The sequence below is a fragment of the Carcharodon carcharias genome, chromosome 12, assembly GCF_017639515.1.
Source record: "Carcharodon carcharias isolate sCarCar2 chromosome 12, sCarCar2.pri, whole genome shotgun sequence".
Classification (NCBI taxonomy): Eukaryota; Metazoa; Chordata; class Chondrichthyes; order Lamniformes; family Lamnidae; genus Carcharodon; species Carcharodon carcharias.
Genome location: NC_054478.1, coordinates 11,254,373 through 11,326,461, shown reverse-complemented (window position 1 = coordinate 11,326,461; position 72,089 = coordinate 11,254,373).

The window sequence follows — 72,089 nt, the reverse complement described above, 5'->3', positions numbered from 1 at the left end:
CAGCACTCCCTCAGTACTGACCCTCTGACAGTGCAGCACTCCCTCAGTACTGACCCTCTGACCATGAGGCACTCCCTCAGTACTAACCCTCTGACACTGCAGCATTCGCTCAGCACAGACCCTCTGACAGTGCAGCACTCCCTCAGTACTGACCCTCTGACAGTGCCGCACTCCCTCAGTCCTGACCCTCTGACAGTGCCGCACCCCCTCAGTACTGACCCTATGACTGTGCAGAACTCCCTCAGTCCTGACCCTCTGACAGTGCAGCACTCCCTCAGTACTGACCCTCTGACTGTGCAGCACTCCCTCAGTACTGACCTTCTGAAATTGCAGCACTCCCTCAATACTGTCCCCCCAACAGTGCAGCACTCCCTCATTCCTGACCCTCTGAGAGTGCAGCACTACCTCATTCCTGACCCTCTGACAGTGCCGCACTCCCTCAGTACTGACCCTCTGACATTTCAGCACTCCCTCAGCCCTGACCCTCTGACAGTGCCGCAGTCCCACAGTACTGACCCTCTGACAGTGCAGCACTCCTTCAGTACTGACCCTCTGACAGTGCTGCACTCCCTCATACCTACCCTCTGACATTTTAGCACTCCCTCAGCCCTGACCCTCTGACAGTGCAGCACTCCCTCAGTACTGACCCTCTGACAGTGCAGCACTCGCTCAGTACTGACCCTCTGACAGTGCAGCACTCCCTCAGTATTGACACTCTGACAGTACAGCTCTCCCTCAGTACTGACCCTCTGACAGTGCAGCACTCCCTCAGTACTGACCCTCCGACAGTGCAGCACTCCCTCAGTACTGACCCTCTGACAGTGCAGCACTCCCTCAGTACTGTCGCTCTGAAAGTGCTGCACTCCCTCAGTACTGTCTATCAGACAGTGCAACACTCCGTCAGTACTGTCCCTCTGAAAGTTCAGCACTCCCTCAGTCCTGACCATCTGACAGTGCAGCACTCCCTCAGTACTTACCCTCGCACAGTGCCGCACTCCCTCAGTACTGACCCTCTGACAGTGCCGCACTCCCTCAGTCCTGACCCTCTGACAGTGCAGCACCCCCTCAGTACTGACCCTCTGACTGTGCAGCACTCCCTCAGTACTGACCCTCTGAAATTGCAGCACTCCCTCAATACTGTCCCCCCAACAGTGCAGCACTCCCTCATTTATGACCCTCTGACAGTGCAGCACTTCCTCAGTACTGACCCTCTGACTGTGCAGCACTCCCTCAGTATTGACCCTCTGATAGCATAGCACTCCCTCAGTCCTGTCCCGCTGACAGTGCATCCCTCCCTCAATACTGACCCTCTGACAGTGTAGCACTCCCTCAGTACTGACCCTCTGACAGTGCAGCACTCCTTCAGTACTGAACATCTGACAGTGCAGCACTCCGTCATTACTGTCCTGCTGACAGTGCAGCACTCCCTCAGTTCAGACCCTCTGACAGTGCGGCACTCCCTCGGTACTGACCCTCTGAAAGTGCAGCACTCCACTCTGACAGTGCAGCAGTCCCTCAGTACTGACCCTCTGACAGTGCAGCACTCCCTCAGTACTGTCGCTCTGAAAGTGCAGCACTCCCTCAGTACTGTCCATCAGACAGTGCAACACTCCCTCAGTCCTGACCCTCTGAAAATGCAGGACCCCCTCAGTCCTGACCCTCTGACAGTGCTGCTCTCCCTCAGTACTGACCCTCTGACAGTGCAGCACTCCCTCAGTCCTGACCCTCTGACAGTGCAGCATTCTCTCTGTTCTGACCTTCTGACAGTGCAGCACTCCCTCAGTACTGACCCTCTGACAGGGCAGCACTCCCTCAGTCCTGACTCTCTGACAGTGCGGCATTCCCTCAGTACTGACACTCTGACAGTGCAGCACTCCCTCTGTTTTGACACTCTGACAGTGCAGCACTCCCTCAGTACTGACCCTCTGACAGGGCAGCACTCCCTCAGTCCTGTCTCTCTGACAGTGCGGCACTCCCTCAGTACTGACACTCTGACAGTGCAGCACTCCCTCAGTACTGACCCTCTGACAGTGCGGCACTCCCTCAGTTCAGACCCTCTGACAGTGCAGCACCCCCTCAGTACTGACCCTCTGACAGTGCGGCACTCCCACAGTCCTGACCCTCTGTCAGTGCGGCAGTCCCTCAGTCCTGACCCGCTGACAGTGCAGCACCGCCTCAGTACTGACCCTCTGACAGTGCAGCACTCCCTCAGTACTGACCCTCTGACAGTGCAGCACTCGCTCAGTACTGACCCTCTGACAGTTCAGCACTCTCTCTGTACTGACCATCTGACAGTGCAGCACTCCCTCAGTACTGACCCTCTGACACTGCCGCACTCCCTCAGTACTGACCCTCTGACAGTGCAGCACTCCCTCAGTCCTGACCCTCTGACAGTGCAGCACTCCCTCAGTACTGACCTGCTGACAGTGCATCACTCCCTCAGTCCTCACCCTCTGACAGTGCAGCACTCCCTCATTACTGACCCTCTGAAATTGCAGCACTCCCTCAATACTGTCCCCCCAACAGTGCAGCACTCCCTCATTCCTTACCCTCTGACAGTGCAGCACTCCCTCAGTACTGACCCTCTGACAGTGCAGCACTCCCTCATACTGACCCTCTGACATTTCAGCACTCCCTCAGCCCTGACCCTCTGACATTGCAGTACTCCCTCAGTACTTACCATCTGACAGTGCAGCCCTTCCTCATTATTGACCCTCTGATAGTGTAGCACTCCCTCAGTACTGTCCCGCTGACAGTGCATCCCTCCGTCAATACTGACCCTCTGACAGTGTAGCACTCCCTCAGTACTGACCCTCTGACAGTGCAGCACTCCTTCAGTACTGAACATCTGACATTGCAGCACTCCCTCAGTTCAGACCCTCTGACAGTGCGGCACTCCCTCGGTACTGACCCTCTGACAGTGCCGCACTCCCTCAGTCCTGACTCTCTGAAAATGCAGGACCCCCGCAGTCCTGACCCTCTGACAGTGCAGCACTCCCTCAGTACTGACCCTCTGACAGTGCAGCATTCTCTCTGTTCTGACCCTCTGACAGTGCAGCACTCCCTCAGTACTGACCCTCTGACAGGGCAGCACTCCCTCAGTCCTGACTCTCTGACAGAGCGGCACTCCCTCAGTACTGACACTCTGACAGTGCAGCACTCCCTCAGTACTGACCCTCTGACAGTGCGGCACTCCCACAGTCCTGACCCTCTGTCAGTGCGGCACTCCCTCAGTCCTGACCCTCCGACAGTGCAGCACTCCCTCAGTACTGACCATCTGACAGTTTAGCACTCTCTCTGTACTGACCCTCTGACAGTGCAGCACTCCTTCAGTACTGACCCTCTGACAGTGCCGCACTCCCTCAGTACTGACCCTCTGACAGTGCAGCACTCCCTCAGTCCTGACCCTCTGACAGTGCAGCACTCCCTCAGTACTGACCTGCTGACAGTGCATCACTCCCTCAGTCCTCACCCTCTGACAGTGCAGCACTCCCTCAGTACTGACCCTCTGAAATTGCAGCACTCCCTCAATACTGTCCCCCCAAGAGTGCAGCAATCCCTCAGTACTGACCCTCTGACAGTGCAGCACTCACTCATTACTGACCCTCTGACAGTGCTGCACTCCCTCAGTACTGAGCCTCTGACAGTGCAGCACTCCCTCAGTACTGTCCGTCTGACTGTGCTGCACTCCTCAGTACTAACCCTCTGACAGTGCAGCATTCCCTCAGTCCTGACCCTCTGACAGTGCAGCACTCCCTCAGTACTGACCATCTGACAGTGCAGCACTCCCTCAGTACTGACCCTCTGACCATGAGGCACTCCCTCAGTACTAACCCTCTGACACTGCAGCATTCGCTCAGCACAGACCCTCTGACAGTGCAGCACTCCCTCAGTACTGACCCTCTGACAGTGCCGCACTCCCTCAGTCCTGACCCTCTGACAGTGCCGCACCCCCTCAGTACTGACCCTATGACTGTGCAGAACTCCCTCAGTCCTGACCCTCTGACAGTGCAGCACTCCCTCAGTACTGACCCTCTGACTGTGCAGCACTCCCTCAGTACTGACCTTCTGAAATTGCAGCACTCCCTCAATACTGTCCCCCCAACAGTGCAGCACTCCCTCATTCCTGACCCTCTGAGAGTGCAGCACTACCTCATTCCTGACCCTCTGACAGTGCAGCACTCCCTCAGTACTGACCCTCTGACATTTCAGCACTCCCTCAGCCCTGACCCTCTGACAGTGCCGCAGTCCCACAGTACTGACCCTCTGACAGTGCAGCACTCCTTCAGTACTGACCCTCTGACAGTGCTGCACTCCCTCATACTGACCCTCTGACATTTTAGCACTCCCTCAGCCCTGACCCTCTGACAGTGCAGCACTCCCTCAGTACTGAGCCTCTGACAGTGCAGCACTCCCTCAGTACTGTCCGTCTGACTGTGCTGCACTCCTCAGTACTAACCCTCTGACAGTGCAGCATTCCCTCAGTCCTGACCCTCTGACAGTGCAGCACTCCCTCAGTACTGACCATCTGACAGTGCAGCACTCCCTCAGTACTGACCCTCTGACCATGAGGCACTCCCTCAGTACTCACCCTCTGACACTGCAGCATTCGCTCAGCACAGACCGTCTGACAGTGCAGCACTCCCTCAGTACTGTCCCTCTCACAGTGCAGCACTCCCCCATTACTGACCCTCTGACAGTGCAGCACTCCCTCAGTACTGACCCTCTGACAATGCAGCTCTCCCTCAATCCCTACCCTCTGACAGTGCAGCACTCACTCGGTACTGACCCTCTGACAGTGCAGCACTCCCTCAGTCCTGACCCGCTGACAGTGCAGCACTCCCTCAGTACTGACCCTCTGACAGTGCAGCACTCCCTCAGTACTGACCCTCTGACCATGAGGCACTCCCTCAGTACTAACCCTCTGACACTGCAGCATTCGCTCAGCACAGACCCTCTGACAGTGCAGCACTCCCTCAGTACTGACCCTCTGACAGTGCCGCACTCCCTCAGTCCTGACCCTCTGACAGTGCCGCACCCCCTCAGTACTGACCCTATGACTGTGCAGAACTCCCTCAGTCCTGACCCTCTGACAGTGCAGCACTCCCTCAGTACTGACCCTCTGACTGTGCAGCACTCCCTCAGTACTGACCTTCTGAAATTGCAGCACTCCCTCAATACTGTCCCCCCAACAGTGCAGCACTCCCTCATTCCTGACCCTCTGAGAGTGCAGCACTACCTCATTCCTGACCCTCTGACAGTGCCGCACTCCCTCAGTACTGACCCTCTGACATTTCAGCACTCCCTCAGCCCTGACCCTCTGACAGTGCCGCAGTCCCACAGTACTGACCCTCTGACAGTGCAGCACTCCTTCAGTACTGACCCTCTGACAGTGCTGCACTCCCTCATACCTACCCTCTGACATTTTAGCACTCCCTCAGCCCTGACCCTCTGACAGTGCAGCACTCCCTCAGTACTGACCCTCTGACAGTGCAGCACTCGCTCAGTACTGACCCTCTGACAGTGCAGCACTCCCTCAGTATTGACACTCTGACAGTACAGCTCTCCCTCAGTACTGACCCTCTGACAGTGCAGCACTCCCTCAGTACTGACCCTCCGACAGTGCAGCACTCCCTCAGTACTGACCCTCTGACAGTGCAGCACTCCCTCAGTACTGTCGCTCTGAAAGTGCTGCACTCCCTCAGTACTGTCTATCAGACAGTGCAACACTCCGTCAGTACTGTCCCTCTGAAAGTTCAGCACTCCCTCAGTCCTGACCATCTGACAGTGCAGCACTCCCTCAGTACTTACCCTCGCACAGTGCCGCACTCCCTCAGTACTGACCCTCTGACAGTGCCGCACTCCCTCAGTCCTGACCCTCTGACAGTGCAGCACCCCCTCAGTACTGACCCTCTGACTGTGCAGCACTCCCTCAGTACTGACCCTCTGAAATTGCAGCACTCCCTCAATACTGTCCCCCCAACAGTGCAGCACTCCCTCATTTATGACCCTCTGACAGTGCAGCACTTCCTCAGTACTGACCCTCTGACTGTGCAGCACTCCCTCAGTATTGACCCTCTGATAGCATAGCACTCCCTCAGTCCTGTCCCGCTGACAGTGCATCCCTCCCTCAATACTGACCCTCTGACAGTGTAGCACTCCCTCAGTACTGACCCTCTGACAGTGCAGCACTCCTTCAGTACTGAACATCTGACAGTGCAGCACTCCGTCATTACTGTCCTGCTGACAGTGCAGCACTCCCTCAGTTCAGACCCTCTGACAGTGCGGCACTCCCTCGGTACTGACCCTCTGAAAGTGCAGCACTCCACTCTGACAGTGCAGCAGTCCCTCAGTACTGACCCTCTGACAGTGCAGCACTCCACTCTGACAGTGCAGCAGTCCCTCAGTACTGACCCTCTGACAGTGCAGCACTCCCTCAGTACTGTCGCTCTGAAAGTGCAGCACTCCCTCAGTACTGTCCATCAGACAGTGCAACACTCCCTCAGTCCTGACCCTCTGAAAATGCAGGACCCCCTCAGTCCTGACCCTCTGACAGTGCTGCTCTCCCTCAGTACTGACCCTCTGACAGTGCAGCACTCCCTCAGTCCTGACCCTCTGACAGTGCAGCATTCTCTCTGTTCTGACCTTCTGACAGTGCAGCACTCCCTCAGTACTGACCCTCTGACAGGGCAGCACTCCCTCAGTCCTGACTCTCTGACAGTGCGGCATTCCCTCAGTACTGACACTCTGACAGTGCAGCACTCCCTCTGTTTTGACACTCTGACAGTGCAGCACTCCCTCAGTACTGACCCTCTGACAGGGCAGCACTCCCTCAGTCCTGTCTCTCTGACAGTGCGGCACTCCCTCAGTACTGACACTCTGACAGTGCAGCACTCCCTCAGTACTGACCCTCTGACAGTGCGGCACTCCCTCAGTTCAGACCCTCTGACAGTGCAGCACCCCCTCAGTACTGACCCTCTGACAGTGCGGCACTCCCACAGTCCTGACCCTCTGTCAGTGCGGCAGTCCCTCAGTCCTGACCCGCTGACAGTGCAGCACCGCCTCAGTACTGACCCTCTGACAGTGCAGCACTCCCTCAGTACTGACCCTCTGACAGTGCAGCACTCGCTCAGTACTGACCCTCTGACAGTTCAGCACTCTCTCTGTACTGACCATCTGACAGTGCAGCACTCCCTCAGTACTGACCCTCTGACACTGCCGCACTCCCTCAGTACTGACCCTCTGACAGTGCAGCACTCCCTCAGTCCTGACCCTCTGACAGTGCAGCACTCCCTCAGTACTGACCTGCTGACAGTGCATCACTCCCTCAGTCCTCACCCTCTGACAGTGCAGCACTCCCTCATTACTGACCCTCTGAAATTGCAGCACTCCCTCAATACTGTCCCCCCAACAGTGCAGCACTCCCTCATTCCTTACCCTCTGACAGTGCAGCACTCCCTCAGTACTGACCCTCTGACAGTGCAGCACTCCCTCATACTGACCCTCTGACATTTCAGCACTCCCTCAGCCCTGACCCTCTGACATTGCAGTACTCCCTCAGTACTTACCATCTGACAGTGCAGCCCTTCCTCATTATTGACCCTCTGATAGTGTAGCACTCCCTCAGTACTGTCCCGCTGACAGTGCATCCCTCCGTCAATACTGACCCTCTGACAGTGTAGCACTCCCTCAGTACTGACCCTCTGACAGTGCAGCACTCCTTCAGTACTGAACATCTGACATTGCAGCACTCCCTCAGTTCAGACCCTCTGACAGTGCGGCACTCCCTCGGTACTGACCCTCTGACAGTGCCGCACTCCCTCAGTCCTGACTCTCTGAAAATGCAGGACCCCCGCAGTCCTGACCCTCTGACAGTGCAGCACTCCCTCAGTACTGACCCTCTGACAGTGCAGCATTCTCTCTGTTCTGACCCTCTGACAGTGCAGCACTCCCTCAGTACTGACCCTCTGACAGGGCAGCACTCCCTCAGTCCTGACTCTCTGACAGAGCGGCACTCCCTCAGTACTGACACTCTGACAGTGCAGCACTCCCTCAGTACTGACCCTCTGACAGTGCGGCACTCCCACAGTCCTGACCCTCTGTCAGTGCGGCACTCCCTCAGTCCTGACCCTCCGACAGTGCAGCACTCCCTCAGTACTGACCATCTGACAGTTTAGCACTCTCTCTGTACTGACCCTCTGACAGTGCAGCACTCCTTCAGTACTGACCCTCTGACAGTGCCGCACTCCCTCAGTACTGACCCTCTGACAGTGCAGCACTCCCTCAGTCCTGACCCTCTGACAGTGCAGCACTCCCTCAGTACTGACCTGCTGACAGTGCATCACTCCCTCAGTCCTCACCCTCTGACAGTGCAGCACTCCCTCAGTACTGACCCTCTGAAATTGCAGCACTCCCTCAATACTGTCCCCCCAAGAGTGCAGCAATCCCTCAGTACTGACCCTCTGACAGTGCAGCACTCACTCATTACTGACCCTCTGACAGTGCTGCACTCCCTCAGTACTGAGCCTCTGACAGTGCAGCACTCCCTCAGTACTGTCCGTCTGACTGTGCTGCACTCCTCAGTACTAACCCTCTGACAGTGCAGCATTCCCTCAGTCCTGACCCTCTGACAGTGCAGCACTCCCTCAGTACTGACCATCTGACAGTGCAGCACTCCCTCAGTACTGACCCTCTGACCATGAGGCACTCCCTCAGTACTAACCCTCTGACACTGCAGCATTCGCTCAGCACAGACCCTCTGACAGTGCAGCACTCCCTCAGTACTGACCCTCTGACAGTGCCGCACTCCCTCAGTCCTGACCCTCTGACAGTGCCGCACCCCCTCAGTACTGACCCTATGACTGTGCAGAACTCCCTCAGTCCTGACCCTCTGACAGTGCAGCACTCCCTCAGTACTGACCCTCTGACTGTGCAGCACTCCCTCAGTACTGACCTTCTGAAATTGCAGCACTCCCTCAATACTGTCCCCCCAACAGTGCAGCACTCCCTCATTCCTGACCCTCTGAGAGTGCAGCACTACCTCATTCCTGACCCTCTGACAGTGCAGCACTCCCTCAGTACTGACCCTCTGACATTTCAGCACTCCCTCAGCCCTGACCCTCTGACAGTGCCGCAGTCCCACAGTACTGACCCTCTGACAGTGCAGCACTCCTTCAGTACTGACCCTCTGACAGTGCTGCACTCCCTCATACTGACCCTCTGACATTTTAGCACTCCCTCAGCCCTGACCCTCTGACAGTGCAGCACTCCCTCAGTACTGAGCCTCTGACAGTGCAGCACTCCCTCAGTACTGTCCGTCTGACTGTGCTGCACTCCTCAGTACTAACCCTCTGACAGTGCAGCATTCCCTCAGTCCTGACCCTCTGACAGTGCAGCACTCCCTCAGTACTGACCATCTGACAGTGCAGCACTCCCTCAGTACTGACCCTCTGACCATGAGGCACTCCCTCACTACTCACCCTGTGACACTGCAGCATTCGCTCAGCACAGACCGTCTGACAGTGCAGCACTCCCTCAGTACTGTCCCTCTCACAGTGCAGCACTCCCTCATTACTGACCCTCTGACAGTGCAGCACTCCCTCAGTACTGACCCTCTGACAATGCAGCTCTCCCTCAATCCCTACCCTCTGACAGTGCAGCACTCACTCGGTACTGACCCTCTGACAGTGCAGCATTCCCTCAGTCCTGACCCTCTGACAGTGCAGCACTCCCTCAGTACTGACCCTCTGACAGTGCAGCACTCCCTCAGTACTGACCCTCTGACCATGAGGCACTCCCTCAGTACTAACCCTCTGACACTGCAGCATTCGCTCAGCACAGACCCTCTGACAGTGCAGCACTCCCTCAGTACTGACCCTCTGACAGTGCCGCACTCCCTCAGTCCTGACCCTCTGACAGTGCCGCACCCCCTCAGTACTGACCCTATGACTGTGCAGAACTCCCTCAGTCCTGACCCTCTGACAGTGCAGCACTCCCTCAGTACTGACCCTCTGACTGTGCAGCACTCCCTCAGTACTGACCTTCTGAAATTGCAGCACTCCCTCAATACTGTCCCCCCAACAGTGCAGCACTCCCTCATTCCTGACCCTCTGAGAGTGCAGCACTACCTCATTCCTGACCCTCTGACAGTGCCGCACTCCCTCAGTACTGACCCTCTGACATTTCAGCACTCCCTCAGCCCTGACCCTCTGACAGTGCCGCAGTCCCACAGTACTGACCCTCTGACAGTGCAGCACTCCTTCAGTACTGACCCTCTGACAGTGCTGCACTCCCTCATACCTACCCTCTGACATTTTAGCACTCCCTCAGCCCTGACCCTCTGACAGTGCAGCACTCCCTCAGTACTGACCCTCTGACAGTGCAGCACTCGCTCAGTACTGACCCTCTGACAGTGCAGCACTCCCTCAGTATTGACACTCTGACAGTACAGCTCTCCCTCAGTACTGACCCTCTGACAGTGCAGCACTCCCTCAGTACTGACCCTCCGACAGTGCAGCACTCCCTCAGTACTGACCCTCTGACAGTGCAGCACTCCCTCAGTACTGTCGCTCTGAAAGTGCTGCACTCCCTCAGTACTGTCTATCAGACAGTGCAACACTCCGTCAGTACTGTCCCTCTGAAAGTTCAGCACTCCCTCAGTCCTGACCATCTGACAGTGCAGCACTCCCTCAGTACTTACCCTCGCACAGTGCCGCACTCCCTCAGTACTGACCCTCTGACAGTGCCGCACTCCCTCAGTCCTGACCCTCTGACAGTGCAGCACCCCCTCAGTACTGACCCTCTGACTGTGCAGCACTCCCTCAGTACTGACCCTCTGAAAATGCAGGACCCCCTCAGTCCTGACCCTCTGACAGTGCTGCTCTCCCTCAGTACTGACCCTCTGACAGTGCAGCACTCCCTCAGTCCTGACCCTCTGACAGTGCAGCATTCTCTCTGTTCTGACCTTCTGACAGTGCAGCACTCCCTCAGTACTGACCCTCTGACAGGGCAGCACTCCCTCAGTCCTGACTCTCTGACAGTGCGGCATTCCCTCAGTACTGACACTCTGACAGTGCAGCACTCCCTCTGTTTTGACACTCTGACAGTGCAGCACTCCCTCAGTACTGACCCTCTGACAGTGCGGCACTCCCTCAGTTCAGACCCTCTGACAGTGCAGCACCCCCTCAGTACTGACCCTCTGACAGTGCGGCACTCCCACAGTCCTGACCCTCTGTCAGTGCGGCAGTCCCTCAGTCCTGACCCGCTGACAGTGCAGCACCGCCTCAGTACTGACCCTCTGACAGTGCAGCACTCCCTCAGTACTGACCCTCTGACAGTGCAGCACTCGCTCAGTACTGACCCTCTGACAGTTCAGCACTCTCTCTGTACTGACCATCTGACAGTGCAGCACTCCCTCAGTACTGACCCTCTGACACTGCCGCACTCCCTCAGTACTGACCCTCTGACAGTGCAGCACTCCCTCAGTCCTGACCCTCTGACAGTGCAGCACTCCCTCAGTACTGACCTGCTGACAGTGCATCACTCCCTCAGTCCTCACCCTCTGACAGTGCAGCACTCCCTCATTACTGACCCTCTGAAATTGCAGCACTCCCTCAATACTGTCCCCCCAACAGTGCAGCACTCCCTCATTCCTTACCCTCTGACAGTGCAGCACTCCCTCAGTACTGACCCTCTGACAGTGCAGCACTCCCTCATACTGACCCTCTGACATTTCAGCACTCCCTCAGCCCTGACCCTCTGACATTGCAGTACTCCCTCAGTACTTACCATCTGACAGTGCAGCCCTTCCTCATTATTGACCCTCTGATAGTGTAGCACTCCCTCAGTACTGTCCCGCTGACAGTGCATCCCTCCGTCAATACTGACCCTCTGACAGTGTAGCACTCCCTCAGTACTGACCCTCTGACAGTGCAGCACTCCTTCAGTACTGAACATCTGACATTGCAGCACTCCCTCAGTTCAGACCCTCTGACAGTGCGGCACTCCCTCGGTACTGACCCTCTGACAGTGCCGCACTCCCTCAGTCCTGACTCTCTGAAAATGCAGGACCCCCGCAGTCCTGACCCTCTGACAGTGCAGCACTCCCTCAGTACTGACCCTCTGACAGTGCAGCATTCTCTCTGTTCTGACCCTCTGACAGTGCAGCACTCCCTCAGTACTGACCCTCTGACAGGGCAGCACTCCCTCAGTCCTGACTCTCTGACAGAGCGGCACTCCCTCAGTACTGACACTCTGACAGTGCAGCACTCCCTCAGTACTGACCCTCTGACAGTGCGGCACTCCCACAGTCCTGACCCTCTGTCAGTGCGGCACTCCCTCAGTCCTGACCCTCCGACAGTGCATCACTCCCTCAGTACTGACCATCTGACAGTTCAGCACTCTCTCTGTACTGACCCTCTGACAGTGCAGCACTCCTTCAGTACTGACCCTCTGACAGTGCCGCACTCCCTCAGTACTGACCCTCTGACAGTGCAGCACTCCCTCAGTCCTGACCCTCTGACAGTGCAGCACTCCCTCAGTACTGACCTGCTGACAGTGCATCACTCCCTCAGTCCTCACCCTCTGACAGTGCAGCACTCCCTCAGTACTGACCCTCTGAAATTGCAGCACTCCCTCAATACTGTCCCCCCAAGAGTGCAGCAATCCCTCAGTACTGACCCTCTGACAGTGCAGCACTCACTCATTACTGGCCCTCTGACAGTGCTGCACTCCCTCAGTACTGAGCCTCTGACAGTGCAGCACTCCCTCAGTACTGTCCTTCTGACTGTGCTGCACTCCTCAGTACTAACCCTCTGACAGTGCAGCATTCCCTCAGTCCTGACCCTCTGACAGTGCAGCACTCCCTCAGTACTGACCATCTGACAGTGCAGCACTCCCTCAGTACTGACCCTCTGACCATGAGGCACTCCCTCAGTACTAACCCTCTGACACTGCAGCATTCGCTCAGCACAGACCCTCTGACAGTGCAGCACTCCCTCAGTACTGACCCTCTGACAGTGCCGCACTCCCTCAGTCCTGACCCTCTGACAGTGCCGCACCCCCTCAGTACTGACCCTATGACTGTGCAGAACTCCCTCAGTCCTGACCCTCTGACAGTGCAGCACTCCCTCAGTACTGACCCTCTGACTGTGCAGCACTCCCTCAGTACTGACCTTCTGAAATTGCAGCACTCCCTCAATACTGTCCCCCCAACAGTGCAGCACTCCCTCATTCCTGACCCTCTGAGAGTGCAGCACTACCTCATTCCTGACCCTCTGACAGTGCAGCACTCCCTCAGTACTGACCCTCTGACATTTCAGCACTCCCTCAGCCCTGACCCTATGACAGTGCCGCAGTCCCACAGTACTGACCCTCTGACAGTGCAGCACTCCTTCAGTACTGACCCTCTGACAGTGCTGCACTCCCTCATACTGACCCTCTGACATTTTAGCACTCCCTCAGCCCTGACCCTCTGACAGTGCAGCACTCCCTCAGTACTGAGCCTCTGACAGTGCAGCACTCCCTCAGTACTGTCCGTCTGACTGTGCTGCACTCCTCAGTACTAACCCTCTGACAGTGCAGCATTCCCTCAGTCCTGACCCTCTGACAGTGCAGCACTCCCTCAGTACTGACCATCTGACAGTGCAGCACTCCCTCAGTACTGACCCTCTGACCATGAGGCACTCCCTCAGTACTCACCCTCTGACACTGCAGCATTCGCTCAGCACAGACCGTCTGACAGTGCAGCACTCCCTCAGTACTGTCCCTCTCACAGTGCAGCACTCCCTCATTACTGACCCTCTGACAGTGCAGCACTCCCTCAGTACTGACCCTCTGACAATGCAGCTCTCCCTCAATCCCTACCCTCTGACAGTGCAGCACTCACTCGGTACTGACCCTCTGACAGTGCAGCACTCCCTCAGTCCTGACCCTCTGACAGTGCAGCACTCCCTCAGTACTGACCCTCTGACAGTGCAGCACTCCCTCAGTACTGACCCTCTGACCATGAGGCACTCCCTCAGTACTAACCCTCTGACACTGCAGCATTCGCTCAGCACAGACCCTCTGACAGTGCAGCACTCCCTCAGTACTGACCCTCTGACAGTGCCGCACTCCCTCAGTCCTGACCCTCTGACAGTGCCGCACCCCCTCAGTACTGACCCTATGACTGTGCAGAACTCCCTCAGTCCTGACCCTCTGACAGTGCAGCACTCCCTCAGTACTGACCCTCTGACTGTGCAGCACTCCCTCAGTACTGACCTTCTGAAATTGCAGCACTCCCTCAATACTGTCCCCCCAACAGTGCAGCACTCCCTCATTCCTGACCCTCTGAGAGTGCAGCACTACCTCATTCCTGACCCTCTGACAGTGCCGCACTCCCTCAGTACTGACCCTCTGACATTTCAGCACTCCCTCAGCCCTGACCCTCTGACAGTGCCGCAGTCCCACAGTACTGACCCTCTGACAGTGCAGCACTCCTTCAGTACTGACCCTCTGACAGTGCTGCACTCCCTCATACCTACCCTCTGACATTTTAGCACTCCCTCAGCCCTGACCCTCTGACAGTGCAGCACTCCCTCAGTACTGACCCTCTGACAGTGCAGCACTCGCTCAGTACTGACCCTCTGACAGTGCAGCACTCCCTCAGTATTGACACTCTGACAGTACAGCTCTCCCTCAGTACTGACCCTCTGACAGTGCAGCACTCCCTCAGTACTGACCCTCCGACAGTGCAGCACTCCCTCAGTACTGACCCTCTGACAGTGCAGCACTCCCTCAGTACTGTCGCTCTGAAAGTGCTGCACTCCCTCAGTACTGTCTATCAGACAGTGCAACACTCCGTCAGTACTGTCCCTCTGAAAGTTCAGCACTCCCTCAGTCCTGACCATCTGACAGTGCAGCACTCCCTCAGTACTTACCCTCGCACAGTGCCGCACTCCCTCAGTACTGACCCTCTGACAGTGCCGCACTCCCTCAGTCCTGACCCTCTGACAGTGCAGCACCCCCTCAGTACTGACCCTCTGACTGTGCAGCACTCCCTCAGTACTGACCCTCTGAAATTGCAGCACTCCCTCAATACTGTCCCCCCAACAGTGCAGCACTCCCTCATTTATGACCCTCTGACAGTGCAGCACTTCCTCAGTACTGACCCTCTGACTGTGCAGCACTCCCTCAGTATTGACCCTCTGATAGCATAGCACTCCCTCAGTCCTGTCCCGCTGACAGTGCATCCCTCCCTCAATACTGACCCTCTGACAGTGTAGCACTCCCTCAGTACTGACCCTCTGACAGTGCAGCACTCCTTCAGTACTGAACATCTGACAGTGCAGCACTCCGTCATTACTGTCCTGCTGACAGTGCAGCACTCCCTCAGTTCAGACCCTCTGACAGTGCGGCACTCCCTCGGTACTGACCCTCTGAAAGTGCAGCACTCCACTCTGACAGTGCAGCAGTCCCTCAGTACTGACCCTCTGACAGTGCAGCACTCCACTCTGACAGTGCAGCAGTCCCTCAGTACTGACCCTCTGACAGTGCAGCACTCCCTCAGTACTGTCGCTCTGAAAGTGCAGCACTCCCTCAGTACTGTCCATCAGACAGTGCAACACTCCCTCAGTCCTGACCCTCTGAAAATGCAGGACCCCCTCAGTCCTGACCCTCTGACAGTGCTGCTCTCCCTCAGTACTGACCCTCTGACAGTGCAGCACTCCCTCAGTCCTGACCCTCTGACAGTGCAGCATTCTCTCTGTTCTGACCTTCTGACAGTGCAGCACTCCCTCAGTCCTGACCCTCTGACAGGGCAGCACTCCCTCAGTCCTGACTCTCTGACAGTGCGGCATTCCCTCAGTACTGACACTCTGACAGTGCAGCACTCCCTCTGTTTTGACACTCTGACAGTGCAGCACTCCCTCAGTACTGACCCTCTGACAGGGCAGCACTCCCTCAGTCCTGTCTCTCTGACAGTGCGGCACTCCCTCAGTACTGACACTCTGACAGTGCAGCACTCCCTCAGTACTGACCCTCTGACAGTGCGGCACTCCCTCAGTTCAGACCCTCTGACAGTGCAGCACCCCCTCAGTACTGACCCTCTGACAGTGCGGCACTCCCACAGTCCTGACCCTCTGTCAGTGCGGCAGTCCCTCAGTCCTGACCCGCTGACAGTGCAGCACCCCCTCAGTACTGACCCTCTGACAGTGCAGCACTCCCTCAGTACTGACCCTCTGACAGTGCAGCACTCGCTCAGTACTGACCCTCTGACAGTTCAGCACTCTCTCTGTACTGACCATCTGACAGTGCAGCACTCCCTCAGTACTGACCCTCTGACACTGCCGCACTCCCTCAGTACTGACCCTCTGACAGTGCAGCACTCCCTCAGTCCTGACCCTCTGACAGTGCAGCACTCCCTCAGTACTGACCTGCTGACAGTGCATCACTCCCTCAGTCCTCACCCTCTGACAGTGCAGCACTCCCTCATTACTGACCCTCTGAAATTGCAGCACTCCCTCAATACTGTCCCCCCAAGAGTGCAGCACTCCCTCATTCCTGACCCTCTGACAGTGCTGCACTCCCTCATTACTGACCCTCTGACAGTGCTGCACTCCCTCAGTACTGACCCTCTGACAGTGCAGCAATCCCTCAGTACTGACCCTCTGACAGTGCTGCACTCCCTCAGTATTGACCCTCTGACAGTGCAGCACTCCCTCATTCCTGACCCTCTGACAGTGCAGCACTCCCTCAGTACTGACTTTGACAGTGCGGCATTCCCTCAGTGCTGACCCTCTGACAGTGCAGCACTCCCTCAGTATTGACCATCTGACTGTGCTGCACTCCTCAGTACTGACCCTCTGACTGTGCGGCACTCCCTCAGTCAAGACCCTCTGACAGTGCGGCACTCCCTCAGTACTGCACCTCTGACATTCCGGCACTCCCTCTGTCCTGACCCTCTGAAAGTGCGGCACTCCCTCAGTACTGACACTCTGACAGTGCGGCACTCCCTCAGTCCTGACCTTCTGACAGTGCAGTACTCCCTCAGTCCTGACCCTCTGACAGTGCAGCACCCCCTCAGTACTGACCCTCTGACTGTGCAGAACTCCCTCAGTACTGACCTGCTGACAGTGCAGCACTCCCTCAGTCCTTACCCTCTGACTGTGCAGCACTCCCTCAGTACTGACCCTCTGAATGTGCAGCACTCCCTCAATACTGTCCCCCCAACAGTGCAGCACTCCCTCATTCCTGACCCTCTGAGAGTACAGCACTCCCTCAGTACTGACCCTCTGACATTTCAGCACTCCCTCAGCCCTGACCCTCTGACAGTGCCGCACTCCCTCAGTACTGACCCTCTGACAGGGCAGCACTCCCTCAGTACTGACCCTCTGACAGTGCAGCACTCGCTCAGTACTGACCCTCTGACAGTGCAGCACTCCTTCAGTACTGACCATCTGACAGTGCAGCCCTTCCTCAATATTGACCCTCTGATAATGTAGCACTCCCTCAGTACTGACCCTCTGACAGTGCAGCACTCCCTCATTACTGACCCTCTGACAGTGCAGCACTCCCTCATTACTCTCCCTCTGACAGTGCGGCACTCTCTCAGTCCCGGCCTTCTGACAGTGCAGCACTCCCTCAATCCTGACCCTCTGACAGTGCAGCTCTCCCTCAGTACTGACTCTCTGACCATGAGGCACTCCCTCAGTACTGACCCTCTGACAGTGCAGCATTCGCTCAGCACAGACCCTCTGACAGTGCGGCACTCCCTCAGTTCAGACCCTCTGACAGTGCGGCACTCCCTCAGTACTGACCCTCTGACAGTGCGGCACTCCCTCAGTACTGACCCTCTGACAGTGCAGCACTCCCTCAGTCCTGACCCTCTGACAGTGCAGCACTCCCTCAGTACTGACCCTCTGACAGTGCAGCTCTCCCTCAGTACTGACCCTCTGACAGTGCAGCACTCCCTTGTCCTGACCCTCTGATAGTGCAGCACTCCCTCAGTCCTGTCCGTCTGACAGTGCAGCACTCCCTCAGTCCTGACCCTCTGACAGTGCAGCACTTCCTCAGTACTGACCCTCTGACAGTGCAGCACTCCCTCAGTACTGACCCTCTGACAGTGCAGCACTCCTTCAGTCCTGACTCTCTGACAGTGCAGCACTCCCTCATTCCTGAGCCTCTGACAGTGCAGCACCCCCTCAGTACTGACCCTCTTAAAGTGCAGCACTCCCTCAGTACTGACCCTCTGACAGTGCAGCACTCCCTCACTACTGACCCAAAGACAGTGCAGCTCTCCCTCAGTATTGACCCTCTGACAGTGCAGCACTCCCTCAGTATTGACTCTCTGACAGTGCAGCGCTCCCTCAGTCCTGACCCTCTGACATTTCAGCCCTCCCTCAATCCTGACCCTCTGACAGTGCAGCACTCCCTCACAACCCCTCTGGAGGAATTGACCCTCAGTGGCCTTCCGCCAATTGCCTCTGGTCTCCCTCCAGTAGTTTACTGAGGAACAACTTGCACTTAAATCAATGGGGGAGCACACATATCTCAGATAGTCGTGTTGTTTGAGTGAGTTGCAGAGATATTGGTGCAGAGATAGTGTGCGGAGTGACTGAATAGAAAATAGTGACCCTGAAGCTGTCAGATTGTCTTAGAAACCCAACTGATTTTCCTCATGGACTTCCGGGACGGGAACCTGCCATCCTTACCTGGCAAGGAGACTCTAGCCCCTCATCAATGTGTTTGTCTCTGATTGACTCCCTGAATTGAATAGCAGCCATCAGTTGTTATAAAGCAGGGCCTCCCGGTGCCATCAATACCCACTCCCCAGAATGAATTAAATGATGTAATTGTTAAATTTGATGCCAGACCAGGTGCCAATGAGACATCCTAGAATCATTGAATGATACCAGTGCAGCAGCTGGCTATTTGGCCCATCGGGTCTGTGCTGGATCTATGAACGAGCTATCCAATTGGTCCCATTCCCCCTGCTCTTTCCCAAAACCTCTGCAAATGTTTCCTTTTCAAGTATTTATCCCATTCCCTTTTGAAAGTTATTATTGTATCCGCTTCCGCCGCCCTTTCAGGCAATGCCTTCCGGATCATAACAACTCACTGTGCAAAAAAATTCTCATCTCTCGCTCTGGGTCTTTTCCCTTCAAGCTGTGCCTCTCTGGTTACTGGCTCTCTTGCCAGTTGATGCGAGCTGGGGTTGGGGACCAGCAGTTTTGATGAGCTGAAGGTTATGGAGGGTGAACACTCAAGAGATTGTTGGAATCGATCAACCCGGAGGCAACAAAGGCATGGCCGAGGGTCTTACCAGGCGATGAGCTGATGCCAGGATGAAGACAGATGATCTTACAGAGATGGACGTCGGTGGTGTTGGGGATAGGAGGGTCCGGGTTTAGTAGCTCCGTTCAGTTAAATGGAATGTCCCAGTTGGTTCAGTTTGAGGTGGAGGTCTAACCAGGAGGTATGGGATTGGCAGGGGTGGGGGCTTGGGGCCCCGGAGTGAGGGGGGTTGTGAGGGGGGGGTGGGGGGGTGGGGGGGTGCGGTGGGGGCACAGGCAGGTTGGGGACAGCTCAAGTTGAGACCCTAGCCTGTGCTGAGGTTACTGACCTCACCCGGTGTGTAACTGAGTGTATTTGGGTAAGACCAACAGAGCTGACTGTCACATACACTCTGATCCCAGTGATCTGACTGTGAAGCACTCTTTCTCTAGGTGTTTTTCTCTCGCAATGGAAAGATTATCGGGAAGAAGGAGAGTTGGATCCCGCAAGGTGGTTTCTATCCCACCATTGGGATGCTGAGCTCAGAGGAGAGAGTGAAGGTGGATTTTCGCCCACTCAGTGGCTGAGCTGAACACTAGATTAAAAAGAACTGAGAAGCCCGAGAACATTAATAAACAGTGAGACTGAAACATCAAACGTTGTGCCTTCAGTATTTTGTTCTTACAGTAGGGCTATGAGTTCAAGCAAATTCCTTTGAGCGGCAGTGGTTTAATTCCCCCTGTCCCCCTGTATGATGTCGATGGGCTGAATGGCCACCCTCGGTGCTGCCTGATTCAATGGGTTGGAATTTGCCGAGATTGTTTTGACGCTGATGTTGGCCTCGGTTAAAGTTAGAAACCTGGAAGTGGTCACAATCTCCTGAGAGGTGGCAGCCTGTTTAGAAAGCAGACTCCAGGATCCTTGTCTAATTAAAGAAGGGGGAGGTCCAGAGAGGCCACTGCGATTTCCCACTGTCAGCTCATGTGGCTGCTGCTGAGGTCAGCAGGAGATCATGAGGGCACCGCAGCCACTCTGTGCAGTATTGTAGAAAACGTTAAAAATCCCTCATGGCCCAGATTCAGACCATGATTGTGGCAGGAGGGCCCCTTCCTGTGTGCAGAATGTGACTGTCACATCCCAGAAGGGACTGCACTGCGATGATGCAGGGAGCTGTCAATTGGCTCAAATTCAATTCAATTCCTGGTTCCTGATCATAGCTGGAAGATCCTGAAGGAAGGGGATAACTTTCCCCTAGTTGGCCCAATAATGAGTCTAATTGGTTACCCACCATTGCCAGACAGGTAAGCTCCGCTGTGCACGCCCTGCATCCGGCACGATCATTCAGAGGTGGGAATGTGTTGGGTAGCTAACCTAACACACTGTTTTCCAATTTGCTCCCAGCTTCCTGACCTGCCTCTGAAGGACCAGAAAAATTCAGTTCAGTGAGTCTGTGATAAGATCTAGTTCCAGTTAAGGACCCAGTACAGAATCACACAAAAAAAACTACTTCATTAATCCCACAATTGGCAGCACTGTCCTCGCTCCTGTTGCTGCACTCGGTGGGGTACATCATTAGGCTCAGTACTGCCCATATTTGGGTGCTACAGGTGTGCTTCAGCGATGTGCGCACGCTGGTGAAGGCATTAGTGTGCACAAACTGTGCAGAATAGGCGGAGCATGATGTCATTCAGCTTGCAATTTTGATTTGATGCCAGCACTGCCACTTTGGAGTTTAATCCTCTCTTAATCATGCATAGCCGAGCACACATTCAGCAGCTGATAGGACCATTACCCCCACACCCCACAAGTGCTATAATTAAAGGGATCATTAACTACTTTCTGTTGGTTGCTGATTGATTTCTACTGGTTGCTATTATACAAATGTTGGTTCTTTTCAAGTTGCAAAGATCCACATTAAGAGATATGGTGTTCACTGAAAGACATGGTCTAGACTTCAAGGCTTCTACACAAATCAGTTGCTCCCAGGCATAGGTGCAGTGGCAGTAAGCATCCCTTTGGAATAAAGCATAATTGGAAGAGTAAACAGAGGCAACACAGAGCAGGGCAAATTGCTAGAAGAGGGAGGATGAGGAGGAAGGTAGGAGGAGAAACAGGAGGAAGAGGAGGAGGTAGAGAAAGAGAAGTGGTAACTGAGACAGATCTTTCCTGCTTGGGTTGTATGTGAACAACTACTTCATGTAAGATACCCGTAACCACAACCCCATTTCCCTAGTCACAAACGGTCCTATAGCTTATCTTCCCTCACAAAATAAACATTTAAAATCAAATTTATAGATGAAATAACTCCATATTGCATACAAATATATTCACCTTTGTACATTCGCAGTCACTGTCTTAAATGTGCTAGGGCCCCCATTCAGTGCCCCCATGCAATGCCCCCATGCAGTGCCACCATGCAATGCCCCCATGCATTGGTCCCATGCAGTGCTTCCATGCAGAGCTCCCATGCAGTGCTTCCATGCAGTGCTTCCATGCAGAGCTCCCATGCAGAGCTCCCATGCAGTGCTTCCATGCAGTGCCCCATCCAGTGCTCCCATGCAGTGCTCCCATGCAGTGCCCCATCCAGTGCTCCCATGCAGTGCTTCCATGCAGAGCTCCCATGCAATGCTCCCATGCAGTGCCCCCATGCAGTGCTCCCATGCAGTGCCCCCATGCAATGCTCCCATGCAGAGCTCCCATGCAGAGCTCCCATGCAGTGCTTCCATGCAGTGCCCCATCCAGTGCTCCCATGCAGTGTTCCCATGCAGTGCCCCATCCAGTGCTCCCATGCAGTGCTTCCATGCAGAGCTCCCATGCAGAGCTCCCATGCAGTGCCCCCATGCAGTGCTCCCATGCAGTGCCCCCATGCAATGCTCCCATGCAGTGCCCCCATGCAGAGCTCCCATGCAGAGCTCCCATGCAGTGCTCCCATGCAGAGCTCCCATGCAGAGCTCCCATGCAGTGCTTCCATGCAGAGCTCCCATGCAATGCTCCCATGCAGTGCCCCCATGCAGTGCTCCCATGCAGTGCCCCCATGCAATGCTCCCATGCAGTGCCCCCATGCAGAGCTCCCATGCAGTGTCCCCATGCAGAGCTCCCTCGCAGAGCTCCCATGCAGAGCTCCCATGCAGTGCCCCCATGCAGTGTCCCCATGCAGAGCTCCCATGCAGAGCTCCCATGCAGAGCTCCCATGCAGAGCTCCCTCGCAGAGCTCCCATGCAGAGCTCCCATGCAGTGCTCCCATGCAGTGCTCCCATGCAGAGCTCCCATTCAGAGCTCCCATGCAGAGCTCCCATGCAGTGCTCCCATGCAGTGCCCCCATGCAGAGCTCCCATGCAGTGTCCCCATGCAGAGCTCCCATGCAGTGCTCCCATGCAGTGCCCCCATGCAGAGCTCCCATGCAGAGCTCCCATGCAGAGCTCCCATGCAGAGCTCCCTCGCAGAGCTCCCATGCAGAGCTCCCATGCAGAGCTCCCATGCAGTGCTCCCATGCAGTGCCCCCATGCAGAGCTCCCATGCAGTGTCCCCATGCAGAGCTCCCATGCAGAGCTCCCATGCAGTGCCCCCATGCAGAGCTCCCATGCAGTGTCCCCATGCAGTGCTCCCATGCAGAGCTCCCATGCAGTGTCCCCATGCAGAGCTCCCTCGCAGAGCTCCCATGCAGTGCTCCCATGCAGTGCTCCCATGCAGTGCCCCCATGCAGAGCTCCCATGCAGTGTCCCCATGCAGAGCTCCCTCGCAGAGCTCCCATGCAGAGCTCCCATGCAGTGTCCCCATGCAGAGCTCCCATGCAGTGCTCCCATGCAGAGCTCCCTCGCAGAGCTCCCATGCAGAGCTCCCATGCAGAGCTCCCATGCAGAGCTCCCATGCAGTGCCCCCATGCAGAGCTCCCATGCAGTGCTCCCATGCAGTGCCCCCATGCAGAGCTCCCATGCAGTGTCCCCATGCAGAGCTCCCATGCAGTGCTCCCATGCAGTGCCCCCATGCAGAGCTCCCATGCAGTGTCCCCATGCAGAGCTCCCTCGCAGAGCTCCCATGCAGAGCTCCCATACAGAGCTCCCATGCAGCGCTCCCATGCAGTGCTCCCTCGCAGAGCTCCCATGCAGTGCTCCCATGCAGAGCTCCCATGCAGAGCTCCCTCGCAGAGCTCCCATGCAGAGCTCCCATGCAGAGCTCCCTCGCAGAGCTCCCATGCAGTGCCCCCATGCAGAGCTCCCATGCAGTGTCCCCATGCAGCGCTCCCATGCAGCGCTCCCATGCAGTGTCCCCATGCAGAGCTCCCTCGCAGAGCTCCCATGCAGAGCTCCCATGCAGAGCTCCCATGCAGAGCTCCCATGCAGAGCTCCCATGCAGAGCTCCCATGCAGAGCTCCCTCGCAGAGCTCCCATTCAGAGCTCCCATGCAGAGCTCCCATGCAGTGCTCCCATGCAGTGCCCCCATGCAGAGCTCCCATGCAGTGCTCCCTCGCAGAGCTCCCATGCAGAGCTCCCATGCAGAGCTCCCATGCAGTGCCCCCATGCAGAGCTCCCATGCAGTGTCCCCATGCAGAGCTCCCTCGCAGAGCTCCCATGCAGAGCTCCCATGCAGTGCTCCCATGCAGTGCCCCCATGCAGAGCTCCCATGCAGTGTCCCCATGCAGAGCTCCCATGCAGTGCTCCCATGCAGTGCCCCCATGCAGAGCTCCCATGCAGTGTCCCCATGCAGTGCTCCCATGCAGTGCTCCCATGCAGTGTCCCCATGCAGAGCTCCCATGCAGAGCTCCCATGCAGTGCTCGCATGCAGTGCTCCCATGCAGTGCCCCCATGCAGTGCTCCCATGCAGAGCTCCCATGCAGAGCTCCCATGCAGAGCTCCCATGCAGTGCTCGCATGCAGTGCTCCCATGCAGTGTCCCCATGCAGAGCTCCCATGCAGAGCTCCCATGCAGTGCTCGCATGCAGTGCTCCCATGCAGTGCTCGCATGCAGTGCTCCCATGCAGTGTCCCCATGCAGAGCTCCCATGCAGAGCTCCCATGCAGTGCCCCCATGCAGAGCTCCCATGCAGTGTCCCCATGCAGAGCTCCCATGCAGTGCTCCCATGCAGTGCCCCCATGCAGAGCTCCCATGCAGAGCTCCCATGCAGTGCTCCCATGCAGAGCTCCCATGCAGAGCTCCAATGCAGTGCTCCCATTCAGAGCTCCCTCGCAGAGCTCCCATGCAGAGCTCCCATGCAGAGCTCCCATGCAGAGCTCCCTCGCAGAGCTCCCATGCAGAGCTCCCATGCAGAGCTCCCATGCAGAGCTCCCTCGCAGAGCTCCCATGCAGAGCTCCCTCGCAGAGCTCCCATGCAGAGCTCCCATGCAGTGCCCCCATGCAGAGCTCCCATGCAGTGCTCCCATGCAGTGCCCCCATGCAGAGCTCCCATGCAGTGTCCCCATGCAGAGCTCCCATGCAGAGCTCCCATGCAGTGTCCCCATGCAGTGCTCCCATGCAGTGCCCCCATGCAGAGCTCCCATGCAGTGTCCCCATGCAGTGCTCCCATGCAGAGCTCCCATGCAGTGTCCCCATGCAGAGCTCCCTCGCAGAGCTCCCATGCAGTGCTCCCATGCAGTGCTCCCATGCAGTGCCCCCATGCAGTGCTCCCATGCAGTGTCCCCATGCAGAGCTCCCTCGCAGAGCTCCCATACAGAGCTCCCATGCAGCGCTCCCATGCAGTGCTCCCATGCAGAGCTCCCTCGCAGAGCTCCCATGCAGTGTCCCCATGCAGAGCTCCCTCGCAGAGCTCCCATGCAGTGTCCCCATGCAGAGCTCCCATGCAGAGCTCCCATGCAGAGCTCCCATGCAGAGCTCCCATGCAGAGCTCCCTCGCAGAGCTCCCATGCAGAGCTCCCATGCAGTGTCCCCATGCAGTGCCCCCATGCAGAGCTCCCATGCAGTGTCCCCATGCAGTGCCCCCATGCAGAGCTCCCATGCAGTGTCCCCATGCAGAGCTCCCTCGCAGAGCTCCCATGCAGAGCTCCCATGCAGTGTCCCCATGCAGAGCTCCCTCGCAGAGCTCCCATGCAGTGCTCCCATGCAGAGCTCCCATGCAGTGTCCCCATGCAGAGCTCCCTCGCAGAGCTCCCATGCAGAGCTCCCATGCAGAGCTCCCATGCAGTGCTCCCATGCAGTGCTCCCATGCAGAGCTCCCTCGCAGAGCTCCCATGCAGAGCTCCCATGCAGTGCCCCCATGCAGAGCTCCCATGCAGAGCTCCCATGCAGTGTCCCCATGCAGAGCTCCCTCGCAGAGCTCCCATGCAGAGCTCCCATGCAGTGTCCCCATGCAGTGCTCCCATGCAGAGCTCCCATGCAGAGCTCCCATGCAGAGCTCCCTCGCAGAGCTCCCATGCAGAGCTCCCATGCAGAGCTCCCATGCAGTGCTCCCATGCAGTGTCCCCATGCAGAGCTCCCATGCAGTGTCCCCATGCAGAGCTCCCATGCAGTGCTCCCATGCAGTGCCCCCATGCAGAGCTCCCATGCAGAGCTCCCATGCAGTGCTCCCATGCAGAGCTCCCATGCAGAGCTCCCATGCAGTGCTCCCATTCAGAGCTCCCTCGCAGAGCTCCCATGCAGAGCTCCCATGCAGAGCTCCCATGCAGAGCTCCCTCGCAGAGCTCCCATGCAGAGCTCCCATGCAGAGCTCCCATGCAGAGCTCCCTCGCAGAGCTCCCATGCAGAGCTCCCTCGCAGAGCTCCCATGCAGTGCTCGCATGCAGTGCTCCCATGCAGTGCTCGCATGCAGTGCTCCCATGCAGTGTCCCCATGCAGAGCTCCCATGCAGAGCTCCCATGCAGTGCCCCCATGCAGAGCTCCCATGCAGTGTCCCCATGCAGAGCTCCCATGCAGAGCTCCCATGCAGAGCTCCCTCGCAGAGCTCCCATGCAGAGCTCCCATGCAGAGCTCCCATGCAGTGCTCCCATGCAGTGCCCCCATGCAGAGCTCCCATGCAGTGTCCCCATGCAGAGCTCCCATGCAGAGCTCCCATGCAGTGCCCCCATGCAGAGCTCCCATGCAGTGTCCCCATGCAGTGCTCCCATGCAGAGCTCCCATGCAGTGTCCCCATGCAGAGCTCCCTCGCAGAGCTCCCATGCAGTGCTCCCATGCAGTGCTCCCATGCAGTGCCCCCATGCAGAGCTCCCATGCAGTGTCCCCATGCAGAGCTCCCTCGCAGAGCTCCCATGCAGAGCTCCCATGCAGTGTCCCCATGCAGAGCTCCCATGCAGTGCTCCCATGCAGAGCTCCCTCGCAGAGCTCCCATGCAGAGCTCCCATGCAGAGCTCCCATGCAGAGCTCCCATGCAGTGCCCCCATGCAGAGCTCCCATGCAGTGCTCCCATGCAGTGCCCCCATGCAGAGCTCCCATGCAGTGTCCCCATGCAGAGCTCCCATGCAGTGCTCCCATGCAGTGCCCCCATGCAGAGCTCCCATGCAGTGTCCCCATGCAGAGCTCCCTCGCAGAGCTCCCATGCAGAGCTCCCATGCAGTGCTCCCATGCAGTGCTCCCTCGCAGAGCTCCCATGCAGTGCTCCCATGCAGAGCTCCCATGCAGAGCTCCCTCGCAGAGCTCCCATGCAGAGCTCCCATGCAGAGCTCCCTCGCAGAGCTCCCATGCAGTGCCCCCATGCAGAGCTCCCATGCAGTGTCCCCATGCAGCGCTCCCATGCAGCGCTCCCATGCAGTGTCCCCATGCAGAGCTCCCTCGCAGAGCTCCCATGCAGAGCTCCCATGCAGAGCTCCCATGCAGAGCTCCCATGCAGAGCTCCCATGCAGAGCTCCCATGCAGAGCTCCCTCGCAGAGCTCCCATTCAGAGCTCCCATGCAGAGCTCCCATGCAGTGCTCCCATGCAGTGCCCCCATGCAGAGCTCCCATGCAGTGCTCCCTCGCAGAGCTCCCATGCAGAGCTCCCATGCAGAGCTCCCATGCAGTGCCCCCATGCAGAGCTCCCATGCAGTGTCCCCATGCAGAGCTCCCTCGCAGAGCTCCCATGCAGAGCTCCCATGCAGTGCTCCCATGCAGTGCCCCCATGCAGAGCTCCCATGCAGTGTCCCCATGCAGAGCTCCCATGCAGTGCTCCCATGCAGTGCCCCCATGCAGAGCTCCCATGCAGTGTCCCCATGCAGTGCTCCCATGCAGTGCTCCCATGCAGTGTCCCCATGCAGAGCTCCCATGCAGAGCTCCCATGCAGTGCTCGCATGCAGTGCTCCCATGCAGTGCCCCCATGCAGTGCTCCCATGCAGAGCTCCCATGCAGAGCTCCCATGCAGAGCTCCCATGCAGTGCTCGCATGCAGTGCTCCCATGCAGTGTCCCCATGCAGAGCTCCCATGCAGTGCTCCCATGCAGAGCTCCCATGCAGAGCTCCCATGCAGTGCTCGCATGCAGTGCTCCCATGCAGTGCTCGCATGCAGTGCTCCCATGCAGTGTCCCCATGCAGAGCTCCCATGCAGAGCTCCCATGCAGTGCCCCCATGCAGAGCTCCCATGCAGTGTCCCCATGCAGAGCTCCCATGCAGTGCTCCCATGCAGTGCCCCCATGCAGAGCTCCCATGCAGAGCTCCCATGCAGTGCTCCCATGCAGAGCTCCCATGCAGAGCTCCCATGCAGTGCTCCCATTCAGAGCTCCCTCGCAGAGCTCCCATGCAGAGCTCCCATGCAGAGCTCCCATGCAGAGCTCCCTCGCAGAGCTCCCATGCAGAGCTCCCATGCAGAGCTCCCATGCAGAGCTCCCTCGCAGAGCTCCCATGCAGAGCTCCCTCGCAGAGCTCCCATGCAGAGCTCCCATGCAGTGCCCCCATGCAGAGCTCCCATGCAGTGCTCCCATGCAGTGCCCCCATGCAGAGCTCCCATGCAGTGTCCCCATGCAGAGCTCCCATGCAGAGCTCCCATGCAGTGTCCCCATGCAGTGCTCCCATGCAGTGCCCCCATGCAGAGCTCCCATGCAGTGTCCCCATGCAGTGCTCCCATGCAGAGCTCCCATGCAGTGTCCCCATGCAGAGCTCCCTCGCAGAGCTCCCATGCAGTGCTCCCATGCAGTGCTCCCATGCAGTGCCCCCATGCAGTGCTCCCATGCAGTGTCCCCATGCAGAGCTCCCTCGCAGAGCTCCCATACAGAGCTCCCATGCAGCGCTCCCATGCAGTGCTCCCATGCAGAGCTCCCTCGCAGAGCTCCCATGCAGTGTCCCCATGCAGAGCTCCCTCGCAGAGCTCCCATGCAGTGTCCCCATGCAGAGCTCCCATGCAGAGCTCCCATGCAGAGCTCCCATGCAGAGCTCCCATGCAGAGCTCCCTCGCAGAGCTCCCATGCAGAGCTCCCATGCAGTGTCCCCATGCAGTGCCCCCATGCAGAGCTCCCATGCAGTGTCCCCATGCAGTGCCCCCATGCAGAGCTCCCATGCAGTGTCCCCATGCAGAGCTCCCTCGCAGAGCTCCCATGCAGAGCTCCCATGCAGTGTCCCCATGCAGAGCTCCCTCGCAGAGCTCCCATGCAGTGCTCCCATGCAGAGCTCCCATGCAGTGTCCCCATGCAGAGCTCCCTCGCAGAGCTCCCATGCAGAGCTCCCATGCAGAGCTCCCATGCAGTGCTCCCATGCAGTGCTCCCATGCAGTGCTCCCTCGCAGAGCTCCCATGCAGAGCTCCCATGCAGTGCCCCCATGCAGAGCTCCCATGCAGAGCTCCCATGCAGTGTCCCCATGCAGAGCTCCCTCGCAGAGCTCCCATGCAGAGCTCCCATGCAGTGTCCCCATGCAGTGCTCCCATGCAGAGCTCCCATGCAGAGCTCCCATGCAGAGCTCCCTCGCAGAGCTCCCATGCAGAGCTCCCATGCAGAGCTCCCATGCAGTGCTCCCATGCAGTGTCCCCATGCAGAGCTCCCATGCAGTGCTCCCATGCAGTGCCCCCATGCAGAGCTCCCATGCAGTGCTCCCATGCAGAGCTCCCATGCAGAGCTCCCATGCAGTGCTCCCATGCAGTGTCCCCATGCAGAGCTCCCATGCAGTGCTCCCATGCAGTGCCCCCATGCAGAGCTCCCATGCAGTGTCCCCATGCAGTGCTCCCATGCAGAGCTCCCATGCAGTGCTCCCATGCAGTGCTCCCATGCAGTGCCCCCATGCAGTGCTCCCATGCAGTGTCCCCATGCAGTGCTCCCTCGCAGAGCTCCCATGCAGTGTCCCCATGCAGTGCTCCCATGCAGAGCTCCCATGCAGTGCTCCCATGCAGTGCTCCCATGCAGTGCCCCCATGCAGTGCTCCCATGCAGTGTCCCCATGCAGTGCTCCCTCGCAGAGCTCCCATGCAGTGTCCCCATGCAGTGCTCCCTCGCAGAGCTCCCATGCAGTGTCCCCATGCAGAGCTCCCTCGCAGAGCTCCCATTCAGAGCTCCCATGCAGTGCCCCCATGCAGAGCTCCCATGCAGTGTCCCCATGCAGAGCTCCCATGCAGTGTCCCCATGCAGTGCTCCCATGCAGAGCTCCCATGCAGTGTCCCCATGCAGTGCCCCCATGCAGTGCTCCCATGCAGTGTCCCCATGCAGAGCTCCCTCGCAGAGCTCCCATGCAGAGCTCCCATGCAGCGCTCCCATGCAGTGCTCCCATGCAGAGCTCCCATGCAGAGCTCCCATGCAGTGCTCGCATGCAGTGCCCCCATGCAGTGCTCCCATGCAGAGCTCCCATGCAGAGCTCCCATGCAGAGCTCCCATGCAGTGCTCCCATGCAGAGCTCCCATGCAGTGCTCCCATGCAGTGTCCCCATGCAGAGCTCCCATGCAGAGCTCCCATGCAGTGCTCGCATGCAGTGCTCCCATGCAGTGTCCCCATGCAGAGCTCCCATGCAGAGCTCACATGCAGTGCTCCCATGCAGTGCTCGCATGCAGTGCTCCCATGCAGTGTCCCCATGCAGAGCTCCCATGCAGAGCTCCCATGCAGTGCTCCCATGCAGAGCTCCCATGCAGTGCTCGCATGCAGTGCTCCCATGCAGTGTCCCCATGCAGAGCTCCCATGCAGAGCTCCCATGCAGTGCTCCCATGCAGTGCTCCCATGCAGTGCTCCCATGCAGTGCCCCCATGCAGAGCTCCCATGCAGCGCTCCCATGCAGAGCTCCCATGCAGAGCTCCCATGCAGTGCTCCCATGCAGTGTCCCCATGCAGAGCTCCCATGCAGAGCTCCCATGCAGTGCTCCCATGCAGAGCTCCCATGCAGTGCTCCCATGCAGAGCTCCCATGCAGAGCTCCCATGCAGTGCTCCCATGCAGAGCTCCCATGCAGCGCTCCCATGCAGTGCTCCCATGCAGAGCTCCCATGCAGCGCTCCCATGCAGAGCTCCCATGCAGAGCTCCCATGCAGTCCTACTCCAGCATCTGCAGCTTGGGTGATCAGAGCTGCCAGCTTTCTCTAGGGGAGATTGCAGGCAGCCTGGCTGGGTGACCTCAAGCAGATTTGAGACTTGAGGGCCTGAATTCCCATAATGCCATCTCGACATGAAAGGTTTCAATCTGGGCTGGTTGGCAGGCAGCAACTAGGGTAGTGGCAATATGCCATTGGTGGGTGCAGGAGTGCTGACATCTTGGGAGGTGGCATTGGGCAATATGGCATTGGTGTGATCAGAAGTGCTGACATCTTGGGAGGTGCTCTTCAGAGCCACTGCCCCACCCTCAGGCTGTATCTCAGCAATCCTTCTAATGTGTTGGAGGGCAGATTGCTGGACAATCCCTGTAAGCCTCTTTGCACACTGTAATAGGCACATACATGATGGGCCAAATGGCCACCTCCTGTGTGGTAACCAATCTACAATTCGAATCCGCAGGCAGGATGGAACAGCCTGACAATCAGACTGCCTCAGCTACTTGTGCTGCAATGGAAGTTGCAACATTGGACATCCAATGTTTGTGTTCACACGTGTGTGAAAGGAGTTTTCCAGCACCTCCACTCTGGAAAGGCTGGGCTCCAAGCTCTGTGCAAAACTCGGTGCCAATGATTGATGTTGGACTCATTCATTTTGGCAGGAAGAATAAAAAAGGAGCACATTATCTAAATGGTGAGAGATTGAAGTGTTCAGAGCTCAGAGGAATCTGGGTGTCTTAGTGCTTCTGGTCAATGACAACCCCAGGATGTTGATAGTGGGGGCTTCAGTGATGGTAATGCCATTGAACACCAAAAGACAATTGTTCTGTCGAAGGGTCATGAGGACTCGAAACATCAACTCTTTTCTTCTCCGCCGATGCTGCCAGACCTGCTGAGTTTTTCCAGGTAATTCTGTTTTTGTTTCTCCCTCCAGGAGAGGCGGCTACAGAGAGTTAATTAGGTCGTTGGTTTGAACGAGCAAGACTGGGATCAATAGCCTCAGCAGAAGATTTGCTAGTGCTTTGGGGAAGGGCTTTATACCAGCAGGAGAGATAGGGGGAGCCAGTTGATGTGGTATATTTGGCTTTTCAGAAGGCTTTCGATATGGTTACATAAGAGGATAGTAATAAAACTAAAACATGTGGAATTAGGGATTATATACTGACATTGATTGAGAATTGGTTAACGGACAGAGAACAGAAAGCAGGTCATTCTCGGGTTGGCAGGGCTGTGACTAGTGGACTACCGCAAGGATCAGTTCCTGGGCCCCAGCTATTCACAATCCATATTATTTGGATGTGGGGACCAAATATAATATTTCCAAGTTTGCTGATAACACAAAACTAGGTGAGAATGTGAGTTGTAAGGAGGATACAAAGAGGCTTCAAGGAGATTTAGACAGGTTGAGTGAGTGGGAAAATGTGAAGTTACCCGCTTTAGTAGGAAAAGCAGAAATGCAGAGTATTTCTTAAATGGGGAGAAATTGGGAAGCGTTGACATCCAAAGGGACCTGGGTGTCCTTGTTCATGAATCACTGAAAACTAACATGCAGATGCAGCAAACTATTAGGAAGGCCAATGGTATGTTGGGTTTTATTACAAGAGGATTTGAGTACAAGAGTAAAGATGTCTTGCTGTAACTGTAAAGAGCTTTGGTGAGACCACACCTGGAGTATTGTGTGTAGTTTTGGTCTCCTTATCTAAGGAAGGATATACTTGCCATAGAGGAAGTGCAACACAGGATCACCAGACTGATTCCTGGGATGGTGGAATCATCCTTTGAGGAGAGATTGGCTGGGAGGGGAGGGAGGAGGTCTAGAACCAGGGGACAGAGCCTCAGAATAAAAGACAGGCCATTTAGGACTGAGATGAGGTGGAACTTCTTCACTCAGAGGGTGGTGAATCTTTGTAATTCTCTATCCCAGAAGGCTCCTGAGGTTCAGTCATTGAGCATGTTCAAGACAGAGAACAACTGCACAGGAACAGGGTAGAGACCTCATCCTGAGTGAGACACAGCCAGGGTGTGGATATTGGCAATTTGGTGCACAGAGGGAATTGAACTGAGAGTGGTCTTGCTGTGCTGCAGCAGTAGAGCCTATAAGGGAGAGAAATGACTGGTAAGTAGTGAGTAAGGTCATGTAAGTAGTTACTACTTTCATCTCTTATAGTTTAAGGTCTTTTTGTGGTTTATAGTTTGTATATTTTGTAGTAACAAGGATCAGGAAAGATGGGTCCTAGAGGAATTGATTTAAAAGGTTTAATTTAAAGGGATACGTCATGGCAGGAGAGCTCAAAGCCATGGTGTGCTCCTCGGGCTCCATGTGGGAAGCCGGGAACATTTCCAGTGCCCGGGACCAGCATGTGTGCAGGAAGTGTGTCCATCTGCAGCTCCTGGAAGCTCGGGTTTCAGAGCTGGAACGCCGGCTGGGGGAACTGTGCAGCATCTGTGAGTCTGAGAGAATCGTGGATAGCATGATTAGAGAAGTGGTCACACTACAGATGAAGGGATTTGAGGAAGGAAGGAAATGGGTGACCACCAGGCAGTCCAAGAGAAACAGGCAGGTAGTTCAGGAGTTCCCTGGGGTTCCGCTCGCAAATCAGTATTCTGTTTCGGAGGCTGATGAGGGTGCTGGTTCCTCCAGGGAGTGCAGACAGAGCCAAGATTCTGGCACCACAAGCAGCCTGTCTGTACAGGAGGGGAGGAAGCGAGGAAGAGCAATAGTAATAGGGGATTCTATAGTCAGGAGAACAGATAGGTGCTACTGTGGCTATCAATGTGACTCCAGGATGGTGTGTTGCCTCCCTGGTGCCAGGGTCTGGGATGTCACTGAATGGCTGCAGGGCATCCTGAAGGGGGAGGGTGATAAGGCAGAGGTCATGGTACATGTTGGTACCAATGACATAGGTAGAAAGAGAGATGAGGTCTTGCAACAAGAATTCAGGGAGTTAGGAAGTAGACTAAAAAGCAAGACCTCTCGGGTTGTAATCTCTGGATTACTCCCAGTGCCATGTGTTAGCGAGCTCAGAAATAGGAGAATAGCGCAGATGAATACATGGCTTAAGAGTTGGTGTAGGAGGGAGGGTTTTAGATTCCTGAATCACTAGGACCATTTCTGGGGAAGGTGGGGCCTGTACAAGCGGAACAGTCTACATCTGAACCAGCGCAGGACTAACATCCATGCAGGCGGGTTTGCTAGTGCTGTTGGGAGGAGTTTAAATTAATTCGGCAGGGGGAGGGGACATAGAATGTTACCAGAATAGGGACACATCATAATACAGTAAAACAATCAAATCAGAGGGAGTACAGATGCATTAAGTTTCATTACAGATGCATTGAGGGAGTAAGGCAAGGCTGGATGGCCTCGACTTTAATGCCAGGAGTATTACAGGTAAAACGGATGAGTTAAGGGTGAGGATTGATGTGTGGAATTGTGATATAGTAGCCATCACTGAGACATGGTTGAGGGAGGGGCAGGATTGGCAGCTCAACATTCCGGATATGGAATCTTCAGGCGAGACAGGGGAAGGGGGGTAAAAGAGGAGGAAGCGTTGCATTATTAGTTAAGGAGTCAGTTACTGCAGTAAGGAGAGATGATATCTTGGAGGGGGCATCGAATGAAGCTTTGTGGGTAGAGTTTAGGAATAAAAAAGGGGCAGCTACATTGTTAGGTGTTTATTATAGACCCCCAGATAGTCAGCAGGAAATTGAGGAGCAAATATGTGCACAATTTGTGGAGGTATGTAAAAACAATAACAATAGGGTAATTATATTAGGTGATTTCAACTTTCCCAACATTGATTGGGATAGACATAGTGTTAAGGGCTTGGATGGAGTGGATTTCTTGAAATGTGTACGGGAGAACTTTTTGGGTCAATATGTAGAGGGTCCAACAAGGGACGGCGCAGTGCTGGACCTAATTCTGGGGAATGAAGCTGGACAGGTGGCTGAGGTGGTGGTGGGGGAGCATTTTAGTGATAGTGACCACAACATGGTACAATTTAAGTTTGTTACGGACAAAGAAATAGACAAGTTGCAAAAAAATGTTTTGGATTGGGGGAGAGTGGATTTTAGTAAAATAAGGCTGGATCTGGCCAAGATAGACTGGGAACAGTTACTTGTGGGGAAATCTACAGAGGAACAGTGGGGGGCATTCAGAAAGGAAATGGAGAGGGCACAGGCTCAAGACGTTCCCTCTAGGGTGATAGGAAGCAGTAACAAGCCCAGCGAACCATGGATGACCAGAGATATTCAGGTTACGATGAGAAGGAAAAGAGAGGCTTTTAGCAGGTACAAGGGAAGCAAATCAGCAGAGGCATTAGTGGAGTACAGACAGTGCAGGGTGGAGCTTAAGAAAGCAATTAGGAGAGCAAAGAGGGGATATGAGAAAGCTCTGGCTGGTAAAAGTAGGGAAAATCCCAAGATATTCTATAAGTATATCAAAGGGAAGAGGGTAACCAGGGAAAGAGTAGGGCCCATTAGGGACCAAGGGGACAATCTATGGGTGGAGCCAGAGGACATCCATAGAGTGTTGAAGGAATAATTCACACCCATCTTCACCCAAGAGAATGACAATGAAGGTATCAAACTCAGGGAGAGAGACTGCGAAGTTCTTAAGCAAATTGATATAGGAAGTGACAAGGTATTGGAGGTGCTGACAGGCTTAAGAATGGACAAATCTCCAGGTCTGGATGATTTGTGCCCCATACTGCTGAGGGAGGCAAGGGAAGAGATCGCAGGGGCTCTGACCCAAATTTTTAATTCCTCTCTGGCCGCGGGGGAGGTGCCAGAGGACTGGAGAACAGCTAATGTGGTTCCGCTATTTAAGAAGGGTTGTAGAGATAAGTCAGGGAACTACAGACCAGTGAGTCTCACGTCAGTGGTAGGGAAACTGTTGGAGAAAATTCTGAAGGATGGAATCTATCTCCACTTGGAGAGGCAAGGTTTGATCAGGGATAGTCAGCATGGCTTTGTCAGAGGGAGGTCATGCCTAACAAATGTGATTGAATGTTTTGAGGAGGTGACCAGGAGAGTGGATCGGGAGCAGCTGTTCCCCTTAGTCGAAGGGTCAGTCACAAGGGGGCATAAGTTCAAGGTGAGGGGCAGGAGGTTTAGGGGGGATGTGAGGAAAAGCTTTATTACCCAGAGGGTGGTGAGGGTCTGGAATGCGCTGCCTGGGAGGGTGGTGGAGGCGGGATGCCTCACATCCTTTAAAAAGTACCTGGATGAGCACTTGGCACATCATAACATTCAAGGCTATGGGCCAAGTGCTTGTCAATGGGATTAGGTAGGTAGGTCAGGTGTTTCTCACGTGTCATTGCAGACTCGATGGGCCGAAGGGCCTCTTCTGCATTGTGATTTTGTGATTCTGTGATAGATTTTTGCATGTTAATGCTATCTAGGGATATGGGGTATGTGTGGGACAATGGGGTTGAGGTAGAGGAATGGCCATGATCTAGTTGAACGCTGGAGCAGGTTCAGTGGGCTGAATGGCCTACTCCTGCTCTTGTTTCCTGTGTTCTGAAATGTAGTCATGCTTCTCCCACTCCTGCTGCCTCCTGTTGTTGGTCATCTAACCCTGCAAGACAGAAATGTGTCAGTCTCATTTTGGTGATCTGGCTACATAAACAGCTGGCGATGTGTGCCATCTGTAGGATGTGGGTGCGGCACTGGTAATGTCACTGGACTAGCAATCCAGAGGCCCAAGCTAATGCTCTGGGAAAATGGGTATGAATCCCACCATGGAAGCTGGTGGAATTTAAATTTAAATCTAGTCTCAGTAATGGTGACCATGAAACAATCACCAATTCTGGTACAAACCCATCTGGGTCTCTAATGTCCTTTAGGGGAGGAAATCTGCTGTCCTTTCCCAGTCTCACCTACAGGTAACTCCAGGCCCACAGCAATGTGGTTGACTCTTAACTGCCCTCTGCAGTAGTTATAGTTCTGATAAACATAGGACTGTAGCTTTAAGAATAATCCTGTGTTGTAAGATTACATGATCTGTGTAAACCAATGAGTTATCAACGTGGGGAACCTCTCGGAGAGAGTTCTCCTTTAGTTATCGAGTTTGATGCACACATGTAGTTGCTGCTGCTGTCTTGTAAATAAAGTTAAATGTGACCACCAAGATCAACTCCATAACAAACTGGCAACGAGGATAAATCAGATCCAGTGCTATCCCTCGCCCAGTGATTGAACATAGAAACACAGAAACTAGGAGCAGGAATGGGCCATTCAGCCCTTTGAGCCTGCTCCGCCACTCATTATGATCATGGCTGATCATCCAACTCAATAGCCTGCTCCCGCTTTCTCCCCATATCCTCTGATCCCTTTCGACCCAAGAGCTTCTTGAAAACACACAATGTTTTGGCCTCAACTACTTTCTGTGGTAACGAATTCCACAGGCTCACCACTCTCTGGGTGAAGAAATTTCTCCTCATCTCACTCCTAAATGGTCTACCCCATATCCTCAGACTGTGATCCCTGGTTCTGGACTCCTCCTCCATCAGGAACATCCTTCCTGCATCTACCCTGTCTAGTCCTGTTAGAATTTTATAGGGTTCTATGAGATCCCCCCTCATTCTTCTGAACTCCAGCGAATATAATCCTAAACGACTCAATCTCTCCTCATATGTCAGTCCCGCCATCCCAGGAATCAGTCGGGTAAACCTTCGCTCCACTCCCTCCATAGCAAGAACACCTTTCCTCAGATAAGTAGACCAAAGCTGTACACAATATTCCACGTGTGATCTCACCAAGGCCCTGTATAATTGCAGCAAGACGTCCCTGTTCCTGTACTCGAGTCCTCTGGCTATGAAGGCCAACATACCATTTGCCTTCTTTACCGCCTGCTGCACCTGCATGCTTACCTTCAACGACTGGTGTACGAGGACACCCAGGTCTCGTTGCACATTCCCCTCTCTCAATTTATAGCCATTCAGATAATAATCTGCCTTCCTGTTTTTGCTACCAAAATGGATAACCTCACATTTATCCACATTATACTGCATCTGCCATGCATTTGCCTACTCACTCAGCTGGTCCAAATCACACTGAAGCATCTCTGCATCCTCCTCACAGCTCACCCTCCCACCCAGCTTTGTGTCATCTGCAAATTTGGAGATATTACATCTAAGATAATTAAAAAGGAAGGAAGGTATACTCATCCGAGGTGAAGTTGGCAGACCTGATCCCTTTGAACCAGCCACAAGCAACTGGTCTCAATATATAGAACATTTTGGGCAGAATCTTGCCCCCTCGGATGGTGTGTGGGCCCCACCAGCTTGGCGATGGGCGGGCAGCTGACCCCCAGCCCTGAAACGGGGCCGGCCCAGCGGCATCCCTGACGGGAAGCGTTATGCGCATCCTGTTCCGGGTGGGAGGGAATCCCTATCTGTCAAAGTGCGTTCCTTCGTGTGAAAGAGTGTACTGCTCCCTGAGGCAAAGTCCTGTCTCAGGGAGGATACTGAAAGTGGAAAAAACGTTAAAATTATTAACATGTCCCCCTCATGTGACAATGTCACACAAGATGGGACATGTTAATAAAAAACACATAAACTTTATTAATTTTTTACAAAATGGACATGAACATTCATCCCGCCAGTGGATGAAGTCTCATCAATAATCAGAAGCTGCTGGGGCTCCTGGCTTCAGACTGTGGCCCCTCCTGGCCTGTCCACCAGCCTTAAGGTTGGACGGGCAATTCTTTAATTACTTTAATTAACCTGGCCGCATGGGCCCTGTCTCCTTATGGGGTACGTGGAACATTCCTTGTTCCAGTCCTACTCTGGCCCCCTTCCACAACTCTTTCTCCAGTACATCGATGATTATTTCGGTGCTGCTTCATGCTCTCGTCGGGACTTGGAAAAAATTATTAATTTTGCTTCCAATCTCCACCCCTCCATCATTTTCACGTGGTCCATCTCTGACACTTCCCTTCCCTTCCTTGACCTCTCTGTCTCAATCTCTGGTGATAGACTGTCCACCAATATCCATTACAAACCTACCGGCTCCCACAGCTACCTCGACTACAGCTCCTCACACCCCGCTTCCTGTAAGGACTCCATCCCATTCTCTCAGTTCCTTCGCCTCCGTCACATCTGTTCCGATGATGCTACCTTCAAAAACAGTTCCTCTGACATGTCCTCCTTCTTCCTTAACCTAGGTTTTCCACCCATGGTCGTTGACAGGGCCCTCAACCGTGTCCAGCCCATCTCACGCGCATCCGCCCTCACGCCTTCTCCTCCCTCCCAGAAACATGATAGGGTCCCCCTTGTCCTCACTTATCACCTCACCAGCCTCCGCATTCAAAGGATCATCCTCCGCCATTTCCGCGAACTCCAGCATGATGCCATCACCAAACACATCTTCCCTTCACCCCCCCTATCGGCATTCCGTAGGGATCGTTCCCTCCAGGACACTCTGGTCCACTCCTCCATCACCCCCTACTCCTCAACCCCCACCCAAGGCACCTCCCCATGCCCACGCAAAAGATGTAACACCTGCCCCTTCACTTCCTCTATCCTCACCGTCCAAGTTGCTCCCAATGCAGTCTGCTCTACATTGGAGAGACCAAACGTAAACTGGGCGACCGATTTGTAGAACACCTGCGGTCTGTCCACAAGAAAGACCCAAACCTCCCTGTTGCTTGCCATTTTAACACTCCACCCTGCTCTCTTGTCCACATGTCTGTGCTTGCCCAACGCAACCTGGAGGAACAGCACCTCATCTTCCGACTAGGGACTTTACAGCCTTCTGGGCTGAATATTGAATCCAACAACTTTAGGTCTTGAACTCCCTCTTCCATCCCCACCCCCTTTCTGTTTCTTCCCCCTTCCTTTTGTTTTTTCCAATAAATTATATAGATTTTTCTTTTCCCATCTATTTCCATTATTTTTAAATATTTTTAAATCTTTTATGCTCTCCCCACTCCCACTAGAGCTATACCTTAATTCCCCAACCATCCATTCTTAATTAGCACATTCGTTTAGATAATATCACCAACTTCAACACCTCTGTGTTCTTTTGTCTGTGACATCTTTTGATGATCTGCTCCTATCACTGCTTGCTTGTCCCTACAACCACACCAACCCCCCCACTTCTCTCCCCCCACCCAAGAACCCCCCCACACACACCTTAAACCAGCTTATATTTCACCCCTCTCCTTGGATTCACCTAGTTCTGTTGAAGGGTCATGAGGACTCGAAACGTCAACTCTTTTCTTCTCCGCCGATGCTGCCAGACCTGCTGAGTTTTTCCAGGTAATTCTGTTTTTGTTTTGGATTTCCAGCATCCGCAGTTTTTTGTTTTTATCTCTGTTAATGGCCTCAGTTGGCCAGTGACAGGTCGGCGGCTGGACAGCTGATTTCACTGTCAGCCGCCTTTCTAAAAATTTAAAGGGACCGGGAAGACGTTGGGGGTTCCTCCTGACATCACCCCGCGTCATTTTCCCCTTGGTGAGCGGGTCCCACCCCCAAATCGCCAACAGGAAAATCTTGGCCCTTGAGTTCTCCTTTCAAGCCAGCGAAATCACAGGGGAGTAATAGGGGAGTGTTTGTGGGAGCACGAGCTACAGTTTAATTCACAGCTTGACAGCTCCCAGTGTCCCATTCGAAGTCTTTCAGTGAATTATTAGACCTTGTTCAGGGACATTTTCAACCCAAGCCCTCAGCCCAATGCAGAGGTTCAAATTCAATTCACGGAATGGAGAGCTGGGGGAGACCATTGCTACCTACTTGGTGACATTAAAACAACTAATGGAATATTGTGGATATCACTGAAACCCTGAATGATATGTTCAGGGATTGTTTGGTCTGTGGCGAGCAGGAAGACACTATCCAGCGAAGATTGCTGGCTGAAGTGAATCTTGACTTTAAGAAGGTGTTGGAAATAGCGCTGGTGAGGGAAAGCACGGTAAGGAATCCACAAGCAATTCAAGGGGCACAAAGTGACGCGGTTTTCCCAATTGGGCAGGAATGTTCAATGGAAAGAGGCACAAAAAGCCAGGACTCCGCTGCGAATTGGGAAACAGCCCCCGCTAACCGAAAAATGAGAAGAAACAGCTTAGCAGCAAAGTCAAAAATGGATTTTTATCGATACAGGAACAATCATACTCCTAACAATGGGCAATTTGAAAAGGTGGAGTGCTATTACTGTCACAGAACATTGAAACATTGCAAAGCGAGCTTTAAACAGGTCTCCAGGTGACAATCGATGTCCAATGAAGTTTAAAGTGTGGAAGAGCCAGAAACAACCAATCCTGACATTTATCCAATTTTTAACATGGAAGTCGGGAAGACAGAGCCAATCACTGTCACAGTGCAATTGAATGGTAAACCCTTAAACATGGAAGGAGATGTGGGTGCTTCTGCCACTGTAATAGGAGAACACACTTTTAGATATTTAAATAAAGATGATCAGTAATGAAATCTGGAACTAACATCTGCAAGGTTGAAAACATACACAGGTGAAGAAATCCAGGTAAAAGGTATCACCAGAGTAACTGTTTATTATAGACACCAAACAGCACAACTCCCAGTGATGGTGTTAGAAGGTAGAGGACCAAGACTTCTAGATCAAAATTGGTTGAGGGAAATTAACCTTGATTGGCCAGTGAGATTTCAAAAGGGAGTAGGAAGGGCTCCTGAGCTGGAAAAGGAACAAGACAAGGGGCTTCAGAAAGAGCCTGGAGAATCCAAGGACCACAACTGGATGACAAAGGAGTGTGTAGCCATTCAGCAACCCGAAGAAATGAAGACTGTCTGAAACAACGACATGGATAAACAGCAGAAGAAACTCAAGGAGACTCAAGATGAAGCAAGTGAGCTTCACAAAGCAAAGGAAAAGCTGTTGGAAGACTTTCATACATGACAAGGATCCCTCAGGTCAAAGCTTGTATCTCTGGAAAATTACAAAGAAAAGCAGGGAGAATTTAATGTCACTCTGAACAAACTGAAGAACCAGTTGGCAGAGAAGATGCAGCAATGTTCAAGGTTCCAGGAGGAAGCCAACAGATACAAGAAGGAGGCAGAAGAGCTGAAGAATTAACTGAATGAAGCTAATGAGGCTTTGAAAGTAAAAGGTGTCAAACTTTCCAAGGTGCGAGTAGATAATGAAGCTGTGGGTAGCTCAACTTCTATACTAAGACAAGTTGAGATTGCACCTAAGAGAAGTCTGGCCGACAGTGAAGTCAGCAAGAAGGCCAAGACTATATTCTGTAGTAGAAAGATGAAGACATGCAGGAAGAGGAGACAGAGTTACTGATGAGACACCATCTTCATACAAGACTAAGCCTGATACTTCCCAATTTGCAGGGGAAGGTGGAGAAAAGTCAAGGGAACCAAAAAGCAACTCATGATTTGCATAGTTGTGAGTGACAATTTACTGTTGGAGAAGCTGTATATGTAAGGGATTTCAGTGGAGGACTGAAGTGGTTACTGGTAAAGTAAGCTCTGTGACTGGACCTTTGTTGTACCATGTGGAAGTGGAGGGCCGAATCACCCATAAACATGTGGATCATTTAAGAAGAAGGGAGATACCCCAACAAAACGATGTTTCTCCTGTAACCATTATTGAACCTGTGGTTCCTGTTGAAGTTGCTCAGTCAACGACAGACATGCCCGATGTCTCTGTCGGAGTGGAAGACACTGAACTGCCTGTGCCTAATGAGGTTCCTGATGTTAATGCGGTTCCAGAGAGTTTGTTTCCTACAAAAGAATCTGAAGTTGTGGAGCTACAACATTCCACATGGATCAGGAAACAATCTGAAAGACAACTTTAATTTTGTTGTCTTTGTAAATATTGTAATGTCGTGGGATAAATATCCTTGCAGATACAAAATGTACAGAAAAGTTAAAGTGAAAGGAATGTAGTAATTATAGTTCTGATAAATGTAGGACTGTAGCTTTAATAATAATCCTGTGTTGTAAGAGCACATGATCTGTGCAAGCCAATGAGTTAGCAGCACGGGGACCCTCGAGGAGAGAGATCTTCTTCAGTTATGAAGTTTGATGCACACGTGTAGCTGCTCCTACTGTCTTGTAAATAAAGTTCAATGTGTCCACCAAAAAAAGTTGCCTGGAAGATCAACTCTATAACACCTCTGAAATGGCTGAGCAAGTAAACGCGCAATTAGGGATGGGCAACAAGTGCTGGTGAAGCCAATGACGTCCATGCCCCATGAAAGGATAAAGAAAAGAGAAAGGGTGTGAAGTGACTGTAAGGTATGAGTCCTGGTTGACAGAGGTCATTGATAGGTGAGCGTCAGGCATGTGGTGAGGCTACTGGTGCAGCTGGTAGGATACGGTATGTGCAGACAAATTCACTGACCTTGGCCACTCTTGAGAGATCTGTGATCATTGCTCCTGACACTGGACTCCATGGCTATCTGCTCCTAGCTCTTTTTGAGTGTGTGCCTGGCAGCCTCGAAAAGTTACAGGACATCTCTCCTCCTTTCTACCACGGCATACAGTACACAGTCAGAAAACCTTGGAGGTTATTCTCTCCCATGTCCCATCATTCTTCACTGTTTACGGAAAAGATTCACTCCCTACATGACTGCGAGCACCTGCTCCATCTACAGTGCAGCTCCCCTTTAATAGGGGCAGACTAGCTTTAAATGGTAATAGTCACACACAATATTGACCAATGCTCATAGATCAGGCCAATTCACCACATAGGCCGCAATGGCTGGACTGCTGAGGTCTATATAATGAGCTAGCAACAAACGTTAGCAAAACTGACTGCATATCGAACAACAAGCAGATGTCAATCATCATCACCAGGAACAAGGGCTAATCACCATCACCAGGAAACACGGGCTAATCACCATCACCGGGAAACAAGGGCTAATCACCATCACCAGGAAACACGGGCTAATCACCATCACCAGGAAACACGGGCTAATCACCATCACCGGGAAACAAGGGCTAATCTCCATCACCAGGAAACATGGCCTAATCACCATCACCGGGAAACAAGGGCTAATCACCATCACCAGGAAACACGGGCTAATCACCATCATCAGGAAACAAGGGCTAATCACCATCATCAGGAAACAAGGGCTAATCACCATCACCGGGAAACAAGGGCTAATCACCATCACCAGGAAACACGGACTAATCACCATCACCAGGAAACACGGGCTAATCACCATCACCGGGAAACAAGGGCTAATCACCATCACCAGGAAACAAGGGCTAATCACCAGCACCAGGAAACAAGGGCTAATCACCATCACCGGGAAACAAGGGCTAATCACCATCACCAGGAAACAAGGGCTAATCACCATCACCAGGAAACACGGGCTAATCACCATCACTGGGAAACACGGGCTAATCAGCATGACCGGGAAACACGGGCTAATCACCATCACCGGGAAACAAGGGCTAATCACCATCACCAGGAAACAAGGGCTAATCACCATCACCGGGAAACACGGGCTAATCACGATCACCAGGAAACAAGGGCTAATCACCATCAGCGGGAAACAAGGGCTAATCACCATCACCGGGAAACAAGGGCTAATCACCATCACCGGGAAACAAGGGCTAATCACCATCACCAGGAAACAAGGGCTAATCACCATCACCGGGAAACACGGGCTAATCACCATCACCGGGAAACACGGACTAATCACCATCACCAGGAAACACGGGCTAATCACCATCACTGGGAAACAAGGGCTAATCTCCATCACCAGGAAACAAGGGCTAATCACCATCACCAGGAAATACGGGCTAATCACCATCACCGGGAAACAAGGGCTAATCACCATCACCAGGAAATACGGGCTAATCACCATCACCGGGAAACAAGGGCTAATCACCATCACCGGGAAACACGGGATAATCACCATCACCGAGGGACACGGGTTAATCACCATCACCGGGAAATACGGGTTAATCACCATCACCGGGAAACACGGGATAATCACCATCACCGGGAAACACAGACTGATCACCATCATCGGGAAACACAGGTTAATCACCATCACCGGGAAACACGGAATAATCACCATCACCGGAAAACACGCGCTAATCACCATCACCAGGAAACACGGGTTAATCACCATCACCGGGAAACACGGGTCATTCATCTTCACCGGGATACACAGGCTAATCACCAGCACTGGGACACACAGGCTAATCAGCATCATCGGGAAACATGGATTAATCACCATCACCAGGAGACACAGGTCAATCATCATCATCAGGAAACACAGGTTAATCACCATCACCGAGAAACACGGAATAATCGCTATCACTAGGAAATATGAGTCAATCACCATCATTGATAACACGGGTTAATCACAATCACTGGCAAACACGAGTCAATCACCATCACCGGGAAATGCGGGTGAATCACCATCACCAGGAAACACGGGATAATCACTATCACCGAAAAACACGGGTTAATCACCATCCCTGGGAAAAATGAGTCAATCACGATCACCAGGATACACAGGTTAATCACCATCATCGGGGAACATGGGTTAATCACCATCGCCGGGGAACACAGGCTAATCACCATCACCGGGAAACGCGGGTTAATAACCATCACTAGGGAACACAGGTTAATCATTAACACCGAGAAAAACTGGTTAATCACAATCACTCGGAAAAACAAGTCAATTACTATCACCAGGAGACAGGTGAATCCCCATCATTGGGAAAAATGAGTTAATCACCATCACAGAGAAAAATGGATTAATCACCAGCATCGAGAAACGTGGGTGAATCACCATCACCGGGAAACACGGGTTAATAACCATCACTAGGAAACACGAGTAAATCACCCTCACCAGGAAACGCGGGTTAATCACCATCACTCGGAAAAACGAGTCAATTACCATCACCGGGAGACACAGGTGAATCACTGTCATCAGGAAACACGGGTTAATAACCATCATTAGGAAACACGAGTAAATCACCCTCAGTGGGAAACACGGGTTAATCACTATCGCCGGGAAACAATGGTTAATCACTATCGCCGGGAAACAATGGTTAATCACTATCGCCGGGAAACACGGGTTAATCACCATCACCGGGAAACACAGGTTAATCATTATCAACGAGGAAACACAGCTTAATAACCATCGCTGAAAAACACGGGTCAATCACCCTCATCGGGAAACACGAGTTAATCACCATCACCGGAAAATGAGGGTTAATCACCATCACCAGGAGAAACAGGTGAACCAGCATCACCAGGAAACACGGATTAACCACCATCACTGCGAAACACGAGTCAATCACCCTCACCAGGAAACACGGGATAATCACTATCACCAGGGTACACGAGTTAATCACCATCACCGGGGAACACAGGCTAATCACCATCACCGGGGAACACAGGCTAATCACCATCACCGGGAAACATGGGTTAATAACCATTACCAGGAAACACGGGTTAATCACCATCACCAAGAGACACGGGTAAATCACCATCAACGGGAAACACGGGTTAATCACCATCACCAGGAAACATGGGTGAATCACCATCAACGGGAAAAGCGGCTTAATCACCATCACCGGAAACACGGGTTAATAACCATCGCCGAGAAACACTGGTTAATAACCATCACCGAGAAACACTGGTTAATAACCATCGCCGAGAAACACTGGTTAATCACCATCACATGGAAAAACGCGTCAATCACCATCACCAAGAGACACAGGAGAACCACCATCATCGGGAAACACGGGTTAATCACCATCACCGGGAAACACGGATGAATCACTATCACCGGGAAACGCGGGTTAATCACCATCACTAGGGAACACAGGTTAATCACTAACACCAAGAAAAACTGGTTAATCACAATCACTCAGAAAAACAAGTCAATTACCATCACCAGGAGACACAGGTGAATCCCCATCATCGGGAAAAATGGGTTAATCACCATCACCGGGAAACATGGATTAATCACCAGCATCGAGAAATGTGTGTGAATCACCATCACCGGGAAACACGGGTTAATCACCATCATCGGGAAACAGAGGTTAATAACCATCACTAGGAAACACGAGTAAATCACCCTCACTGGGAAACGCGGGTGAATCACCATCACCAGGAAACAATGGTTAATCACTATCGCCGATAAACATGTGTTAATCACCATCACTCGGAAAAACGAGTCAATTACCATCACCAGGAGACACAGGTGATCCAGCATCACCAGGAAACACGGGTTAACCACCATCACCGGGAAACACGGGTTAATCACTATCACCAGGGTACACGAGTTAATCACCATCACCGAAAATGAGGGTTAATCACAATCACTGGGAAACACGGGTTAATCACTATCACCAGGGTACACGAGTTAATCACCATCACCGAAAATGAGGGTTAATCACCATCATCGGGACACACAGGTTAATCATCATCACTGAGAAACCTGAGTTAATCACAATCACCAAGAAACACGGGTTAATCACCTACATTAGGGAACATGGATTAAGCACCATCACAAGGAAACGTGGGTTAATTACCATCAACGGGAACACAGGTTAATCACCATCACAGGGAAACATGGGTTTATCTTCAGCAATCGATCTCACGGGTTAATCACCATCACCAGGAAACATGAGTTAATCACCATCACGAGAAACACTGGTTAATCACCATCACTGGGGAACATAGGTCAGTCACCATTACAGAGGAACACAGGTTAATCACCGACATCGGGGAACACGGGTTAAGCAGCATCACAAGGAAACGTGGGTTAATCACCATCAGCAGGAAGCACAGGTTAATCACCATCACCGGGAAACATGGGTGAATAACCATCACCAGGAAACATGAGTTAATAACCATCACGAGAAACACGAGTTAATCGCCATCACCGAGAAACCCGGGTTAATAGCCATCACTGAGAAACATGCGTTAATCACCATCACTGAGAAACACGGGTTAATCACCATCACTGAGAAACATGCGTTAATCACCATCACTGAGAAACATGCGTTAATCACCATCACTGAGAAACACGGGTTAATCACCATCACTGAGAAACATGCGTTAATCACCATCACTGAGAAACACGGGTTAATCACCATCACTGAGAAACATGCGTTAATCAGCATCACTGAGAAACACGTGCTAAGCACCATCACCGAGAAACACGGGTTAATCACCATCACCAAGGAACACGGGTTAATCACCATCACTGTGCCCATTTTCAAACTTTCACATTTAATAACCTCAGTATCTGCAATTTTGTTCCTTGGAATGCAAGAGCCTAACAAACCATCTGTAAAGCCTGCACTCATCTTGCTATCTGCAACTGAAATCTGTTTCATTACGGGGACTAAAACCTGCCCTGTTCTTGCCTAATCTAACCCTCGGTAACCCAGATTCACTCAGGCTCAGCCACAGAATCCTGGTGACTCGGTCTCTCCTTGTCTGTCAATCACTTGTTGCTCAGAGCTCACCCTGGCAATGCAATTGTGTATAAAAAATATCATAATGACATATAATATTATCATATCACACATTCAATCTGTGGATTCATTCCACAACATGACTAAAGCAGGTTGTATTCACTCTCAAAGCGAGTTAATGTGTGACGATGGACAGGTACAAACCTCTCATCATGGAGCCTGGACTCAAGTCAAGACATGACTCAAATTTTACGAGGTATTGTGGGAGCTATACTGTGTATCTATCCCCGTGCTGTACCTGTACTGGGAGTGTTTGATGGGGACAGTGTAGAGGGAGATTTACTCTGTATCTAACCCCGTGCTGTACCTGTCCTGGGAGTGTTTGATGGGGACAGTGTAGAGGGAGATTTACTCTGTATCTAACCCCGTGCTGTACCTGTCCTGGGAGTGTTTGATGAGGACAGTGTAGAGGGAGATTTACTCTGTATCTAACCCCGTGCTGTACCTGTCCTGGGAGTGTTTGATGGGGACAGTGTAGAGGGAGCTTTACTCTGTACCTAACCCCGTGCTGTACCTGTCCTGAGAGTGTTTGATGGGGACGGTGTAGAGGGTGCTTTACTCTGTATCTAACCTCGTGCTGTACCTGTCCTGGGAGTGTTTGATGGGGACGGTGTACAGGGAGCTTTACTCTGTATCTAACCCCGTGCTGTACCTGTCCTGGGAGTGTTTGATGGGGACAGTGTAGAGGGAGCTTTACTCGGTATCTAACACAGTTTATTGTACTGTGTCTGATGAACTTTAGGATTTTCAATGTGCTGAGTAGCTGCTTTTTCTAGATATTGTTAATTATTGTTTCCATCATGTTCTGTCCCCTGCACTGTTAGTCTATTTAAAAAAATTTCCAATAATTAATCTTTTCCAATCCATCTTATCCACTTGAAGCCAATTAATATTTATTTCGTTTTTACAGTGAAGCAAATTCAGCCAATAAGATCAAGATTTGATGCAGCAACACAGTAATTGAAACAGTTCTTAGCCTGAACTGATGTTTCTGATCAGCATCATATGATGTGATGTTATTGAGTCCTGACCGGGCAGTTGGCAGTCCGATGGAGGCAAGGAGTTTACAGCCACATTTGGGCAGTGAGTGGATAATGCAGATAATTCAGTGGCTGTGTTTACAACAGATGAGAAACAGCAATGAGCAGCTGAACAAGTTAATGGTCTGATTGAATGATTGGCTGCTCAGGTGTTCAGTGAATTTTACTCTGTGAATTGTGAACGAGACCAGCCTGGAATCATTGACCGACAGAGCTCGTATTTGATCATTAACCCTTGTTATTCCCGATTCAGTCAAATCTCAGAAAACACAGCGAAAATGCAGGAAAAGACTGGATCTGGAGGGGATATCATGAGGGAAAATCACACTGGGATGGAGATCGATCAGCAGTGAATCCCTGGATCAGACAGTGGGAGAAAGATTTGGGAGAGTCAGTAGTTAGGCAGGGACATGGGCTGACTGTGATATTCAGGTCAGTCAGGAAATGGTAATTGGGTGATTTTCTGTTCCTGAAAATTTCTGGTGAGAACCTTTTCTGTTACAAAAGAGCGAAGACATATCCTCGGGACTCACAGAAAGCTCGCGGAGAAAATGCCCCAGGCCTGTTCTCAACTGTCTGAACGCCACCACCAGGTTCCTGCTTTCTGCACCTCATGGCTTAGAATGAAAGAGTTTCATCAAAGACTCTCCACCCAGCTGAAATTTGACACTGTTCTCTTGCAAACTTTTTTCTGTCTGACTGCCAGAAGTGAAAATATTGAAAGTTCCTGGGCTTTTGGAGCCAGTGAGTTTTTCAATGGCACTTTCATTACACCAGACAAGCTTAGAGGCATAAAAAAAGACATGAAGCAGCCAAGAATCATTTAGTCAATATCGGAACTAATGTCCTCAGCTTCTGCCGGCAGCTCTCGGCCAGGTTTAACATTAATTACAACAGCAGTGACAATCAGAAATCAGCCAGAAACCAGATAAGGAGACAGATTCTCACACACACTGACTCTCACTGGGACACAGTTCCACACACACTGACTCTCACTGGGGTAAAGTCCAACACACACTGACTCTCACTGGGACACAGTTCCACACACACTGACTCTCACTGGGGTATAGTCCAACACACACTGACTCTCACGGGGGTACAGTCCAACACACACTGACACTCACTGGGGTACAGTCCAACACACACTGACTCTCACGGGGGTACAGTCCCACACACACTGACTCTCACTGGGGTACAGTTCCACACACACTGACTCTCACTGGGGTACAGTTCCATCCAAACTGACACTCACTGGGGTACAGTTCCACAAACACTGACTCTCATTGGGGTACATTTACACACGCACTGTCTCTCACTGGTGTACAGTTCCACAGAAAACAAGCTCTCACTGGGGTACAGTTCCACACAAACGGTCTCTCACTGGGGTACAGTTCCTCACTCACTGACTCTCACTGGGGTACAGTTCCACACACACTGACTCTCACTGGGACACAGTTCCACACACACTGACTCTCACTGGGGTAAAGTCCAACACACACTGACTCTCACTGGGACACAGTTCCACACACACTGACTCTCACTGGGGTATAGTCCAACACACACTGACTCTCACGGGGGTACAGTCCAACACACACTGACACTCACTGGGGTACAGTCCAACACACACTGACTCTCACGGGGGTACAGTCCAACACACTCTGACTCTCACTGGGGTACAGTTCCACACACACTGACTCTCACTGGGGTACAGTTCCATCCAAACTGACACTCACTGGGGTACAGTTCCACAAACACTGACTCTCATTGGGGTACATTTACACATGCACTGTCTCTCACTGGTGTACAGTTCCACAGAAAACAAGCTCTCACTGGGGTACAGTTCCACACAAACGGTCTCTCACTGGGGTACAGTTCCTCACTCACTGACTCTCACTGGGGTACAGTTCCACACACACTGACTCTCACTGGGGTACAGTTCCACACACACTAACAATCCATGGAGTACAGCTCCACACAAACAGACTCTCACTGGGATACAATTCGACACACACTGACTCTCACTGGGATAAAGATCCACACATACTGACAATCACTGGTGTACAGTTCCATCCACACTGACAATCACTCGGATACAGTTCCACACACGATGACTCTCACACTGGGGTACAGTTCGACAGAAAATTCGCTCTCACTGGGGTACAGTTCCACACACACTGACTCTCACTGGGGTACAGTCACACACACTGACTCTCACTGGGTTACAATTCCACACACACTGACTCTCACTGGGGTACAGTCCCAAACACACTGACTCTCACTGGGGTACAGTCCCACACACACTAACTCTCACTGGGGTACAGTTCCACACACACTGACTCTGACTGGTGTACAATCCCACACACACTGAATCTCACTGGGGTACAATTCCACACACACTGACTCTCACTGGGGTACAGTTCACCACACACTGACTCCCACTGGGGTACAGTCCCACACACACTGACTCTCACTGGGGTACAGTCCCACACACACTGACTCTCACTGAGGTACAGTCCCACACACACTGACTCCCACTTGGTTACAGTTCCACACACACTGACTCTCACTGAGGTACAGTCCCACACACACTGACTCCCACTTGGTTACAGTTCCACACACACTGACTCTCACTGGGGTACAGTTCCATCCAAACTGACACTCACTGGGGTACAGTCCAACACACACTGACTCTCACTGGGGTAAAGTGCCACACACACTGACACACACTGGGGTACAGTTCCGCAGAAAACTCGCTCTCACTGGGGTACAGTTCCACACACACTGTCTCTCACTGGGATACAGTCCACAAACACTGACCATCAATGGTGTACAATTCCACACACACTGACTCTCAAGGGGGTACAGTCCCACACACACTGACTCTCACTGGGGTACATTTACACACACACTGACTCTCACTGGGGTACAGTCCCACACACACTGAATCTCACTGGGGTACAATTCCACACAAACTGACATCCACTGGGGTACAGGCCCAGACACACTGACACACAGTTCTGTCGAAGGGTCATGAGGACTCGAAACGTCAACTCTTTTCTTCTCCGCCGATGCTGCCAGACCTGCTGAGTTTTTCCAGGTAATTCTGTTTTTGTTTTGGATTTCCAGCATCCGCAGTTTTTTTGTTTTTATACAGTTCAAAACAAACTGACTCCCACTGGTGTACAGTCCCACACACACTGACTCTAACTGGGGTACAATTTTAAACACACTGACACTCACTTGGGTACAGTTCCATCCACAATGACACTGACTGGGGTACAGTTCCACACGCACTGACACTCACATGGGGTAAAGTTCCACACACACTGACTCTCACTGGGGTACAGTTCCACACACACTGACAAACACTGGGGGATAGTTCCACACACAATTTCTCTCACTGGGTTCAGTTCCACAGAAATCCCGCTCTCACTGGGGTACAGTTCCACACAAACGGAGTCTCACTGGGGTACCGTCCCAAACACACTGACTCTCACAGGAGTACAGTTCCAAATACACTGACTCTCACTGGGGTACAGTCCCACACACACTGACTCTCACTGGGGTACAATTCCACACACACTGACACTCACTGGGGTACAGTTCCACACACATTGACTCCCACTGGTGTACAGTCCCACACACACTGACTCTCACTTGGGTACAGTACCACACACACTGACTCTCACTGGGGTACAATTCCACACACACTTACAGTCACTGGGGTACAGATCCACACACACTGACACTCACTGGGGTACATTTCTACACACACTGTCTCTCACTGGGGTACAGTACCACAGAAAACTCGCTCTCACTGGGGTACAGTTCCACACAAACGGACACTCACTGGTTACAGTTCCTCATTCATTTACTCTCACTGGGGTACAGTTCCACACACACTGACTCTCACTGGGATACAGTTCCACACACACTGACTCTCACTGGGATACTGTTCCACACAAACAGACTCTCACTGGGGTACAGTTCCACACACAGTTACAATCACTGTGGTACAGCTCCACACACACACAGCTTCTCACTGGGATACAGTTCCACACATACTGACAATCACTGGGGTACTTTTCCATCCACAGTGACACTCACTGTGGTACAGTTCCACACACGCTGACTCTCACACTGGGGTACAGTTCCACAGAAAATTCGCTCTCAATGGGGTACAGTTCCACAGACACTGTCTCTCACTGTGGTACAGTCCCACACACACTGACACTAAATGGTGTACAATTCCACAAACACTGACTCTCACTGGGGTACAGTCCAACACAGACTGACTATCACTGGGGTACAATTCAACACACACTGACTCTCACTGGGGTACAGTCCCACACACACTGACTCTCACTGGGGTACAGTCCCACACACACTGACTCTCACTGGGGTACAATTCCAAATACACTGACTCTCACTGGGGTACAGTTCCACACACACTGACTCCTACTGGGGTGCAGTCCCACACACACTGTCTCTCACTGGGGTACAGTCCCACACACACTGACTCTCCCTGGGGTACAATTCCACACACACTGACTCTAAATGGGGTACATTTCCACACAAACTGACTCTCACTGCGGTACAGTACCAAACACACTGACTCTCACTGGGGTACAATTCCACACACACTGACTCTCACTGGGGTACAGTTCCACACACACTGACTCTCACTGGGGTACAGTCCCACACACAATGACTCTCACTGGGGTACAGTTCCACACACACTGACAAACACTGATGTACAGTCCCACACACACTGACTCTCATTGGGGTACAGTCCCACACACACTGACTCTCACTGTGGTACAATTCCATGCACAATGACTCTCACTGGGGTACAGTTCCACACACTCTGACTCTCACTGTGGTACAGACCCACACACACAGAATCTCATTGGGGTACAATTACACACACACTGATTCTCACTGGAGTACAGTCCCACATACACTGACTCTTACTGGGGTACAATTCCACAAACACTGACTTTCACTGGGGTACAATTCCACACACACTGACTGTCACTGAGGTATAGTTCCGCACACACTGACTCTCACTGGGGTACAGTCCCACTCACACTGACTCTCATTGGGGTACAGTTTCACACACACTGACTCCCACTGGGGTATAGTTCCATCCACACTGACACTCACTGGGGTACAGATCCACACACACTGACACACACTGGGGTACATTTCCACACACACTGACACACACTGGGGTACATTTCCACACACACTGTCTCTCACTGGGGTAAAGTTCCACAGAAAACTTGCTGTCACTGGGGTAGAGTTCCACACAAACGGACTCTCACTGGGGTACAGTTCCTCACTCACTGACTCTCACTGGGGTACAGTTCCACACATACTGACTCTCACTGGAGTAAATTTCCAAACACAATGACTCTCACTGGGGTACAGTCACACAAACAATGACTCTCACTGTGGTACATTTTGACACACACTGACTCTCACTGGGGTACATTTCCATCCACACTGACACTCACTGGGGTACAGTTCCACACACACTGACAATAACTGGGGTACATTTCCACACACACTGTCTCTCACTGGGGTACAGTACCACAGAAATCTCGCTCTCACTAGGGTACAGTTCCACACAAATGGACACTCACTGGGGTACAGTTCCTTATTCACTTACTCTCACTGGGGTACAGTTCCACACACACTGACTCTCACTGGGGTACAGTTCCATCCACAATGACACTGACTGGGGTACAGTTCCACACGCACTGACACTCACTGGGGTACAATTCAACACACACTGACTCTCACTGGGGTACAGTCCAGCACACACTGACTCTCACTGGGGTACAGTCCCACACACACTGACTCTCACTGGGGTACAATTCCACATACACTGACTCTCACTGGGGTACAGTTCCACACACACTGACTCCTACTGGTGTACACTTCCACACACACTGACTCTCACTGGGGTGCAGTCCCACACACACTGACTCTCACTGAGGTACAGTCCCACACACACTGACTCTCACTGGGGTACAGTTTCGCACACACTGACTCTCACTGGGGTACAGTTCCATCCACACTGACACTCACTGGCGTACAGTACCAAAGAAAACTCGCTCTCACTGGGGTACAGTTACACACAAACCGACTCTCACTGGGGTACAGTTCCTCACTCACTGACTTTCACTGGGGTACAGTTCCACAAACACTGAGTCTCACTGGGATACTGTTCCACACACACAGACTCTCACTGGGGTACAGTTCCACACACACTTACAATCACTGGGGTACAGCTCCACACACACACTGACTCTCACTGGGGTACAATTCCACATACACTGACTCTCACTGGGGTACAGTCCAACACACACTGACTCTCACTGGGGTAAAGTGCCACACACACTGACTCTCACACTGGGGTACAGTTCCGCAGAAAACTCGCTCTCACTGGGGTACAGTTCCACACACACTGTCTCTCACTGGGATACAGTCCACAAACACTGACCATCAATGGTGTACAATTCCACAAACACTGACACTCACTGGGGTACATTTCCACACACACTGACTCTCAAGGGGGTACAGTCCCACACACACTGACTCTCACTGGGGTACATTTACACACACACTGACTCTCACTGGGGTACAGTCCCACACACACTGAATCTCACTGAGGTACAATTCCACACACACTGACATCCACTGGGGTACAGGCCCAGACACACTGACTCTCACTGACGTACAAATCCACACACACTGACTCTCACTGGGGTACAGTCCCACACACACTGACTCACACTGGGGTACAGTCCCACACACACTGACTCTAACTGAGGTACACTCCCACACACACTGACTCTCACTGGTGTACAATTCCTCATAAACTGACTCTCACTGGGGTACAGTTCAAAACAAACTGACTCCCACTGGTGTACAGTCCCACACACGCTGACTCTCACTGGGGTACAATTCTAAACACACTGACACTCACTGGGGTACAGTCACACATGCAATGACTCTCACTGGGGTACAGTCCAACACACACTGACTCTCACTGTGGTACAGTTCCACACACACTGACTCTCACTGGGGTACAGTTCCATCCACAATGACACTGACTGGGGTACAGTTCCACACGCACTGACACTCACTGGGGTACAGTTCCACACACACTGACTCTCACTGGGGTACAGTTCCACACACACTGACAAACACTGGGGGATAGTTCCACACACAATTTCTCTCACTGGGTTCAGTTCCACAGAAATCCAGCTCTCACTGGGGTACAGTTCCACACAAACGGAGTCTCACTGGGGTACAGTCCCAAAAACACTGACTCTCACAGGAGTACAGTTCCAAACACACTGACTCTCACAGGGGTACAGCCCCACACACACTGAATCTCACTGGTGTACAGTTCCACACACACTGAATCACACTGGTGTCCAGTCCCACACACACTGACAGTCACTGGTGTACAGTCCCACACACACTGATTCTCACTGAGGTACAGTCCCACACACACTGTCTCTCAATGGGGTACAGTTTCACACACACTGACTCTCCATGGGGACAGTCCATCCACACTGACACTCAGTGGGGTACAGATTCACACACACTGACACACACTGGGGTACATTTCCACACCCACTGTCTCTCACTGGGGTACAGTTCCACAGAAAACTCGCTCTCTCTGGGGTACAGTTCCACACAAATGGACTCGCAAAGGGGTACAGTTCCTCAATCACTGAATCTCACTGGGGTACAGTTCCACACATACTGACTCTCACTGGGGTAAATTTCCACACACACTGACTCTCAATGGGGTACAGTCCCACACACACTGACTCGCACTGGAGTACAATTCCATACACATTGACTCTCACTGGGGTACATTTACACACACACTGACTCTCACTGGGGTACAGTCCCACACACACTTACTCTCACTGGGGTACAGTTCCACACACACTGACTCTCACTGGGGTACAGTTCCATCCACAACGACACTGACTGGGGTAGAGTTCCACACGCACTGACACTCACTGGGGTAAAATTCAACACACACTGACTCTCACTGGGGTACAGTCCAGCACACACTGACTCTCACTGGGGTACAGTCCCACACACACTGACTCTCACTGGGGTACAATTCCACATACACTGACTCTCACTGGGGTACAGTTCCACACACACTGACTCCTACTGGTGTACACTTCCACACACACTGACTCTCACTGGGGTGCAGTCCCACACACACTGACTCTCACTGAGGTACAGTCCCACACACACTGTCTCTCACTGGGGTACAGTTTCACACACACTGACTCTCACTGGGGTACAGTTCCATCCACACTGACACTCACTGGCGTACAGTACCAAAGAAAACTCGCTCTCACTGGGGTACAGTTCCTCACTCACTGACTCTCACTGGGGTACAGTTCCACAAACACTGAGTCTCACTGGGATACTGTTCCACACACACAGACTCTCACTGGGGTACAGTTCCACACACACTTACAATCACTGGGGTACAGCTCCACACACACACTGACTCTCACTGGGGTACAATTCCACATACACTGACTCTCACTGCGGTACAGTCCAACACACACTGACTCTCACTGGGGTAAAGTGCCACACACACTGACTCTCACACTGGGGTACAGTTCCGCAGAAAACTCGCTCTCACTGGGGTACAGTTCCACACACACTGTCTCTCACTGGGATACAGTCCACAAACACTGACCATCAATGGTGTACAATTCCACAAACACTGACACTCACTGGGGTACATTTCCACACACACTGACTCTCAAGGGGGTACAGTCCCACACACACTGACTCTCACTGGGGTACATTTACACACACACTGACTCTCACTGGGGTACAGTCCCACACACACTGAATCTCACTGGGGTACAATTCCACACACACTGACATCCACTGGGGTACAGGCCCAGAAACACTGACTCTCACTGAGGTACAAATCCACACACACTGACTCTCACTGGGGTACAGTCCCACACAGACTGACTCTCACTGGGGTACAGTCCCTCACACACTGACTCTAAATGAGGTACACTCCCACACACACTGACTCTCACGGGGGTACAATTCCTCATAAACTGACTCTCACTGGGGTACAGTCCCACACACACTGAATCTCACTGGGGTACAATTCCACACACACTGACATCCACTGGGGTACAGGCCCAGACACACTGACTCTCACTGAGGTACAAATCCACACACACTGACTCTCACTGGGGTACAGTCCCACACACACTGACTCACACTGGGGTACAGTCCCACACACACTGACTCTAACTGAGGTACACTCCCACACACACTGACTCTCACTGGTGTACAATTCCTCATAAACTGACTCTCACTGGGGTACAGTTCAAAACAAACTGACTCCCACTGGTGTACAGTCCCACACACGCTGACTCTCAGTGGTGTACAATTCTAAACACACTGACACTCACTGGGGTACAGTCACACATGCAATGACTCTCACTGGGGTACAGTCCAACACACACTGACTCTCACTGTGGTACAGTTCCACACACACTGATTCTCACTGGGGTACAGTTCCATCCACAATGACACTGACTGGGGTACAGTTCCACACGCACTGACACTCACTGGGGTACAGTTCCACACACACTGACTCTCACTGGGGTACAGTTCCACACATACTGACTCTCACTGGGGTAAATTTCCACACACACTGACTCTCACTGGGGTACAGTCCCACACACACTGACTCGCACTGGAGTACAATTCCATACACATTGACTCTCACTGGGGTACATTTACACACACACTGACTCTCACTGGGGTACAGTCCCACACACACTTACTCTCACTGGGGTACCATTCCACACACACTGACTCTCACTGGGGTACAGTTCCATCCACAATGACACTGACTGGGGTAGAGTTCCACACGCACTGACACTCACTGGGGTACAATTCAACACACACTGACTCTCACTGGGGTACAGTCCAGCACACACTGACTCTCACTGGGGTACAGTCCCACACACACTGACTCTCACTGGGGTACAATTCCACATACACTGACTCTCACTGGGGTACAGTTCCACACACACTGACTCCTACTGGTGTACACTTCCACACACACTGACTCTCACTGGGGTGCAGTCCCACACACACTGACTCTCACTGAGGTACAGTCCCACACACACTGACTCTCACTGGGGTACAGTTTCACACACACTGACTCTCACTGGGGTACAGTTCCATCCACACTGACACTCACTGGCATACAGTACCAAAGAAAACTCGCTCTCACTGGGGTACAGTTACACACAAACCGACTCTCACTGGGGTACAGTTCCTCACTCACTGACTCTCACTGGGGTACAGTTCCACAAACACTGACTCTCACTGGGATACTGTTCCACACACACAGACTCTCACTGGGGTACAGTTCCACACACACTTACAATCACTGGGGTACAGCTCCACACACACACTGACTCTCACTGGGGTACAATTCCACATACACTGACTCTCACTGGGGTACAGTCCAACACACACTGACTCTCACTGGGGTAAAGTGCCACACACACTGACTCTCACACTGGGGTACAGTTCCGCAGAAATCTCGCTCTCACTGGGGTACAGTTCCACACACACTGTCTCTCACTGGGATACAGTCCACAAACACTGACCATCAATGGTGTACAATTCCACAAACACTGACACTCACTGGGGTACATTTCCACACACACTGACTCTCAAGGGGGTACAGTCCCACACACACTGACTCTCACTGGGGTACATTTACACACACACTGACTCTCACTGGGGTACAGTCCCACACACACTGAATCTCACTGGGGTACAATTCCACACACACTGACATCCACTGGGGTACAGGCCCAGACACACTGACTCTCACTGAGGTACAAATCCACACACACTGACTCTCACTGGGGTACAGTCCCACACAGACTGACTCTCACTGGGGTACAGTCCCTCACACACTGACTCTAACTGAGGTACACTCCCACACACACTGACTCTCACTGGGGTACAATTCCTCATAAACTGACTCTCACTGGGGTACAGTCCCACACACACTGAATCTCACTGGGGTACAATTCCACACACACTGACATCCACTGGGGTACAGGCCCAGACACACTGACTCTCACTGAGGTACAAATCCACACACACTGACTCTCACTGGGGTACAGTCCCACACACACTGACTCTAACTGAGGTACACTCCCACACACACTGACTCTCACTGGGGTACAATTCCTCATAAACTGACTCTCACTGGGGTACAGTTCAAAACAAACTGACTCCCACTGGTGTACAGTCCCACACACGCTGACTCTCACTGGGGTACAATTCTAAACACACTGACACTCACTGGGGTACAGTCACACATGCAATGACTCTCACTGGGGTACAGTCCAACACACACTGACTCTCACTGTGGTACAGTTCCACACACACTGACTCTCACTGGGGTACAGTTCCATCCACAATGACACTGACTGGGGTACAGTTCCACACGCACTGACAAACACTGGGGGATAGTTCCACACACAATTTCTCTCACTGGGTTCAGTTCCACAGAAATCCAGCTCTCACTTGGGTACAGTTCCACACAAACGGAGTCTCACTGGGGTACAGTCCCAAAAACACTGACTCTCACAGGAGTACAGTTCCAAACACACTGACTCTCACAGGGGTACAGCCCCACACACACTGAATCTCACTGGTGTACAGTTCCACACACACTGACTCACACTGGTGTCCAGTCCCACACACACTGATTCTCACTGAGGTACAGTCCCACACACACTGTCTCTCATTGGGGTACAGTTTCACACACACTGACTCTCCATGGGGACAGTCCATCCACACTGACACTCAGTGGGGTACAGATTCACACACACTGACACACACTGGGGTACATTACCACACCCACTGTCTCTCACTGGGGTACAGTTCCACAGAAAACTCGCTCTCTCTGGGATACAGTTCCACACAAATGGACTCGCCAAGGGATACAGTTCCTCAATCACTGAATCTCACTGGGGTACAGTTCCACACATACTGACTCTCACTGGAGTAAATTTCCACACACACTGACTCTCACTGGGGTACAGTCCCACACACACTGACTCGCACTGGAGTACAATTCCATACACATTGACTCTCACTGGGGTACATTTACACACACACTGACTCTCACTGGGGTACAGTCCCACACACACTTACTCTAACTGGTGTACAGTTTCACACACACTGACTCTCACTGGGGTACAGTACCAAAGAAAACTCGCTCTCACTGGGGTACAGTTACACACAAACCGACTCTCACTTGGGTACAGTTCCTCACTCACTGACTCTCACTGGGGTACAGTTCCACAAACACTGAGTCTCACTGGGATACTGTTCCACACACACAGACTCTCACTGGGGTACAGTTCCACACACACTTACAATCACTGGGGTACAGCTCCACACACACACTGACTCTCACTGGGGTACAATTCCACATACACTGAATCTCACTGGGGTACAGTCCAACACACACTGACTCTCACTGGGGTAAAGTGCCACACACACTGACTCTCACTGGGGTACAGTTCCACACACACTGACTCTCACTGCGGTACAGTTCCATCCACACTGACACTCACTGGGGTACAGTTCCACACACACTGACTCTTACTGCGGTACAGTTCCATCCACACTGACGCTCACTGGGGTACAGTTCCACACACACTGACGCTCACTGGAGTACTTTTCCACAAACACTGTCTCTCACTGAGGTACAGTTCCACAGAAAACTCGCTGTCACTGGAGTACAGTTCCACACAGACGGACTCTCACTGGGGTACAGTTCCTCACTCACTGACTCTCACTGGCGTGCAGTTCCACACACACTGACTCTCACTGGGGTACAGTCCCACACACAGTGACTCTCACTGGGGTACAATTCCACATACACTGACTCTCACTGGGGAACAGTTCCACACACACTGACAAACACTGGTGTACTGTCCCACACACAATGACTCTCACTGTGGTACAATTCCATGCACAATGACTGTCACTGGGGTACATTTCCACACATTCTGACTCTCACTGGGGTACAGGCCCACACACACTGAATATCACTGGGGTACAATTCCACAAAAACTGACTCTCTCTGGGGTACGGTTGCACACACACTGACTCTCACTGGGGTACAGTCCCACATACAATGACTCTTACTGGGGTACAATTCCACAAACACTGACTCAAACTGGGGTACAATTCCACACACACTGACTCTCACTGAGGTACAGTCCCGCACACACTGACTCTCACTGGGGTGCAGTCCCACACACACTGACTCTCATTGGGGTACAGTTTCACACACACTGACTCTCACTGGGGTACAGTTCCATCCACACTGACTCTCACTGGGGTACAGTTCCACGCATACTGACTCTCACTGGGGTAAATTTCCACACACAATGACTCTCACTGGGGTACAGTCCCACAAACACTGACTCTCACTGAGGTACAGACCCACACACACTGACTCTCACTGGGGTACATTTTCATACACACTGACTCTCGTTGGGGTACATTTCCATCCACACTGACACTCACTGGGGTACAGTTCCACACACACTGACACTCACTGGGGTACATTTCCACGCACACTGTCTCTCACTGGGGTACAGTACCACAGAAAACTCGCTCTCACTGGGGTACAGTTCCACACAAACGGACTCTCACTGGGTTACAGTTCCTTATTCACTTACTCTCACTGGGGTACAGTTCCACACACACTGACTCTCACTGGGATACAGTTCCACACACACTGACTCTCACTGGGATACTGTTCCAAACACACAGACTCTCACTGGGGCACAGTTCCACACACAGTTACAATCACTGTGGTACAGCTCCCCTCACACACAACCTCTCACTGGGATAAAGTTCCACACATACTGACAATCACTGGGGTACAGTTCCATCCACACTGACACTCACTGTGGTACAGTTCCACACACGCTGACTCTAACACTGGGGTACAGTTCCACAGAAAACTCGCTCTCACTGTGGTACAGTTCCACACACACTGTCTCTCACTGGGATACAGTCCCACACACACTGAAACTAAATGGGGTACAATTCCACAAACACTGACTCTCACTGGGGTACATTTACACACACACTGACTCTCACTGGGGTACAGTCCCACACACACTGACTCTCACTGGGGTACAATTCCACACACACTTACTCTCACTGGGGTACCGTCCCACACACACTGACTCTCACTGGGGTACAGACCCACACACACTGACTCTCACTGGGGTACAATTCCACATACACTGACTCTCACTGGGGTACAGTTTCACACACACTGACTCCTAATGGTGTACTTTTCAACACACACTGACTCTCTCTGGGGTAAAGTCCCACACACAATGAATCTCACTGGGGTACAATAACACACACACTGACTCTCAGTTGGGAACAGTCTACACAAACTCACTCTCAAAGGGGTAAAGTGACACACACACTGACTCTCACTGGGGTACAGTCCCACAGACACTACTCTTACTTGGGTACAATTCCACACACACTGACTCTCACTGGGGTACAGTTGCACACGCACTGACTCCCACTGGTGGACAGTCCCACACACACTGACTCTCACTGAGGTACAGTCCCAAACACACTGATTCTCACTGGGGTACAGTTTCACACATACTGACTCTCACTGGAGTACAGTTCCATCCAAACTTCCACTCACTGGGGTACAGTTCCACACACACTGACACACACTGGTGTACATTTACACACACACTGTCTCTCACTGGGGTACAGTTCCACAGAAAACTCACTGTCACTAGGGTACAGTTCCACACAAACGTACTCTCACTAGGGTACAGTTCCTCACTCACTGACTCTCACTGGGGTACAGTTCCACACACACTGACTCTCACTGGGGTACAGTCCCACAAACACTGACTCTCACTGAGGTACAGTCCTACACACACTGACTCTCACTGGGGTACAGTTTCACACACACTGACTCTCACTGGGGTACAGTTCCATCCACACTGACACTCACTGGGGTACATTTCCACACACACTGACTCTCACTGGGGTAAAGTCCCACACACAATGAATCTCACTGGGGTACAATAACACAAACACTGACTCTCACTTGGGAACAGTCCCACACACACTGACTCTCAATGGGGTAAAGTGCCACAAACACTGACCCTCACTGGGGTACAGTCCCACAGACACTGACGCTTACTTGGGTACAATTCCACACACACTGACTCTCACTGAGGTACAGTCCCAAACACACTGACTCTCACTGGGGTACAGTTTCACACACACTGACTCTCACTGGGGTACAGTTCCTTCCACACTGACACTCACTGGAGTACATTTCCACACACACTGTCTCTCACTGGGGTACAGTTCCACAGAAAACTCACTGTCACTAGGGTACAGTTCCACAAAAATGGACTCTCACTGGGGCACAGTTCCTCACTCACTGACTCTCACTGGGATACTGTTCCACACACACAGACTCTCACTGGGGTACAGTACCACACACACTTACAATCACTGGGGTTCAGCTCCACACACACACAGACTCTCACTGGGATACACTTGCACACACTCTGACTCTTACTGGGGTACAGTACCACAGAAAACTCGTTCTAACAGGGTTACAGTTCCACACACACTGACTCTCACTGGGGTACAGTTCCACACACACTGTCTCTCACTGGGGTACAGTCCCACACACACTGACTCTCACTGGGATACAATTCCACACACACTGACTCTCACTGGGGTACATTTCCACACACACTGACTCTCACTGGGGTACAGTCCCACACACACTGACTCTCACTGGTGTACCATTCCACACACACTGACATTCACTGGGGTACAGTTCCACACATACTGACTCTCACTGGTGTAAAGTTCCAAGCACACTGACTCTCACTGGGGTGCAGTCCCACACACACTGACTCTCACTGAGGTACAGTCCCACACACACTGAAACGCACTGGGGTACAGTTTCACACACACTGACTCTCACAGGGGTATGTTTCCATCCACACTGACACTCACTGGGTACAGTTCCACACACACTGTCTCTCACAGGGGTACAGTACCAAAGAAAACTCGCTCTCACTGGGGTACAGTTCCACACAAACGCACTCTCACTGGGGTACAGTTCCTCACTCACTGACTCTCACTGGGGTACAGTTCCACACACACTGAGTCTCACTGGGATACTGTTCCACACACACAGACTCTCACTGGGGTACAGTTCCACACACACTTACAATCACTGGGGTACAGCTCCACACACACACAGCCTCTCACTGGGATACAGTTCCACACACACTGACTCTCACTGGGATACAGTTCCACACACACTGACTCTCACTGGGGTACATTTCCACATACACTGACTCTCACTGGGGTACAGTCCCACACACACTGACTCTCACTGGGGTACAATTCCACACACACTGAATCTCACTGGGGTACATTTCCACACACACTGACTCTCACTGGGGTACTGTCCCACACACACTGACTCTCACTGGGGTACCATTCCACACACACTGACTCTCACTGGGGTACAGTTCCACACACACTGACTCTCACTGGGGTACAGTACCACAGAAAACTCGTTCTCACAGGGTTACAGTTCCACACAAACGGACTCTCACTTGGGTACAGTTCCTCACTCACTGACTCTCATTGGGGTACAGTTCCACACACACTGAGTCTCACTGGGTTACAGTCCCACACACACTGACTCCTACTGGTGTACAGTCCCACACACACTGACTCTCACTGAGGTACAGTCCCAAACACACTGACTCTCACTGGGGTACAGTTTCACACACACTGACTCTCACTGGGGTACAGTTCCACACACACTGACAAACACTGGTGTACAGTCCCACACACAATGACTCTCACTGAGGTACAATTCCATGCACAATGACTGTCACTGGGGTACATTTCCACACATTCTGACTCTCACTGGGGTACAGGCCCACACACACTGAATCTCACTGGGGTACAATTCCACAAAAACTGACTGTCACTGGGGTACAGTCACACACACACTGACTCTCACTGGGGTACAGTCCCACATACACTGACTCTTTCTGGGGTACATTTCCACAAACACTGACTCTCACTGGGGTACAATTCCACACACACTGACTCTCACTGACGTACAATACCGCACACAATGACTCTCACTGGGGTGAAGTCCCACACACACTGACTCTCATTGGCGTACAGTTTCAAACACACTGACTCTCAACTGGGGTACAATTCCACACACACTGACAGTCACTGGGGCACAGTCCCACACACACTGACTCTCACTGAGGTACAGTCCCAAACACACTGACTCTCACTGGGGTACAGTTTCACACACACTGACTCTCACTGGGGTACAGTTCCTTCCACACTGACACTCACTGGAGTACATTTCCACACACACTGTCTCTCACTGGGGTACAGTTCCACAGAAAACTCACTGTCACTAGGGTACAGTTCCACACAAATGGACTCTCACTGGGGCACAGTTCCTCACTCACTGACTCTCACTGGGATACTGTTCCACACACACAGACTCTCACTGGGGTACAGTACCACACACACTTACAATCACTGGGGTTCAGCTCCACACACACACAGAATCTCACTGAGATACACTTGCACACACTCTGACTCTTACTGGGGTACAGTACCACAGAAAACTCGTTCTCACAGGGTTACAGTTCCACACACACTGACTCTCACTGGGGTACAGTTCCACACACACTGTCTCTCACTGGGGTACAGTCCCACACACACTGACTCTCACTGGGGTACAATTCCACACACACTGACTCTCACTGGGGTACATTTCCACACACACTGACTCTCACTGGGGTACAGTCCCACACACACTGACTCTCACTGGGGTACAGTTTCACACACACTGACTCTCACTGGGGTACAGTTCCATCCACACTGACACTCACTGGGGTACATTTCCACACACACTGTCTCTCACTGGGGTACAGTTACACACACACTGACTCTCACTGGGGTACAGTTCCATCCACACTGACACTCACTGGGGTACATTTCCACACACACTGTCTCTCACTGGGGTGCAGTTCCATACACACTGACTCTCACTGGTGTAAAGTTCCAAACACACTGACTCTCACTGGGGTACAGTTCCACACACACTTACAATCACTGAGGTACAGCTCCACACACACACAGCCTCTCACTGGGATACAGTTCCACACACACTGACACTCACTGGGATACAGTTCCACACATATTGACAATCACTGGGGTACAGGTCCATCCACACTGACTCGCACTGGGGTGAAGTCCCACACACACTGACTCTCACTGGGGTACCATTCCACACACACTGACTTTCACTGGGGTACAGTTCCACACATACTGACTCTCACTGGTGTAAAGTTCCAAGCACACTGGCTCTCACTGGGGTGCAGTCCCACACACACTGAAACTCACTGGGGTACAGTTTCACACACACTGACTCTCACAGGGGTATGTTTCCATCCACACTGACACTCACTGGGTACAGTTCCACACACACTGTCTCTCACAGGGGTACAGTACCAAAGAAAACTCGCTCTCACTGGGGTACAGTTCCACACAAACGCACTCTCACTGGGGTACAGTTCCTCATTCACTGACTCTCACTGGGGTACAGTTCCACACACACTGAGTCTCACTGGGATACTGTTCCACACACACAGCCTCTCACTGGGATACAGTTCCACACACACTGACTCTCACTGGGATACAGTTCCACAGACACAGACTCTCACTGGGGTACATTTCCACTCACACTGACTCTCACTGGGGTACAGTTCCACACACACTGACTCGCACTGGGGTACAGTTCTACACACAATGACTTTCACTGGGGTACAGTTCCACACGCACTGACAATCACTGGGGTACAGCTCCACACACACTGACTATCACTGGGATACTGTTCCACACACACTGACTCTCACTGGGGTACAGTTCCACAGAAAACTCGCTCTCACTGGGGTACAGTTCCACACACACTGACAATCACTGGGGTACAGCTCCACACACACTGACTATCACTGGGATACTGTTCCACACACACTGACTCTCACTGCGGTACAGTTCCACACACACTGACTCTCACTGTGGTACAGTTCCATCCACAATGACACTCACTGGGGTACAGTTCCACACACTGACTCTCACTGCGGTACAGTTCCATCCACACTGACACTCACTGGGGTACAGTTCCACACACACTGACGCTCACTGGAGTACTTTTCCACAAACACTGCCTCTCACTGAGGTACAGTTCCACACAGACGGACTCTCACTGCGGTACAGTTCCTCACTCACTGACTCTCACTGGCGTGCAGTTCCACACACACTGTCTCTCACTGGGGTACAGTCCCTCACACAATGACTCTCACTGGGGTACAATTCCACATACACTGACTCTCACTGGGGTACAGTTCCACACACACTGACAAACACTGGGGTACAGGCCCACACACACTGAATCTCACTGGGGTACAATTCCACAAAAACTGACTGTCACTGGGGTACAGTCACACACACACTGACTCTCACTGGGGTACAGTCCCACATACACTGACTATAACTGGGGTACAATTCCACAAACACTGACTCTCACTGGGGTACAATTCCAAACACACTGACTCTCACTGAGGTACAATCCCGCACACAATGACTCTCACTGGGGTGAAGTCCCACACACACTGACTCTCATTGGGGTACAGTTTCAAACACACTGACTCTCAACTGGGGTACAATTCCACACACACTGACAGTCACTGGGGCACAGTCCCACACACACTGACTCTCACTGAGGTACAGTCCCAAACACACTGACTCTCACTGGGGTACAGTTTCACACACACTGACTCTCACTGGGGTACAGTTCCGTCCACACTGACACTCACTGGAGTACATTTCCACACACACTGTCTCTCACTGGGGTACAGTTACACAGAAAACTCACTGTCACTAGGGTACAGTTCCACACAAATGGACTCTCACTGGGGCACAGTTCCTCACTCACTGACTCTCACTGGGATACTGTTCCACACACACAGACTCTCACTGGGGTCCAGTACCACACACACTTACAATCACTGGGGTTCAGCTCCACACACACACAGACTCTCACTGGGATACACTTGCACACACTCTGACTCTTACTGGGGTACAGTTCCACACATATTGACAATCACTGGGGTACAGGTCCATCCACACTGACTCTCACTGGGGTACAGTCCCACACACACTGACTCTCACTGGTGTACAATTCCACACACACTGAATCTCACTGGGGTACATTTCCACACACACTGACTCTCACTGGGGTACAGTCCCACACACACTGACTCTCACTGGGGTACCATTCCACACACACTGACTCTCACTGGGGTACAGTTCCACACACACTGACTCTCACTGCGGTACAGTTCCATCCACACTGACACTCACTGGGGTACAGTTCCACACACACTGACTCTTACTGCGGTACAGTTCCATCCACACTGACGCTCACTGGGGTACAGTTCCACACACACTGACGCTCACTGGAGTACTTTTCCACAAACACTGTCTCTCACTGAGGTACAGTTCCACAGAAAACTCGCTGTCACTGGAGTACAGTTCCACACAGACGGACTCTCACTGGGGCACAGTTCCTCACTCACTGACTCTCACTGGGATACTGTTCCACACACACAGACTCTCACTGGGGTACAGTACCACACACACTTACAATCACTGGGGTTCAGCTCCACACACACACAGAATCTCACTGAGATACACTTGCACACACTCTGACTCTTACTGGGGTACAGTACCACAGAAAACTCGTTCTCACAGGGTTACAGTTCCACACACACTGACTCTCACTGGGGTACAGTTCCACACACACTGTCTCTCACTGGGGTACAGTCCCACACACACTGACTCTCACTGGGGTACAATTCCACACACACTGACTCTCACTGGGGTACATTTCCACACACACTGACTCTCACTGGGGTACAGTCCCACACACACTGACTCTCACTGGGGTACAGTTTCACACACACTGACTCTCACTGGGGTACAGTTCCATCCACACTGACACTCACTGGGGTACATTTCCACACACACTGTCTCTCACTGGGGTACAGTTTCACACACACTGACTCTCACTGGGGTACAGTTCCATCCACACTGACACTCACTGGGGTACATTTCCACACACACTGTCTCTCACTGGGGTGCAGTTCCATACACACTGACTCTCACTGGTGTAAAGTTCCAAACACACTGACTCTCACTGGGGTACAGTTCCACACACACTTACAATCACTGAGGTACAGCTCCACACACACACAGCCTCTCACTGGGATACAGTTCCACACACACTGACACTCACTGGGATACAGTTCCACACATATTGACAATCACTGGGGTACAGGTCGATCCACACTGACTCGCACTGGGGTGAAGTCCCACACACACTGACTCTCACTGGGGTACCATTCCACACACACTGACTTTCACTGGGGTACAGTTCCACACATACTGACTCTCACTGGTGTAAAGTTCCAAGCACACTGGCTCTCACTGGGGTGCAGTCCCACACACACTGAAACTCACTGGGGTACAGTTTCACACACACTGACTCTCACAGGGGTATGTTTCCATCCACACTGACACTCACTGGGTACAGTTCCACACACACTGTCTCTCACAGGGGTACAGTACCAAAGAAAACTCGCTCTCACTGGGGTACAGTTCCACACAAACGCACTCTCACTGGGGTACAGTTCCTCATTCACTGACTCTCACTGGGGTACAGTTCCACACACACTGAGTCTCACTGGGATACTGTTCCACACACACAGCCTCTCACTGGGATACAGTTCCACACACACTGACTCTCACTGGGATACAGTTCCACAGACACAGACTCTCACTGGGGTACATTTCCACTCACACTGACTCTCACTGGGATACAGTTCCACAGACACAGACTCTCACTGGGGTACATTTCCACTCACACTGACTCTCACTGGGGTACAGTTCCACACGCACTGACAATCACTGGGGTACAGCTCCACACACACTGACTATCACTGGGATACTGTTCCACACACACTGACTCTCACTGGGGTACAGTTCCACAGAAAACTCGCTCTCACTGGGGTACAGTTCCACACACACTGACAATCACTGGGGTACAGCTCCACACACACTGACTATCACTGGGATACTGTTCCACACACACTGACTCTCACTGCGGTACAGTTCCACACACACTGACTCTCACTGTGGTACAGTTCCATCCACAATGACACTCACTGGGGTACAGTTCCACACACTGACTCTCACTGCGGTACAGTTCCATCCACACTGACACTCACTGGGGTACAGTTCCACACACACTGACGCTCACTGGAGTACTTTTCCACAAACACTGCCTCTCACTGAGGTACAGTTCCACACAGACGGACTCTCACTGCGGTACAGTTCCTCACTCACTGACTCTCACTGGCGTGCAGTTCCACACACACTGTCTCTCACTGGGGTACAGTCCCTCACACAATGACTCTCACTGGGGTACAATTCCACATACACTGACTCTCACTGGGGTACAGTTCCACACACACTGACAAACACTGGGGTACAGGCCCACACACACTGAATCTCACTGGGGTACAATTCCACAAAAACTGACTGTCACTGGGGTACAGTCACACACACACTGACTCTCACTGGGGTACAGTCCCACATACACTGACTATAACTGGGGTACAATTCCACAAACACTGACTCTCACTGGGGTACAATTCCAAACACACTGACTCTCACTGAGGT